Source organism: Miscanthus floridulus, chromosome 3, assembly GCF_019320115.1.
Source record: "Miscanthus floridulus cultivar M001 chromosome 3, ASM1932011v1, whole genome shotgun sequence".
Taxonomy (NCBI): Eukaryota; Viridiplantae; Streptophyta; class Magnoliopsida; order Poales; family Poaceae; genus Miscanthus; species Miscanthus floridulus.
In genome coordinates, this window is record NC_089582.1 from 11,596,080 (window position 1) to 11,668,168 (window position 72,089).

The window sequence follows — 72,089 nt, forward strand, 5'->3', positions numbered from 1 at the left end:
TTTCACTAGATATGTGCCTATTGCCTACTGCTCCTATACACTACTCCTTTCTTTTACTGGCTCTATACTAGTGGATCGATTTGAAATGGCCAAAGGACTTAGCCCTTTGGCGATGAAGGCATTTACTTAAAGCTTTGTTCGATATATTTTGTTCGATGCAAAAAAAAAACTTATCTAGTTCTATGATTAAATTCATGCAGCAACCACTGGATTTGTATAAGCGATGATGTCGGGAGGATCATGGCATAGGCCTTTCATTCAATAGATAAGGACCTGGTGATATACAAAGACTTCATAGTGATTCTCAAGACGTATACATATCGACAATCCTCATTAGCTTATATGTTTGTATATATACCTGTAATGTTCACTTTTGGATACTAACAAGTTGCATTTGCTAAAATCATTCAAACATGGCATTTAGGTTCTATGTCACTAAACATCACGGAAGGCATGATCTAGAAAGGAAGGAAAGACTGGCTATGAAAATACTATGTGCGGTAACTTACTTTAGTACTTCATTACATGGCTGTCAAAAGCATTACTTAATATTTTCATATGCAAAACATACAGTGCCCCAAGCAGATGCCTGAGAGTCTACATTATGGATATTATGTATGTATGATGAGTAATACCGGTGCCTACAAGAGACACCCCTTAAGGGTAAGTTTGAACCTCTTCACCCGTAGTATAAAATCTTCGCATATGTTATGAAATACTAAACCGAAATTTGTTCTCTTGTAGTGGAAAGAATAGAAAGAAATGAAAATGGACCCATACAAGGATGACCAACTCTTAGAGCTCGTTGGCGATCTTTGCAACTTTATATTGGATTAGATTGTACACGTCAAAGACATCTACCATGACCGAGCTTCTGACTTAGGTAGAAATCCTCAGTACCAACACCTCCATGAGACTGAAAGGCTAGCTCTAGGCCGTTGATAACAATGTGTATGGAATTTGACATTGATCTTACCTTGTGGAACGGTTTGGACTTATGGAACGAATTAGACTTGTGAATTATGTCTATGTAATGATGGATTGTATATATTCTTATGAATTTGACTTGTAATGTTAGTTTATATAATGCTCTTGTGCTTGTGGATGTATATATGTTCTGGTCAGATTTGAATTATATATGCATATATGTATATATGTTCTGATCAGATTTGAATTATAAATTTGAATTTTTTATGGGAGAACATACTATATGGGCGGTTGTAGACTGAACCGCCCCTACAATAGATATTATAGGGGCGGCTAGTATTACAGCCGCTTCTACAAATCGATTTTGTAGAGGTGGCTGGTGTTACTAGCCGCCCCTACAAATTGATTTTTAGGGACGGCTGATAACACCAGCCGCCTCTACAAAATGATTTGTAAGGGTGGTCTGGGAACAACCCCTACAAATACATGATTTGTATAGATGGTATGGTCCCCTACAAAACATTTCCAGTCGCCCCTACAAAGCATTCCTGTAGTAGTGTACAAAACGATTTCTAAAGACCCGTCTAGCCACTCCTAGAAATCGTTGATTTCTAGAGATGAATGGGTAGGGGCGGCTGGCCCAAACGCCCCAAGAAAGGGTGTGCATACCTTAGTTTTCTTAAACTATTCATTTGACCAGACATTGTTTTGTCTGTGATGATGCACCTCCGCTCTGCCTCCTAGACGGGGACGAACCCGTAGCAGCATCCATTTTAGTCTGTAAGTTGTGATCTTTGGATATCAATCAAAACGTGAGATATCAAGTAGCGGGTTCACCCATGTTGAATTGCAGGGATGACTATCTCTATTGTGGACATATTATGATTACAAGACTGGGTAAGGGCCCCCGGCGGCGTGACCAACAGTTTTTTTTTTCTGAAAATCGGCATCACTGCAGGGTTATGAAAGAATGCCTACTTTCACATCAGTTAGCCTTAGTTGTGAAGCACATACGTTTATCATATTATGCTAGAACCACTACTGGAAACCGAGCACTTTGCCGAGTGCCGGAGGCTTTGCCGAGTGTATTTTATCGGGCACCCGGCAAAGACGGTCTTTGCCGAGTGCCAAATAAAATACACTCGGCAAAAAAAACACTCGACAAAATGCGTCTTTGTCGAGTGCCTTTTTCTGGCACTCGGCAAATATGTATTTTGCTGAGTGCTATTTTTCGGCACACGGTAAAATGCGTCTTTGCCGAGTGCCTTTTTTCTGGCACTCGGCAAATATATATTTTACCGAGTGCTATTTTTCGGCACACGGCAAAATGCGTCTTTGCCGAGTGCCTTTTTCTGGCACTCAGCAAAGATGTATTTTGCCGAGTGCCTTTGTTTTGGCACTCGGCAAAGAGGCATTTTGCCGTGTGTATTTTTTTGGCCCTCGGGAAATCAGTTTTTCAAAGCAATTTTTGAGGCCCTAAATGAATTCAAATGAAAAACTTTTCAACTACAAAGTTGTATAACTTCTCAAAATCTACAAAGTTTATTTTGGTCATTTCTTCATTTGACAAAGCGACAATAACGTTGTTCATAAAATCTACATCTCTCATATCTATCATTAGTTTCATGAAAGTAGAAGAGAGATATATAAGATTTGTGAACAATGTTACTACCACTATGTCGGATGAACAAATGGACAAAATAAACTTTGTAGATCTTGAGAAGTTATAAAATTTTGTACTTTGCAACATTTTGATTTGAAATTATCTTGTCATGCAAAAACGACATTTGAATTTGAAAATTTTAAAATTTGAATTTTTCAAAAGACCTCGGATGGAAAAACTTCCTAAATGAAAATTGTAGATCTCCAAAAGTTATGAAACTATGTAGTTGACAACTTTTTGATTTGAAATCATTTTATCATGCAAACTACGTTTGAATCTCCCAAATTTGAAATTCGAATTTTCAAACGACCTCGGATGGAAAAACTTTGTAAATGAAAATTGTAGATCTCAAAAAGTTATGAAACTTTGTAGTTGACCACTTTTTATTTGAATTCGTTTAGGGCCTCAAACAAGCAATTTACTCTTGGTTTAGTATAATATATGAGGATAGATAATGGAATCTGGACACAAGTGACAGTGTAGTGCAGTGGTAGAGCAGCAGACATGCGAGGGAGAGGTCGTAAGTTTGAATCCCGCCGGCCACGTTAGTCGCGAATTTAGCGCAAAAAATGCAGCGACTTCGATGGAGACGGGCGGGCGCTGGCCGCTGGCGGCCTCCCCTGAAAATTTTTTTTTCTATTATTTTTGGGTTTTTTCGCATTTTTATTTTGCCGAGTGTAAATCTTTGCCGAGTGCTTTTCCGGCACTCGGCAAAGGCTTTGCCGAGTGCCCGACAAAAAAACACTCGGCAAAGTCTGTTTGCCGACTAAAATTCGCCGAGTGTCGTTTGCCGAGTGTCGACACTCGGCAAACCCTTTGCCGAGTGTTTTTTAGGCTTTGCCGAGTGCCCCAGGCACTCGGCAAATATCCTGATTCCCGTAGTGAACAAGTAAAATTAAAAGATTACTGGAAAATCTTATGCAGTGCATATGCATATGCAGGATTATCCTAATACAGAGAAATAAAAATGGCAAGATAGCAAAATAGCAAAATACAATGGCAGAACAAGTGAAAGTAAGCAGAACAGAAAATGCATATATATATATGCACTCTGCAAGATAGCAAAATACAATGGCAACATGTTAGACAATCGAGATGAATCTCAATATGATTAATTCTCATACAAACTAATTTGAAAATTTCCGTTTCTGGCTCTGCTTATTTTTGCTAACATTACAATCAAACTCAAGAATCTGGCAGCTATATATGTATTTGTGATATGGAGGCAGGTGAGATTCCCAAACTAGGATGTCAAATTTGCTATGAGGTTTAACACTCCCAGTCCCGTCAAGAATATCATGTAAAGTTATTTTGGGAGCTTCTTCATTCACAAGTGCTATGCGGTCATGGTTGTGAACTACACAATATTGAGTAGAATCAGACACTCTCTGTAGAAGAATATGATCATCATTCATCATCCCATGCTCGCTTAGCCTTTTTCTGAATCCAGGTTTATTTTGCCGCCTGTTGTTCTTGAAGCATTCGAGAATCTTGTTCCAGTTCTGCACATTAACACTAGATTTTAAACCCATAGCTGTTTTATGTAAAAATATGAAAGGTCCAGCAAATGCCTTATATATGTCTGGGTCAAAGTACTCATCAAATATTTCCATTGCTATGGATGCCAACCTCGGATGCTCTTCTGGATATGCACTTCCGAATACAAGTGCCTTAAAGAAGTACCAGTATGCTTCTCGAGACAAAAACTTCAAGTTGATAGCCTGTGTTGTTCCAATGTTTATAATATTCTCTGACTGACTTGTTATTATAACTTTACTGCCTCTTGGGATGCTACTTTGAGAAGCCGAGTGTATTTTTCTGCAGGCAGCCTCATCAATAGTCCCAATAATTTCAATGATAACTAATTCTTTTTCTTCATTTGACTCACCATGTTCATGTTTGGTTCTACTGCCATCCCTGATTTTCAGCTCATTTTCTCCACTGAATTCACTACTGCTTAAGAAGATGACATGAGAAAAGTGATCACGCACCCTTTCATCACGGCAGACATGCTCAACAAGTGTAGTCTTTCCAACTTTTGCTGGACCAACAATTGGTAGGATGCCGAAATGGCAATGAGCTGGAGCATCTTCGTACAGTAAGAAGTTGATGATCCGTTCCATTTCCATTTGGCGACCAAACATGCACTTTTCCATAAAAAGATATGTGCTGTATGGCTGGCGAAACATAGGAGGGTAGTTCCTAAGGAAAATTAGAAGCTCATTCATACCAGCAATGGTGTTCTCTAGACTTTCAAGCATTTCTTCTAAGTTTTCTGTGCCATATTTGCTACCAGTCGAGAAACAAACTCGTTTAGCAGGACGCAATTTAGATAGGAATAAGGAGCAACTCACGGCCTGTTCTTTTCTGTCCTCTTCTTCAGGGACATGTTGTATGAAGTTGTCGAGCATGTAGTAGCCTTTGTACATCACTCTTCTCACGATATTGAGTTGCTGAAGCATTGCTAGGTTTGTGAGGCACCTCCCATCTGCCTCCTCTACCATGAGATGAACCCGCAGCAACATCTATTGCAATCTTTGTATGGTGTCCTTCTTGTATGGTGTTGGCTTCAAGTACCTATCAATCAAGAAGGAGATGAATCTATTGGTGAGTTCACTAATGAACGCAGAGATGATTGTATTCATTTTGGCAAACTATATGGTTGCAAGATGGTGTAGTGGATCCACGAGAGATTATGGGATTTATAGACAGTATAGTATTTGCTAAGACAACCTTTTGTGGTCTAGGTGGCTTCCGCACATTAATTTGATGCCACCGGTCAATGGAATCATGTGTGATGCAAAATATCTCATAGGGCCAAAGAGTCATACATAACAAGCTGGAGGATGACTAACGGTGAAGAAACTTCCAAAAATAAGTGTGGGAAGAAACTTTCAAAGATCACTCAAGTCTGGTCCTTTCTATTCAACAATGGTGGCCGTGTTGTGACAAGCCAGTGGAATTGTGCTTTGTTTGCATTGTATGCTACGTGTTTCCTCTAGCACCCCATCACCTTCAGGACCGAGAGAAATTCCAAAAAATATATGTGCAGCGCAACAGAAGAAGATTTGGAGATCATAGATCGTCACCACCTGATGTGCAGCGCAACAGAAGAAGATTTGGAGCAACCTGATCGAACGCACGCACCTTGACATACTGGAAGTAAGCGTACATGGTAAAATTTTAGGGTGTCCAAGTCATGATAACTTAGGGCCAGGGGGTTAAATTCAGAGCTTGGCGTTGTGAACCGTGCCACGAGCACTGGCCACGTCAGCACCACATCGCCAGCCACGCCAACCCTGGCCTCCAATCTCGGCGCCGGCGCTGTAGGTCATGGCGCCAAGCTCAGAATTCAAAGAAGGGCTTTTGATGCCTAGGGGTATATATGTGAAATTTTGACGGAAAAAAGACTAAATTGAAAAAAATTCTGCTGGGTAGCTTCGTGACGAATTTGTCCAAAGTTGATTCTCCGAAAAGTCTCAGACTCCCAGTCGAGATCCTCTGTGAAAACCGTTTTTGACCAACCCAATACATCATTTCTGCTGTAGGTGACCTGCAGGGCAGCCTTGCAGACGAGTTACATAGATGGTGATGGTTACTATTGGCTCCGCGTGACTAAGGTTGAGAAGTCAAAGATGCACCCTGTGGTTTCCCGCACTGTTCGGAACGACCGAAGACAACCAGCCCGTACAGCGGAATTTGAATTTGACATTCCCATCGCAGAGCAACCAAACTTGAGTACTACAATGAAGTACGAATTAAAGTCACCAAGCTAAAAAAACCAGAAAACAAGAAAAAAATAGAAAATCCACAATTTCATATAAATATTGCTACAAATCATAATTGATTATGAAAAAAGATAGATGAGATATACAATTTCGTAGTTGATAGCTTTTTCATTCGAAATCATTTAGGGTCCTAAAATTCTATTTGAAGTTCTCATATTTTAAAACTTAGTTTTTTTAAATTATTCGAACGAACTTGGATGGAGAAATTACCCAACACTCAAATTGTAGATTTTGATAAGATCTGCGACTTTGTAGTTATTAACTACTATTTCATTTGAAATCATTTACGGACCCATAATTCTATTTGAAGTTCTCACATTTTGAAATTTAAATTTTTAAATTGTTCAAACTAACTCGAATGGAGTGATAACTCTAATCAAAGTTGAAGATATCACTGGGATAGATTATATTTCAGAAAAATTTTAGTACCAAAGATTTATTTGTGAGAATTTTGAATGTTCTTTTTACAATAAAAATCCAATAATGTGTAGATAAATATTTGAATTTTAATAAATATATATATATATTTATCAATAAGTAAATCTAAATATATAAAAAAAACTAAACTAATTGATTGAGTCTATTTTTGGTCCATCAACTTTTGCCTTTGTCTAACTTTACCACCTCAATTATCGAAATCGTTCAATTTTGGCCTCCGAGGTGGTTTTGAGTAGTTTTTAGATGGCTCTGAGGTCAAAATTAAACTGTTTTGATAGTTGAGGTGTCAAAGTTAGATATTTTTATAGTTGAGGGTTAAAATTAAACAAAGACAAAAGTTGAGAGACAAAAATGGACTTAATCCTTAAAAAAGTCATAAATAAGGGAATTTAGATATAAACATATTTTTTCTTAGATCTAATTGATGCATGCTTGATCTATTAGATGTGACAAATCTTTTCCTTTTGCGACTTTGATATGACATTATTTGATTAGCATAAATTGCCCCTTTTTAATGCACATGCACGTAACTAACAGTTTTTTATATATATGCATGAAAATTGCTAGCCGTTCGTTGGTGCACGGTGCATCACCTATTGTTTTTTTTCTCCCAATATAAGGGATTCAGCCATTTGGATTTTTCCCCTTTTCATATGTGCACCGACGGAGAAGCTAAGTGCGCTCCCTTTTACTTTTTTTCCAAGATTAAGGGATTCAATAGTTTTTATTTCTTATTCTTATTTTTTTATTTTATTAACTTATAAAATCTAAAAAACCAATGACTTAGATTTGTTCGAGCTATTACCCCTTGCTGGGCTGCATAGCGAGCTCGCTAAATTTGTCGGTGTAATCTAACAATTGGTCTCGGAGCCATGGTTGAAAAACAACTTGTAACATCTTGGGGGTCATATGGTGATCAAAGAGCCCGTGAGCCCATCTTTGATGGGTCACAAAGGTTATGTGTGACACACATAGTTACTAGTATTTTGGGTTGAGACATGCCTTTGAGAAGCTGTCGCCAATGGAGAATGAAGGTGTGGTGTGTGCTTTCATTTTGTAAATGCAAACCGAAGTTGTCTTTATGATCAAGGCCTCTTCTTAATTATTTGATCAAGATTAGAAATGATGAAAGAAAATGAGTTCATAGATGGTGATGGCTCCGGGTCCATAAGCCAAGGCTCGAAAGTCTAAGAGATGTGCCTTTCTCATCTAGAAGGCAGGTGGCTCGAAAGTCAATCTCGTGATTTGCATTTGTTACTATTAGACCCTTCGGTCCTAGACGGCTAGGCGTCGCCGGAGAGCACTCAAGAGATTGTGATGTATCTCGGAAAGTTTGTAACGGTCGATTCCACCGCCGCAAGGGAAGAAATCAACTAGTGAAGGAGGAAAATGAGTTGGAAAAGACTCCGACTAAAGTGACATTCGTGGTACCCTCTAGGGCTGACTTTCGCTGGCTCGAAAGTCTAAGAGATGTGCCTTTCTCATCTAGAAGGCAGGTGGCTTGCAGAGAAGTTGCGGTAGGTGACTTGGACTACTGGATTTGACTGGCTTCCACCAGTAACCTGTTGTACGTGAGTATGTGACCCTCCCTCTAATCCGGACCAACGGCGGCGTTATCTTCCTTCAGATGACTTTGTCCAAAGTTGATTATTCTCTGGAAAGTTTCAGTTCCTCCAGTAAAACACACAGATTTTGGAACAATTGTGTTAGACGCTTGGCATGTTGAGCCGCACGGTCCTTGATCTGTCAGAGCTAATCATGGTCATGACTAACCTTGCCTGTACTGCTAGCAGTTTTATAGCATGCATATCTCCACTGGTCAACTACTACTGCACAAATGATTTTTAAAGTTGTCTCGTAAATTTTCAGGAGCTTTTCATTTGGTAAATTGCCTCTAAGTAGGCTGAGAGTACTATAGCTTACTAATCCCTCTGAAAAATTCTTTTTTAAGGGCGGCTTTGTTAAGTAAACTACCGCTAGAATATATTCATTTTCATGGAAGCAGACCATCACAAAAAATGCGTTACAAAGCCCAACACTACAATAGAGGACACATTATCACTATTGATGGCACGGTGTCAATTTCAAAACTCGCTCCTGAAAACCATTTTTGACTAACCCCAAAACGGTTTCGGCAGTAGTGAACTGCATTTTTGGCCACCAGCTGGCCCCTCCCCTCTGCTAGTGGCAATATCCCTCTCAATAGCTTAAATTGTGAGATTCAAGAGCTAAAAACTCCTTGTTTAAAAAAAAAGAGCTAAAAGCTCCTACTCAAATATAGAAGACAAGCAAAGATTTTGTAGATATGCTCCACTTCCACCTATATATAGTCCGCATATTTTTCCCCACAAAGGCCAAAAACAATGTTTTCATTTATGAAGCTTCTTCAGTTCTTCTAATGCTTTATAATTAGTTACTAGTCCGTTGTTTGTGTATTGTAGACCAACTACTATTTTGACTGGTTTTGTTATGGAAAAGGAAGTTGCAGCATGGGCCTTCTGCTATGGCGAAGATGAAGTAATGGAGAAGGGATTACTTCCTCTGTCCCTAAATAAATATATTTCTATAGTTGTCTTAAGTCAAACTTTTAAAACTTTGACCGAGTTTATAGAAAAAACATCAAGGTTTATGGTATCAAACTAGTATCATTAGATGTACCATAGAATATATTTTCATAATATGTTTATTTTATATCATAAATGTTATTACTCTTTTCTATAAAGTTAGTCAAACTTAAAAAAGTTTGACTGGCACGGATTCTATGAATTTATTTATTTGAGGACAGAGGGAGTAGTCATTAGTAAGCGCATTTGCTGGGCAGGCTTGCCAACAAGTTTCATAGATGGTGATGGCTATTGAATTGGCTCCGTGTCACTAAGGTTGAGAAGTCAGAAGATGTACCATTCAAAGCATGCAGGTCTTATTTTCTGATAAATTCAGCTGGCAGGTTGGTTACATGCAAACAAGTAGTAGGTGGCTTGAACTACTGGAGTGTACTCAGAAAGGTTTCTATTCCTCCATAAAACACACGGTGATTTTCGATCTAGGAAAGACTCTTAGCTCCTCCACTGGAGATTGTTCCTTCTCTTATCTCCACCTACCTAGGTGGAGATAACTGTGTGATCTTCGTGATAAGAGCAAGGAGTCCTAAAATGGACTGTAGCACCCGGTTTTAAGAACAAAACCAGATACACACCATATGTGAGCCCAGGAAGTTAAATCTCACATATAGCTACAAATAAGGGTAATATCAATAGACAATGCTTAAATACACAGCGTATTAGTATAAAGAATATGACCTTAGAGTATAGACATCGGAAAGACAACTCCGATCTTCAGACGAAGACTCCAAATCCTTAGGGACAACTGACTGATTGATCACAAGCCCAATTCCTCCAGACTAGCAATTTAATACGCATCCGGGATTTTTCCAAAGATTTAAAAAGTAAAGCAAGCATAAGTACATGTCGTACTCAACAAATATATAACATGGGGTTCATGAGGCTCAAAAGGCCGACACTGGTTAAATGCGATTAACTTTTAATGGTCACAATTTTAGCATAGGAGTAGCACAAGTTTGTCACAAGCCCATATAAACACATGATCAGGTAAACATGAATAATGAATGACGTAAACATTAATCATTAGTTAGTATCTTTATCATCAGTGTTCATCATCTATTCCGTAAGGGTTCCAAGGCCGCTCGTGACCGTGAGCACGGCTGATATACCAGTTTTACACTCTGCAGAGGTTGTACACTTTCACTTTGAGTCGTGATTTACCCTTTCGCCCGAGGTGATCAGCCTCTTGGCCCACTACCTTGGAAGATCGGCAGGGTTCACTATGAAGCCTTTCAAAGGTTATTAGATTCACTCGACAAACAAATGTAGGAACCCCCCTTCCCGATGGCACAATGACACGCAACCTATACACAAGGGGACAGAAGCTGTCCTATACCCGATTCGGCAAGCCATTTTTATGCCAATAAAGGTAACTACTAACAAGCTAGAAAAGGTCCTCATAGTGAGCTAAAGCCAGAGCCATGTAGCCCTCACAGCTGTACTGTAAGTCCCGAACGTTCGCTTATAGATAAGTCCTTAGAGAGAGGAATCTAGAGCACCATAATAATAGCCCAATGCTCTAGCCCCGTGTTCCATGTTGCTAAAAAACATCTTTTAGTGTTTATTGCATAATCCATTAGTCAAGTTACAAGATCATGGCTTTAATTGAGCACTAGCGTCATATTACCCAATGCAGTACCCCATAGGTATCAAGGAACAAGGTACACAGTACTAGGAAATCATTAGTGGTAATCAAGGTAGACACATGCAGTATGAGTTAAATGATTAAAGGTGTATAGGACAACAAGGAAGATCCCATGCTATACTTGCCTAAAACTGATATCCTTCTTTTATTGAATTGTAACCTCCAAAGGACTTCTTCTGGATCACCAACTTCTTTTATATCACCAACAAAAAGCTCACCGACTGGACATGATCATAAAGCACTATATATACTTAGATTTGAGTGTGTGTGGTCCAGTGGGAAAGAGGTGTTATTGTTGTGTAGTGGGTCGTGGGTTTGATTCTTAAGGATGGCTTCATTTTTTGTATGAGAGGTTGGATGGAACAAATCGATCATATGGCGATGTCGGACCCTGTAGTAGAGGTCCAAGTGCTAACGGTTAGCAATGGTATAATTCCACACAGGTGATCGGTGGGCAAATGTTTCTTGGATCACTAGCCTTGGTTGGGGGAAGCCTTTGTCGCGAGCATAATATCATGGTTGGGAGAAGGTTATTAGTGGGCCTAATGGTGTGTATGGGACACATGAGGAGGCCCTTAGTGGAGAAACTCCATAGTGGATGGTCCAAAGTGATCAGGAGAGTTGAATGGTAGCGGTAAGCATATGTGTCTTGCATCACTTTCGTTGGTTGGTGGGAGCTTTTGTGGCGAGCCTAATATCATGATCAGGAGAAGGATTGGTGACAGGGAGCATACATTGGTGGAGCTGCAACATGAACTAGGGGAGTTTTGTTGAATCCTTAGTTTATGTTATGGTGGCTCTTGTTGCAACCCATGTCTCGTGACATCGGGCCTAATTGGTTGGCTTCCAAATCTAGAGTTCGATTTCCAAATTATCATCCTTTAGATGTTATAGACTTTTCATTGTTCATTACTATCAATTCGTATATGAGTCATTAAAGTAACATTTTTCATGATCGCCTGAATATAACATACACATGTATCTACCATATTCAAGAATGTTTACTTTAATCATTTTTAATATACAAATATTAATATAATTGAATAATTTAGAAACATGTATATGAGTAATCTATGGTTCTTTAAATAATTTTCGTACTAGCAAATATTGGTAATTTAGATGTAGATTTGAGAGGATAATTCAGTTTTTTAATAATGGTGGAGCTGGTAAATTAGATAAAAGTTTGGGGGTTCCTCGTAATAGCACGCGGGTAATTAGATGCAAACTCTAGCGGTTATTTTTTATTATGTTTCATAACGACATAGGTTGGTATCTTAGATATAAATTCATGGATTATTTGATGCATTTCTATAATCAGAGATGTGGATAACTGTTGAGTAAACAAGGTATACCTAACTGATATTATTATCAATGTTGATTAGATTTTATTGAATTGATGGCTTGATATCTATTTTTGTTAGAATTTCTAGGAATTATTATTTTCTCAAACATGTCTGGTGATGATTAATGTTAAGCCTGTGTTTAGGACCTCTATTTGAAACTTCTAGAAAAAATCTTTTATTTGTAGTGAGATACACTTTAGTTGAAACCTATGTTTAATTTACATGAATTCATGCTGGATTCTTTATGTTATATCATGATTTTATATTTTAGCGTTCAACTTTTCATCTTGCAATGTTTTACCTAGGAGTGTAGCACCCGGTTTTAAGAACAAAACCAGATACACACCATATGTGAGCCCATGAAGTCAAATCTCACATATAGCTACAAATAAGAGTAATATCAAAAGACAATGCTCAATATATAACGTACTTAGTATAAAGAATACAACCTTAGAGTATAGACAGCGAAAAGACAACTCCGATCTTCAGGTGAAGACTCCACTTCCACAGGGACAACTGACTGGTTGATTACAAGCCTAACTCCTCCAGACTAGCAATCTGGTACCCATCCAGGATTTTTATCCAAATAATTGAAAAAATAAAACAAGAGTAAGTACATGTTGTACTCAACAAATATATCATGGGGTTCATGAGGCTCAAAAGGCTGACCCTAGTTTAACTGCGATTAACTTTTAATGAGTCATCTTTTAGCAAATGGGTGGCAACAAGTTTATTCACAAGCCCATATAAACACATGATCAGGTAAATATGAATAATGAATAGCATAAACAGTAATCATTAGTGAGCATCTTTATCATTAGTATTATCAGTGTTCATTATATATTCTATAAGGGTCCAAGGCCGCTCGTGATCGTGAGTACAACTGATATACCAGTTTTACACTCTGCAGAGGTTGTACACTTTCATTGTGAGTCATGATTTACCCTTTCGCACGAGGCGGCCAACGTCTTGACCCACTACCAAGGAAGGTCGGCAGGGTTCACTATGAAGCCTTTCAAAGGTTCATCTAACAAGTTAGGGCCGCTAAGGTTTCCCCATCAATAAGCATGAACCCCCCTCTAAGGAGTGAGTAACAAAATACCAAGAAACCAAAGTGCACCCTCTTAGCAGGCCGAGAACATACCTGTCGGAGCCCCTCTTGTCCCAAAAAGGTAACCACTAACAAGCTAGAAAAGGTCCTCATACTAAGCTAAAGCCAGAGCCATATAGCTCTCACAGCTATACTGTAAGTCCTGAATGTTCGCTTACAGATAAGTCCTTAGGGAGAGAAATCTAGAGCACCATAATAACAGCCCAATGCTCTAGCCCCTTGTTCCATATTGCGAAAAACGTCTTTTAGTGTTTATTGCATAATCCATTAGTCAATTTACAAGATCACGGCTTTAATTGAGCACTAGCATCATACTACCCATTGCAGTACCCCATAGGTATCAAGCAACAAGGTACACAGTACTAGGAAATCCTTAGTGGTAATCAAGGTAGACACATGCAGTATATGAGTTAAATGATTAAAGGTGTATAGGACAACAAGGAAGATCCCATGCTATACTTGCCTTAAACTCTGATCCTTCTCTAAGTCCAAAACTTCAAAGATCTGCTTCTTGATCACCACGTAAAACTCACCGACTAGAGAAGATCATTAAACACCACACAAGCATCCAAACAAACATGCATAGCATTCAAATATAACTATATTAGAACAATACACCAATCAATGAAAATAATTTGAAATCAAATCTACGCGTTGCTACGATCACAAAGACACGAAAAGCACGCTAATCGGAGCTACGGTGAAAAAGATACATCTACTAGTTGATTTGCTTCGAAAAGAAACTACAGGCTTTATTTATTTTAGCTATATAAAACATGTATAAGATACTTCAGAGAAATACCTTAATTGAATTAAGTCGAATTATACTTAATTTAGAAAAAAAACAAGGTAAAACTAATTATATAATTGACCAAGGTGAAAAGACCAAGTTACTTTTAATTAGAAAAATCCAATTACATAATCATTATTCAAGTTAGGTGTTAAACCATAAAATTCTAGAGCTCTTGACATAGAAAACATTGATACTAATGCGTAGATTATGTCGTTATGAATGTAGCACAACTTGAACGGGTCAAATCAGAGTTAAAACGGAGAAGATACAGCCTAATGGAGATAGTGGCAATTTTATAAATAGATGGAACTTGATTTTCGAATTTTAAAAATAAATAAAATCTAATTTTAAACCAGCCAAGGACTGCGGATACTATTTTTAAGAAAGACATGGGCTCTTTAGAAAAACTGTAGGGATGGCGGGTTCGAACTTAAAAACTTGCGTAGGCTCTTTTGCAAATAAACCCTGCGAAGGGGTACGCTAAGATCTGGACCGTTGGATTGAGATTGGACGGTGCAGATCATATGGGAGGGGAAGGGAAATGGCCAGCGTGGCTGGCGGTGAGCTGGGACGGCGGCGCATGGATGGAATAAGCAGGGGACCTCATCGGCGTTCGTCATTCTATCGATTCCGGGCTTAATCGGCCAAATCAAGTACACAGGGAGGAAGAGGAGATGACTACGATCTCGGCTATGTGTTCAGAGATAGTAGCGAGCAAGCAAAGGTGAGCAGAGGCTCTGGACGGCGAACAGCGGGGCTCTACAAAGTCCGACGGCACACAGCGAGCAAGAGAGAGGGAGGAAAAGAGGGAAAATGGCACCAGGACCTTCTCTGGTGCTTGGTGAAGCTTCAGCAAGACTTGATGGAGGCGGCGGGCCCAAGGCTCGGTATTTATGGGGGGGAAAGGCATGGGGCGCATGCCACACGGGCGATGTCTGGGCGGACATGGACTCTCGGTGGCGGTGGCGTCCGGTGCGGAGACGAGCCGGAGGAAGAAGAAGGCGATGTTGACACGTGGGGCCTGGGTGGCAGCGACACAGGGCGCGGGGCCAGTCAGTCAGAGGGTGAGAGGAAAAAGGGGGGACGGCCGACGCAGTTTGTTGGCTGGGCCGGCCTGCTGGGCCTCGTGAGGCGAAGGAGGAGAGGGGAGTGATGCCCGTAGCTTGTTGGGCCGGCCCGAGAGAGGTGGGGTGCGAGTGCGCTAGGCCACGTGGAGAAAAGCAAGTGGGCCACGCAGGAAGGAACGGGAGCAGGCCGACCTGGCCGCTAGGCTGCGTGGGAGAGATTAGGAGGGGAAAGGTTTTCCATTTTCCTATTTCAAAACCAATTTCAAATATAAACCAAATTGAATTTGAATATGGTTTAAAATACACTTTTTAATTCAAATAAAAATGAGAAATTTTATAAGTTTTCCAAAAATAATTTTTACAACTTTTTAAATTCTTTTATTTTCAATTTTTTTTCTTTTATTTCAAAGCCATTTTGAAATTCATTTTCAAAAGCATTTTGATTTTATTTTGAATTTTGGATTCAACCACTCATTGAAATAAATCAAAAGCACCGGCATATATGCACATCCATGTTGCTACTCCTTATGATGAATTTTAATTTGATGAAAAATATTATTTTCCCTATATTTCATGTGCATAAAAATTCATAAATTAATCATTTTAAACCTATTTTCAAAATTGAAAATTTTAGGGTGTTACAATTCTACCCCCCTTAAGATGAAGGTCATCGTCGAGATTCAAGGAGATGGTGACAAAAGAGATGCAGATTCTCCACCACTGGATTCTTCTTTACCTTGCATACCTGTTAATCTTACTTCAAGTAATTTGTCAACTGATTCCAAGATTCTATCAGATACTCCAAACACCCCTCAAGTAACTCCAATCACTAGGTCACCTTCCCTTTTTAGTCCATACTATCAATTCTCTTTCTTAAAATATCCACCTTCCAATAGAGCCTTCTTACTTTCTTGGTCTTAAGTAGGTTCTATTACCAACTTTAAAATATTAATGACTATATATGCTTTGGTTAAGTTGCTCAACTCTCGAACACAATTCTAAGTCCACGGTGTCGTCCGAATCTTCTTAGCATAACTCTCCTTTGCTAAGGACATCGGCAACGACTTTTGCTTCTCCAAGTGATATCACTCTTCTGAGTCCTAAAACCTTGATTGCTTCAATCCAGCAATGACATCACATTGATGTTTCCTGAGTCCACGTAGAACCAACTATAGATGTCTCATCTCTCCTTCCCAAGGTGTTTGCTCCTCTACATTATCATCTAAAAACTCACAGTCTACTTTACTATCCTCACAGGACACATCTTCTAATAGGTCATTCTCGTCTTCCTCAAGTGCAGGTTGAATACCCTCATACTCAATTATTTCTCCTGATGGTGTTGTTAGTAGCACCGAACGTTGAGCATACTTAATTACTCCTTTACAAGCAGATAACCATCCCTTTACAAGGATAACATCAATGTCCATTAACTCCAAAACTATAAGGTTTGCCTCGAAGTTCTTACCTTTTATGTTAAGACTAACTTTTGGGCATATGCGGTTTGCCTTCTTTTCTCCTCTTAGAGAGTTAACTATTAGGGGTTTCCACATCGAAAGCATAGTTATCTTATGTTGAAAGTGCATCTAGCCCTTTAGTGGATTTTGGATGATTGAATGACAACACGATTAAAGATCTAACATTTTCTCTAAGTGTGAAACAGGAAATTGGTTATCTCACATATGCTTAATGAAGCCAAAATTATGTGTTGTTGTATAAGCAGTCTAGTCAAGCATAAGACAACAATGCAAATATAATTCATGCAAAGGCTTAATTATGGTGGTATCTCAATGATTGATGGTGTTCTATGGAATTCAATATATGATTCAACATAAGGTGTGACTTGATGGCTTGAGATGGTGAAGATAGCAGGGAAAGGCTTCGAGGTACTAAGCAAGGGTGAAGGGCAAGCGATGGCTTGGTGGCCGAAGAACCTAGCTAGGGTGAAGAAGAAAGTACTTGCATTTAGTTGAGGTACTAATCAAGCTATGAAGGTCAAATTGATGAGGAGGATCAAATCTATATTAGACAAGTTGATGGAAGTGACTTGATGCATTTGGAGTTATTTATATTTGATGAATGGAATCAAGTCATGTGCTCAAGATGGCTATGCTCAACTGAAAAGATTAATATTGACATGTTGGCACTGTCACTTGATGAAGATTGAAAGAGACGGCATCAATTCGAAAGAAATCAACTCAAGCGGTATAATCTCATTTTTCCTTTTAATCTTGAGTTTATAGGAATGCCGTACTATTAAGAGGGATGCATCATGTTGATAGATGATTATTCATAAGTGCTCAAGCCAACATATGTGAGTTTTGAGTGAGAGAGACAAGAGATTCTAACTCTCTGCACAGTAGCCGTGCATACCGGACGTGTTCGATATGCATACCGAACGTATCCGGTATTTGGGGTGTGCACTTTTCTGTCTCTGTAGTTTTGGAAGAGTTGTGTGTCGAAAGTCCTAACATGTGTCGGGAGTTATAGGGGTCAGAAGTCCTAGAAAGCATCAGGAGTCCTGACACCTTACTGACTTGAGAGTTCACTGTCCTGGTCATACCAGACGTGTCCAGTATGGCCGACCAGAGCCCAACGACTAGTTTTCAAATGTGTTGAGGGTTGGGAGTTCCAACTTGAGTTGGTCCGGAGTTCCGGCAGTCAGAAGTCCCAGAAAGCGTCGGAAGTTCTGACACCTCGCATACTTTAACTCAGTGACAGTTAGCACAGTGCAAGTCATACCGGACGTATTCGGTATGGCAACAACTAGTTTTTTCAAGGAGGCTATAAATAACCCTAAGCCTCCACCTTTGGAGGGTGCTGATTCTGCTGATCCTCTAGCACATTTTTGAGCCTTGCAAACACTCTCTAACCCTCTCTTAGTGAGTGATTTATCCAAATTGCCAAATCCTTTTGTGAGTTGATAGAGAATTCGAAAAAGAGAGCAAGTCACCACTTGAGCACTTGTGCATATTGTCAATCTCGTGATTTGCATTTGTTACTCTTGGACTCTTCGATCCTAGACGGCTAGGCGTCACCGGAGAGCACCCAAGAGATTGCAGTGTGCCTCAGAAAGTTTGTAATGGTCAGGAATCAACTAGTGGAAGGAGGAAAAGGAGTTGGAAAAGACTCCAACTAGAGTGACCTTCATGGTACCCTCTAGGGCTGACCTTCGCTGGGTTGCCCACAGCCCCCTCAACGGAGAGTAGGACTCAACCGAGTCCGAACTTCGATAAAATAAATATCGTGTCTCAATTCACATTTCTTTTGATATTTGTGTTGCTCTAGCTCTTTTGCAGGTTCTCTGTATATCGTATTATTTCTAGTAGGTACCTGCAGCTTGGATTGAAGATTGAAATTGAAAGGAGCAAGTTTGGGGCCATTCCACTGAACACGTGTATACCAGACACGTCCGGTATACCTACCGGACACGTCCAATATTGGTGCCTATGCAAAACTTAATTGTATTTTGATTTAACTCTTTGGATGCAAGTGTATGGCTCCCTAGATTTATTTAGTATCTTTTATATACTCTGTGGCTAACTTCTGAGGGGTGGTATTACTCTTATTTGGAGTTTTCATTTTAGAAACTCCCATTACTAATCGCTTCCGCATTTAAAGGTGTTAATTTTCAGAAATGCCTATTCACCCCGCCTCTAGGCGGCATCCTAGGTCCTTTCATATGTTCTTTCACATATTCCCTAGAGATGAATGAATGCGAAGCACTAGGGTCAAACAACACCATAGCAGTGTCTGAGCTTACTACAATCAAACCATAGACGACCTCCTTAGCTCCATGAGTGGTAATCAGATCCACATTGTTCAACCTGCCTTGTATGTAGTTTTGCTTTAACTTATTACCTTGCACCTGCTCCTTATGGACATTCTATTCAGGCTCCTGTTGCTGTTGATTCTGGCTTTGATTACTCTCATCAAACTTCTCAAGACAATCGTTCTTATAGGGTTCAATCTCACCACAATCATAACCTTCCTTACTAGTACAAGTATTTGTTGTTATCAAGGTGATAGTGGGAGATGACAGACATGGCTCTTGAGAGCTAAAAAGCTTCACTTCATCATTAGGTTGATGATACTAATCTTGATCATTACTTCCAAGCAGATCCATAGGGTGTGACTGATATTCTAGTTGTGTAGCGGAACAGAGACAAGTATTTCTTAACTGGCGTTGAAGGTCATGCTTTCTCTTCTTCTCCATCTCTCAATGCTTGTTCTTAATTACAATTGCTCTTTCCACCAATGTTTGATAGTTGGCATACACCACGGTCATCAGCTGTAGTTGCAAACCATCATTCAATCCTTTCAAAAAGCGTTTTTCCTTCTTAACATCACTATCCACCTCTTTTGGAGCATATCGTGATAATTGAGTGAACCGGTTACGATACTCACACACTGACATAGATCCTTGCTTCAAGTTGAGGAACTCTTCTTGCTTAAGTTCTACCTCACCTAATGGGATATGGTAGGACCTGAAATACTCCTTGAATTCCTGCCAGGTGATAGCAGGAGCATTATTGGGACGCCCATACTCAAATGACTCCCACCAATCTTGGGTGGTTCCTTGCAGTTGAGTGGAAGCATAAAGCACTTTTTCATGGTCGTCACACTAAGGTATGTCCAATTGTCGCTCCACAGCTCTAAGCCAGTCATCAGCTTCTAGTGGTTTGCTTGTATGAGAGAATATCGGTGGGTGTCCCTTCATAAATTTACCACGCTTGTCAATATGTGGCGCTTGATGTGGGTTGTTCAACACACTTTTAGCAATAGTTTGTAATAACTGAGTCTGCGTCATCAAAGCTTGCTCTATAGATGGGGAATTGGATGGCGGTGGATTAGAATTGGCAGGATTCCTTCTAGCACCTTGTGAAGCACTTCTCCTAGTAGCAACCATCTGTTTTCAACATGTATGAATTAGGACTCAGTCATTTGTAGCATTCTTAAATGTAGCTTCAAGAGATAGATAGGATTGATAGTATAAGAGACAAGACAAGACCCCACCATAGAGATAATCAATGCTTCCAAATGAATAACTAGAACATATGAAACTTCATCTTGCTAATTCTTTAACTTGGCTACTCCCTTAAGAAAAGATCAAACAGGGTAGCTTACACCTTCTTTCTAGATGGATTAACTAGGATAAGGGCATCCTGACATCCCAAAGAAACTCATGTGCAAATGTGTGAACAGACAACTCAATTCCACTCGCGGGATAGGAAAATAGCAGCGTAGTAAAACAGCTGTAACTCTCATTCTGTAAATCCAATAAAGTTGTAGCTTATACCGTTGGAAAACTTATAAAATTCTCCACAACTTCTTTATAGAACACTTTTCTAAATTCTGCAGTTTAGGTAGTCAAAAATAGTACACAACAGAAACTGCTTCAGCTTTTAAACAGCACATGTGTATCGTCTTATGATTTTCATAACTCTGTAACGAAAATAGCTATCTAGGTGACTCTTATGGTTAGAGAAAGATATTGAAGTCTACTATTGTCCAGAATTTTTTCATGACTTTTGGTCCTCAAAAAACAGAGATATAAGCCGAAGAGTGTAGGCTGCTCCAAAAAGACATGATAGAGGAAATAGGAGAAATCAAAACCCAACTATTTATTGCACTGATCCTTATACCTTAGGCCTATAAACTAAATGAAATTGTGGGCAAACCCCATAAGATCATTGCACTCATTACATAGATTCAAAACAAGCATAAGTATAATGATATTTCAACAAAGCAATAAAGGTGCACAACTCAATCATTGACCCAACTTGCGATACTATAGTTCTCATTGTACTAGGGGTAAAAATCCAAAGACTCGTCTTCATATTATGCAAGAAGGTGGTGAGGAATATTTCTAAAAGCATATCAAATCAAGGAGTGAAGATAAGAACAAAGACTTTAAAATAAGCACCAAGGTAGAGATGAATAGCAATGATAGAGATATAGTAGAGAAGAAAATATTAAGGTTCATAGAGCAAGGGTTTTTGTAGCAACTTCTAAACTTTAGAATGACCAGTTTCTACTAGGATTGCGTCCTATAATCAACATTATTCTAATACCACTTTGTAGCACCCGGTTTTAAGAACAAAACCAGATACACACCATATGTGAGCCCAGGAAGTTAAATCTCACATATAGCTACAAATAAGGGTAATATCAAAAGACGATGCTCAATATATAACATACTTAGTATAAAGAATACAACCTTAGAGTATAGATAGTGGAAAGACAACTCTGATCTTCAGGCGAAGACTCCACTTCCACAGGGATAACTGACTAGTTGATCACAAGCCTAACTCCTCTAGACTAGCAATCTGATACCCATCTGGGATTTTTATCTAAATAATTGAAAAAAATAAAACAAGCGTAAGTACATGTCGTACACAACAAATATATCATGGGGTTCATGAGGCTCAAAAGGCTAACACTGGTTTAACTGTGATTAACTTTTAATGAATAATCTTTTAGCAAATGGGTAGCAACAAGTTTATTCACAAGCCCATATAAACACATGATCATGTAAACATGAATAATGAATAGCATAAACAGTCATCATTAGTGAGCATCTTTGTCATCAGTATCATCAGTGTTCATTATCTATTCTATAAGGGTCCAAGGCCACTCATGACTGTGAGCACAACTGATATACCAGTTTTACACTCTCAGAGGTTGTACACTTTCACTGTGAGTCATGATTTACCCTTTCGCCCAAGGTGGCCAACCTCTTGACCCACTACCAAGAAAGGTCGGTAGGGTTCACTATAAAGCATTTCAATGGTTCATCTAATAAGTTAGGGCCGCTAAGGTTTCCCCATCAATAAGCATGAACCCCCTCTCCAAGGAGTGACTAACAAAATACCAAGAAACCAAAGTGCGCCCTCTTGGCTGGCCGAGATTATACCTATCGGAGCCCCTCTTATGCCACAAAGGTAACCACTAACAAGCTAGAAAAGGTCCTCATACTGAGCTAAAGCCAGTGCCATGTAGCCCTCACAGCTGTACTGTAAGTCCCAGATGTTCGCTTACAGATAAGTTCTTAGGGAGAGAAATCTAGAGCACCATAATAACAGCCCAATGCTCTAGCCCCTTGTTCCATATTGCGAAAAACGTCTTTTAGTGTTTATTGCATAATCCATTAGTCAATTTACAAGATCACGGCTTTAATTGAGCACTAGCATCATACTACCCATTGCAGTACCCCATAGGTATCAAGCAACAAGGTACACAGTACTAGGAAATCCTTAGTGGTAATCAAGGTAGACACATGCAGTATGAGTTAAATGATTAAAGGTGTATAGGACAACAAGGAAGATCCCATGCTATACTTGCCTTAAACTCTGATCCTTCTCCAAGTCCAAAACTTCAAAGATCTGCTTCTTAATCACCACGTAAAACTCACCGACTAGACAAGATCATTAAACACCACACAAGCATCCAAACAAACATGCATAGCATTTAAACATAACTATATTAGAACAATACACCAATTAGTGAAAAATAATTTGAAATCAAATCTACGCATTGCTACGATCACACAGACGCGAAAAGCACACTAATCGGAGCTACGGTGAAAAAGATACATCTACTGGTTGATTTGCTTCGAATAGAAACTATAGGCTTTATTTCTTTTAGCTATATAAAACATATATAAGATACTTCAGAGAAATACCTTAATTGAGTTAAGTCAAATTATACTTAATTTAGAAAAACAAGGTAAAACTAATCATATAATTGACCAAGGTGAAAAGCCTAAGTTACTTTTAATTAGAAAAATCTAATTGCATAATTATTATTCAAGTTAGGCGTTAAACCATAAAATTCCAGAGCTCTTGACATAGAAAACATTGATACTAATGCGTAGATTATGTCACTGCGAATGTAACACTACTTGAACGGGTCAAATCGGAGTTAAAACGGAGAAGATATGGCCTAATGAAGATAGTGGCAATTTTGTAAATAGATGGAACTTGATTTTTGAATTGTAAAAATAAATAAAATCTGATTTTAAACCGGCCAAGGACTGCGGATAATATTTTGAAGAAAGACAGGGGCTCTTTAGAAAAACTGCAGGGACGGCGGGTTCGAACTTAAAAGCTTGCGGGGCTCTTTTGCAAATAAACCCGGTGAAGGGGTACGGTGAGATATGGACCATTGGATTGAGATTGGATGGTGCAGATCAGATGGGAGGGGAAGGGAAACGACCAGTGTGGCCGGCGGTGAGCTAGGACGGCGGCGAGCTAGGACGGCGGCGCATGGCTGGAATAAGCAGGGGACCTCGTCGGCATTCAGCGTTCGGCGTTCTACCGATTTCGGGCTTAATCGGCCAAATCAATTACACAGGGAGGAAGAGGAGATGACTACGATCTCGGCTATGGGTTCAGAGACGGCATCGAGCAAGCAAAGGCGAGCAGAGGCTCGGGACGGCAGACGACGGGGCTCTACAAAGTCCGGTGGCACACAGCGAGCAAGAGAGAGGGAGGAAAAGAGGGAAAACAGAACCGGGATCTTCTCTGGCTCTTGGTGAAGCTCGGCAAGAGGCTTACCATGGTAGTGACGTGATGAATCGGCGGCGCAGCGTGCTTCGGCAAGACTTGATGGAGGCGACAAGCGCAAGGCTCGGTATTTATGGGGTAGAAAAGGCGTGGGGCGCACGCCACACGGGCGGTGTCAGGGCGGACACGGACTCTCAGCGGCGGTGGTGTCCGGCGTGTAGACGAACTGGAGGAAGAAGAAGGCGACACTGACACGCGGGGCCCGAGTGGCAGCAACATAGGGCGTGGGGCCGGTCAGTCAAAGGGAGAGAGGAGAAAGGGGGCGCGGCCAACGCGGTTTGCCGGCTAGGCCGGCCTGCTGGGCCTCGTGAGGCGGAGGAGGAGAGGGGAGCGACGCCCGCAGCTTGCTGGGCCGGAGAGAGGTGGGGCACGAGCGCGCTGGGCCACGTGGAGAAAAGCAAGAGGGCCGCGCGGGAAGGAACGGGAGTAGGCCGACCTGGCCGCTAGGCTGCGCGGGAGAGATTGGGAGGGGAGAGGTTTTCCATTTTCCTATTTCAAAACCAATTTCAAATATAAACCAAATTGAATTTGAATATGGTTTAAAATAAACTTTTCAATTCAAATAAAAATGAGAAATTGTATAAGTTTTCCAAAAATAAATTTTACAACTTTTTAAATTATTTTATTTTCAAAATTTCATCTTTTATTTCAAAGCCATTTTCAAATTCATTTTCAAATTCATTTTCAAAAGCATTTTGAATTTATTTTGAATTTTGGATTCAACCACTCATTGAAATAAATCAAATGCACCGGCATGTATGCACATTCATGTTGCTACTCCTTATGATAAATTTTAATTTAATGAAAAATATTCTTTTTCCTATATTTCATGTGCATAAAAATTCATAAATTAATCATTTTAAACCTATTTTCAAAATTGAAATTTTTAGGGTGTTACAAGGAGTTAATTTGAAACTTTAGTGCTTATTGTATATTTTGTTCAAACTTTTGATTTATTTTACTAAATAATATTCAAGGTCGTAAGCTACACTCTTAATTGTTGGAGCGACATAAATAGTCATTTCAACCTACATAATGACACTTAAGATGTTGTACTTGTTAGTATGAAAATGTAGAGTACTTAAAATTAATTACCGACATTGCGATGATATAATTTTGCAGTAAAAATCTATAAACTTATTTGAAAAAACAAGCTTACAAATTTTATTGTATTGAAGCGTTAATAGAATTTAAAGTAAGTGTTAGTGTCAATGCAATATGGTTTGTTAAGAGATTTTTTTTCACCCATGATAACACAACCGACTTGTGAGATCTTGTTGGCTGCACTTTAGTTCATCCCAACCCATATATATTAGATTGAACACTAGTTAGGCCTTGTTTAGATGCATCCCAAATTCCAAGTTTTTTCACTCTCTCTCCATCACATCAATTTTTAGCCGCTTGCATGGAGTATTAAATGTAGGTAAAAAAAATAACTAATTACACAGTTTAGTTAGAAATCACGAGATGAATCTTTTGAGCCTAGTTGGTCCACGATTGGACAATATTTATCAAATAAGACGAAAGTTGTACTATTCATCGGGTTGAAATTTTTTCGCAATCTAAACGAGGCCTTAGTTTTCTATCCCAATGCACTTCGATATATGTGCACTACTGTGGATTGAATTGCAGCTAAACAAGCCCTCAATTTAATATAATTGGGATCTAAACTAGGCATCTCCGTATAAATATTTTTTGAGGAAACTGGAGAAGCAAAATTTATATTGAATTAAAAAGAACATAAGCTTACAAGTGAATTGAGTCATATAGTAAAAAAAAAACAAAATCTAGAAGGAAAGCAATTAGTTAACTAGATTCCTAGAGTGGTTTTAAGTCAAACTTTTTAAACTTTGACCGAATTTGTAGAAAATCATCAAGATTTACGATATCAAAGTAGTATCATTAGACGTACCATAGAATATATTTTCATAATATGCTCATTTTATGTCATAGATGTTGCTACTTTTTTTTATAAAATTAATCAAATTTGGCACAGATTCTGGGAATCGATTTATTCGGGCAGAGTGAGCACAACAGAAGAGCAAAGGGGAGGGCGTTTTGCAATATTGGAACACGATTGAAACAAGGGGGCATTTTGCAAATATTCCAGGCCGGCGGCGGCCGGCGGGGCTCCAGGCAAGGACACAAGGTCGATGGCTCGGCCGCCGCTAGCCCCGCCACCAAGAATCCGGCCTCGCCTCTATCGGATCCACGCCCCCAGCTTCTGTTCCAGCCTTGCGCGCGGCCGGTCGATGGAGCCCCAACTACTCTGCCGCGGCAGCGCCGCGCTGCGAGGGCGGTGCCCACAGCCCCGGAGATGGGGACGGAGCGCAGTGGCACTCACCTATAGGATACAGGACGGTAAGGTGGCGCCGCTGCCGGCGAGCGGCTGTCCTTTGTGTCGCCCCGTCCCCGCAAGGACCGGCGGCCTCCCGGCTCCAGGTCTTCCTTCTTCCATACTCTGCATCCTGTTGTCACTTGTTCTGAACTCTGCATTCTGTTGCAATTAATTTACTCCTCTTCAATTTACTTTGCATAATTTATAATTTTAGATGATAGATCAAAATGATCGCAACACGTTTAGTTTTTGAATAACTTAATTGCACTGCATTTCAAATGGCATAATGGGAATGAAAATCCGGAAATTGGTGGGATCTCAAATACCCTTGCAGTGTCGTTACGGAGTCCAGACCAAGTGGCTGGCTGCTTGCCTTCAGTTAGTGTTAGTTGTCATGTATTCCTCGACGATTTCGAACACCTTGAAGATTTTTTCCATGAGGTGGAAGTGGAACCCATAGTATTTTTTGGGACCCTCTAAATTACCATGTCCTATCTGATCATGGTAATGAACTGCACAGTATTGAATAGTCTCGGTTTGTTCTACCTAGAAATATGGTGAATGGTTTATACATACCTTGTTGAAAACACTCATCAAGATGCCACACATCCTCTTCAGATTCTGTGGTTCCAACAGAAGTGTCTTGAAGAGATACCAATATGCGTCTTGAGACAAAAAAGTTCAACAAGAGCATGTGTTATCCGAAGTCTTAGACCAGCTTTAATTCTAATTTGACTGCTGGTTGAAGCACTACTCTGATAAGCAGATTGAAATCTTCTCCATGCACATGCACTCAACAACCCCAACTAGTTCGACAGCAACCAGAATTTTTTCTTCAATGGAGACTTGGCGTCATCAATTTGATGTTTTAAAAGGGCGTACCCAGTGCAGAGAGCTCCCGCTCTGTGCGGGGTCTGGGGAAGGGTGTCAGTGACAAGCCTTACCCTCGCCTGTGCAATGCGAGGAGACCGCTACTCGAACCCGGGACCTTCCGGTCACAGGCGGTAAGACTCTACCGCTTGCACCAGGCCCGCCCTTCATCAATTCGATGTTTTATTCTACCTTTATCTCTTAAGGTGCACTGCTTTCCTTTTCTGAAGCCATAATCGTTACACTTGTAGCATGGTTGGTGGGTCACACAGGTCAAAGGAGTTATATAGTGTGTACAGGACAGTCTACTGCTCTCTCTCTCTCTCTCTCACATAGTGCAAGATCTTCAATTTTCATCGACTAAACCTCACACGTAATTGAATATCATAATCTAGAAGGAAAGCGAAGATTTTGTAGATGTGCTCCACGTTTCTAGCGCAGCTTTGACTGCTGGCAGAAAAAGACGTAGAAGTAGGAAAAATGAGCCTCTCCTTAACATGATCAAAACAAAGGAAAAGATCAGACACGGAGGAGGAAGTTAAGGAACCAATGACGGTGTGGCTTTGCTTGACTAAGCAATGGCTCCAGAGTCAAGACAATCAGGGCATCAGGCAAAAGCAAAAGGTGTTCAAAAGGTGAAGCACATGCTGTGTATGAGCAGACCTTTCATATGACTGGACTTCTTTACTAGTAATCTCTCTTCATTCCAATCCACCTTTGTTGTGAACTATAGCACCCAGCTGCTGCTTTTTGCTTCCAGAGCAGAGAGTCCCAGAATGGATATTCTCCTTGCTGCAGTTCTAGGTGAGCTAACAACTAGATCCATAAATTTCTTCATCGGAAAGAGCTTCAAGCCAACTGCACTGGATGTGGAGGATCGCCTCTGCAGGATCCTGCTCCGGGCACAGGTCATCGTCGATGAGGCTATGGGACGGCAGATCACAAGCCAAGCTATGCTCCAGCAGCTGGACATGCTCAGAGAAGCGATGTACCAAGGTTATTACATCCTTGACACCTTCAGATACCAATATCGCAACAAAGAGGAGGCCAGAGGTCAGGTTCTGAGTCACTCTTTTTTTGTGTCCAAAGTAAATACACTACAGGGTTTGTGTTCATCCAGTAGAAAGAAAGAGATTTTTGAACAGATGCAGAAATCGCTTGATCATTTAAGCTCAATGATCCTTGATGTGCAAGAGCTAGTAATATTCATGATGAGTTATCCTTGCATATATCACCAGCCTTATAGCATGCATCTCCTACTCGGTAACTGCATGTTTGGCCGTCAAATGGAAACTGAAGTCGTTGTCAACTTCCTGTTGCACACGCGACCTCATGCATCTGAAAAATTGGAGGTCCTGCCAATTGTAGGTCCCTATAAAGTAGGCAAGAGCACTCTTGTTGCTCATGTCTGCAAGGATGAAAGAGTCCGTAATCATTTCTCTCAAATATTGTTCTTGCGGGATCATGATTTTGCAGGTTATGATCTGGCTAAGTTTAGAGAAGGATATGAAATGGAACATCGAAGTCTAGTGTCAAATTCGAACAAAGATGGAAGATTGCTAATCGTTCTTGAGTTAGTTGACGATCTCAATGAAGATGCATGGAGTAGGTTATATTCTGCTTCTATACATCATTTGTCAAGCGGTAGTAAAATCATAGTCACAAGCCAATCTGACAAGATCATGAAGTTTGGGACAACTCAGGCACTACGTATGAAGTTTCTGTCCCATGAAGCTTACTGGTATTTCTTCAAGACACTCGCATTTGGTAGCATGGATCCCAAGATGCACCCAAGACTTGCACACCTGGCCATGGAGATAGCAAAAATGCTTAATCCATGTTTCATTGGTGCAAAAATGACTGCTTGTCTTCTGAGGGACAACTTTGACATCCACTTGTGGTACAAGGTTCTGGGCTTCTTGAGAGTGCAAATGAAGACAAATTTATTAAAATTTGGTGGACGTCCATTTGATCTTGTAAACCAGAAAAGGCCTGCATATATTGGGAGAATGGCTACACCTTCTGAAGATGCCGTGCTTTATGACGAGCACCAATGCTCTTCGCAAGAGGAGATTCCAAAGATAAGTGTTCAAGATGTCGTGTATGGAAGCGTTAAAGCTCATGGGAAATTCAAGGTCCTAGGATGGAGGTCTCAGATACTGCCCTACCATAACTATATCTTTACTTGCGAGATTCGAGAGCTAAAAACCAGAGCTCCAAAGAGAAAGCGTTCTATGAAACATTGAGTCACACTTCACTAAATATCCTATTGTTAAGCTTATGTAGGAATATATGTGAATACGTTTTGATATGGTGCCAAAAGTGAAGTCATTGGGGTTATTGCATTTTACAGGTTACAACGTTATCAAGCTGTACTACTGCATTGTCATGTGTAAAGTGTGTTTGTTGTCAACAGAACAATGATACGTTCTCTCGCGAGAAAAAAGATAGAATAATGAAAGATACTGACACATAGATTTTCATGTCATAGTGAATGTCCACAACTCTCATATTATAACCTTGATTTAAAATTTATTGGTGCATGCAGCTCAATATACTTACTGTCGCTAGGATCAAGCAGGAGATGGAACTTAGGATAGCTACCGAACCAAAGCATCTTGGTCGTTTACAACTGAGAGAGAATGGGGACAAGGTTGCTGGATTTCGGCATTTAGTTGTTTTCTTTTCTGTACAATTCCTAGAGGCTGTATTTGGTGGTGCCAATATATTGGCTCCCAGCTAATCTGTTGGGGCTGGCGACACAGCGCTCAGCACGCATTGCGCTGCCCCAGGCCACATGCCACCCCTGAAACCCCTCCCGCCAAGCACCCCAAGCTTGCCTCCCTCCAACCTTCTCTGTGTTGGTAGCTGAAGAGCTTGGGCAGTTACAGAACAAGGAGGCAAAACAGAGGAGCTATTCTTTGAAAACAGAGCTGCGCACATTAGCTTGTTCTCCATCAACCTATTGAGCTCTTATTCTCTGTTCATTTTTACATTGTATCAGTACACTTGTATTCATAGACGGATAGACCACTCAACTGACATACATTGGCTTACTATTTCACCGATTATCTACGGAGTAGTTTTCTCTAGAAACACATACACACACATTAATACATTATACTAGTATGCACTCTAGAACTGACATACTAGGCCATTACACCAACATTGCACATGAAAAGGTGGACAAAATAATAGTTGTAAAAACACAATAAATTGATAGAGCATGATTTTAGAAAATTTTATAAAAATAAAAATTATTAAATTTGAAGTTAGTACGAGGGAGAAAGACTAGTTACAAATTTTAGTCAGAGATTAAAAAGAGAAATCAGAGTTCTTCAACAATTTCAAAATTGAATTTCAAATAGCATTTTGAAGCACTAAATGATTTCAAATGAAAAGTTGTAAACAACAAAGTTTCATAAGTTTTCGAGATCTACAACTTTTATTTTGGTCATTTCTTCATCCGAGGTCGTTTGAAAAAATTCGAATTTTAGTGCTTAATTTTTACTATTCGGTGTCTATTTGCCCCTACAAATCAGATTTGTAGGGGCGGCTGGATATAGAGCCGCCCTTACAAATTGAGCTATTTGGGGCGACTGATAACACCAGCAGCCCCTAAAAATATATTTGTAGGGACGGCTTGTTTGGACACCATTTGTAAGGGCGGCTCAATATCCCTACAAAAAAAGGGGGTGTTGTTAAAAATCTTTTTGTAGTAGTGTTCAGAGAATTTATATAGTATATCATAAAGTAAGGTTGTCTCTATTTTCCAGGCGGTGAATGGTATTCTTTTTTTCTTTTGACTAAGCTTCCGATACTGCTGTATATTCGAAGACTAGCTGTTAGTAGTGCGTTGTTAGTCAGGAGTACTTGAGTGGGCTGTTAGTCAGGAGTAGACTGCTGACTCATGATTTTGAACAAAGTCATATCTCTGAGCTGTTACTCGGAGACATCATATTCCATTCGAGCTGATTGTGTTCACTTCAGAACCATATTTTTCTCTCTCCACCTGCTGCATCATCTTCCTCAAGAGAGGAGAGAGCCCCCAGATGGATATTTTCCTTTCCGCTGTCCTCGGTGAGATGGCAACCAGATCCATAAATTTCATCATCAGCAAACGCTCCATGCTACAAGCACAGGATGTGGATGACCGCCTCCACAAGGTCCTGCTCCAGGCACAGGTCATCATCGACGAGGCCATGGGACGGCAGATCACAAACCATGCTATGCTCCAGAAGCTGGACATGCTGAGAGGCTCCATGCACCGAGGCTATTACATGCTCGACAGTTTCAGGTACCAATTTATCAACGGGCAGGATGCTAGAGATCAGATCATGAGTCAATCATTATCTCCCTCCAAAGTAACTTATTTTAAATATTTCGGTCACTTGAAAAGAAAGATACAGATATTTGAACAACTGCAAAAGATGCTTGACAATTTGAGATCCATGATCCTTGATATGGAAGAGGTGGTCATTTTCTTGACCAGCTACCGCCGCTCATACCACCAGCCTTATAGCATGCATATCCTGCTGGGCAATTGCATGTTTGGTCGTCAGATGGAAGTAGAACTTGCAATCAACTTCCTTTTGCACACACAACCCCAGGGTCCTCAAGAATTGGAGGTCATGCCGATTGTGGGTCCAGCCAAAGTTGGCAAGAGCACTCTTGTTGCTCATGTTTGCAAGGATGAAAGAGTCCGTGACAGTTTCTCTAAAATCCTGTGGTTGTGTGACCATGATTTTAAAGATGATGAGCTGGCTTTCATAGAAGAATGTACAGTGAAACTTGAAAATCTTGTGACTAACCTGAACAAGGACGAGAGATTACTAGTTGTGGTTGAGTTAGTTGGCGATCCCACAGAAGATGCATGGAATAGTTTGTATTCTACTTCTAAACGGTGCATGCCAAGGGGTAGTAAAATCATAGTCACAAGCCGATCGGATAAAGTTGTCAGGTTTGGAACAACACGGGCTATAACTCTGAAGTTTCTTACCCAAGAGGCATTCTGGTATTTCTTCAAGATCCTTGTATTTGGTAGTGTGGATCCTGATATGCACCCAAGGCTTGTGCAATTGGCCATGGAGATAGCCAAGATGCTAAAAGGTTTCATCAGTGGTGCAAATGTCATATCCTCTTTACTGAGGGACAACTTTGAAATCCAATTTTGGCATAAAGTCCTTATGTTCTTTAGAGGGTACATCCAGAAGAATATCTCCGAATTTGGTGAACATCCATCTGATCGTCTAAGCCAAGATAGACCTGCACAGCTTGGAAGAGTGTCCATACCTTCGGAAGAAGTTTTAGTTTCCCATCAATATCAATACTCTTCCCAGAAGGAGATTCCAAAGATAGGAATACTAGATGTGGTGTTTGGAAGTATTAAGCCTCTTGGAAAATTTGATATGCTACTATGGAGATCCCATATACCACCCTATTATAGTTATGTCTATGCTTGTGAGATTAGAGAACTAAAAATTGCAGGTGCCAAAAGGAAGCGTCCTATGAGAAGCGGAGCTGCTCTTTGTTAATTGTGTCATTATATAGCAGCTTATGTAGGAGGATTTCTAAATATGTCTGATAGGTTGTTACATGTTATGCGTAGGCATGATCCCTGATCAATGTCATAGGGTACCATATCGTGGAACTGTACTTCGTTCTATATTGATCATGTACAATGTTCCTTATTAGTTTTTACAGCATAACGAATGGTGTTTATTTATGGATAATTTTTCATTAGATGTAACGAATTTCTTGTTGATGGTTTACTTGAGATAAGAAAAAGTCTGCTTAACCCCTTAACTGTTGGCGTTCATCTACTTCACCATCGCACGTAAAAAACTAGGTATTTTACCCCTTGAAGTATTAAAAACTGTGGTTTTGTTTCGAAGGTGGTTTTGCTAACATGGAATATTATACGAACGATGACATGGTACGTAATAACTGAGCAAACAATAGAAAACAAATATGATCAAGCCTCTCATTAAATATGATTAGATGAAAAAAGTAATTTATTCATTGGCGCACATGAAATTGAGGATGTCTCATTAAGCCTCTCACTCCGAATTGAATACCATAGCTTAGAAGACAAGCAAAGCTGAAGTAGTGTTTGCTCATGTCTCTTTCAAGACTAAAAACAGATGGAAAATAAGGAATTAATGGAGGTAGAGAACAGCAGTTGCAGGGCAATTGCTAAGAAGTTACATAGATGGTGATGGCATATTAGCTGACTTTGAGCTATACCTTTATTTCTCTGCTGGCAGGTCAAACCTGTCAGTAGTGGATGACTTGGACTACTGTACAGGACTGACTTATTATAGACCAGTAACCACACTTGCCATTTTAAGCTTCGCATGGTCCTTGACGCGGAAGATGTAATCATGTTTTGCCACCTGCTTGGCTTATCTCTGAGGTCTCCAATGCCATCCTCTCTGTTAGAACAACATATCTCTCGCCATTTATCACTGTCAATATTTTTAATTGCGATATTTTTTCTTCGAGCGCTAAAACCTGCAGTAGGATATTACAATTTAGAAGGCAAGGAAATATTTTGTAGATATTGTCCACTTCTAGCTGTTCTGCCTGATGCTTAATTTGTAGTCGATCTGCGTTGTTGTTTGCTCGTGAAGGACAAAATCATTTTGGAAGTTTAGGCAGCTTCAGAGTTCATATGTGTTTACTAGTCTGCTGTTGTGCATTCTAGAATCTAGACCAGCTACTGTTTTGACTGGTACAATATAGCTTTCGGGATTAGTGTCCCAGGGCTGGTGCAGCTAGCGTGTGCCTTCCGTTATGCAAAAGTTGAAGTCATGTTTGATCGAGTCTTGGAACACAGGGCAGACATGCAAGTTGCAGAGAAATTGAATAGAAGTGAAGCAGAACGATGGACCTAGAACACGGACCTTTTGCATCTCGAACAGGAACTGTTGTCCTTTATATGCTCTTGCTTTGCATGGATTCTGCACTTAGACATTCACGCCACTCCGTTTTTTCGCGACCGTTAGGCACGTATTATTCACGCCACTCCCACAGCGTCATTATTTCATTCTCTCCACCCGCTCTGTGACCTTCCTGACCAGAGCCCCAAAATGGAGATGCTACTTTCCGCACTACTTGGTGAGGGAATCACTAGATCCTTAAATTTTTTCATCAGCAAAAGCTCCAAGCTTCAGCCACACGATGTGGAGGACCGTTTCCACAGGGTCCTGCTTCGTGCGCAGGTCATCATCGACGAGGCCATGGGACGGCAGATCACAAACCATGTTATGCTCCAGAAGCTGGACATGCTGAGAGGCTCCATGCACCGAGGCTATTACATGCTCGACAGTTTCAGGTACCAATTTATCAACGGGCAGGATGCTAGAGATCAGATCACGAGTCAATCATTATCTCCCTCCAAAGTAACTTATTTTAAATATTTCTGTCACTTGAAAAGAAAGATACAGATATTTGAACAACTGCAAAAGATGCTTGACAATTTGAGATCCATGATCCTTGATATGGAAGAGGTGGTCATTTTCTTGACCAGCTACCGCCGCTCATACCGCCAGCCTTATAGCATGCATATCCTGCTGGGCAATTGCATGTTTGGTCGTCAGATGGAAGTAGAACTTGCAATCAACTTCCTTTTGCACACACAACCCCAGGGTCCTCAAGAATTGGAGGTCATGCCGGTCATGCCGATTGTGGGTCCAGGCAAAGTTGGCAAGAGCACTCTTGTTGCTCATGTTTGCAAGGATGAAAGAGTCCGTGACCGTTTCTCTAAAATCCTGTGGTTGTGTGACCATGATTTTAAAGATGATGAGCTGGCTTTCATAGAAGAATGTACAGTGAAACTTGAAAATCTTGTGACTAACCTGAACAAGGACGAGAGATTACTAGTTGTGGTTGAGTTAGTTGGCGATCCCACAGAAGATGCATGGAATAGTTTGTATTCTACTTCTAAACGGTGCATGTCAAGGGGTAGTAAAATCATAGTCACAAGCCGATCGGATAAAGTTGTCAGGTTTGGAACAACACGGGCTATAACTCTGAAGTTTCTTACCCAAGAGGCATTCTGGTATTTCTTCAAGATCCTTGTATTTGGTAGTGTGGATCCTGATATGCACCCAAGGCTTGTGCAATTGGCCATGGAGATAGCCAAGATGCTAAAAGGTACCATCAGTGGTGCAAATGTCATATCCTCTTTACTGAGGGACAACTTTGAAATCCAATTTTGGTATAAGGTCCTTATGTTCTTTAGAGGGTACATCCAGAAGAATATCTCCGAATTTGGTGAACATCCATCTGATCGTCTAAGCCAAGATAGACCTGCACAGCTTGGAAGAGTGTCCATACCTTCCGAAGAAGTTTTAGTTTCCCATCAATATCAATACTCTTCCCAGAAGGAGATTCCAAAGATAGGAATACTAGATGTGGTGTTTGGAAGTATTAAGCCTCTTGGAAAATTTGATATGCTACTATGGAGATCCCATATACCACCCTATTATAGTTATGTCTATGCTTGTGAGATTAGAGAACTAAAAATTGCAGGTGCCAAAAGGAAGCGTCCTATGAGAAGCGGAGCTGCTCTTTGTTAATTTTGTCATTATAAAGCAGCTTATGTAGGAGGATTTCTAAATATGTCTGATAGGTTGTTACATGTTATGCGTAGGCATGATCCCTGATCAATGTCATAGGGTACCATATCGTGGAACTGTACTTCGTTCTATATTGATCATGTACAATGTTCCTTATTAGTTTTTACAGCATAACGAATGGTGTTTATTTATGGATAATTTTTCATTAGATGTAACGAATTTCTTGTTGATGGTTTACTCGAGATAAGAAAAAGTCTGCTTAACCCCTGAACTGTTGGCGTTCATCTACTTCACCATCGCACGTAAAAAACTAGGTATTTTACCCCTTGAAGTATTCAAAACTGTGGGTTTGTTTCGAGGGTGGTTTTGCTAACATGGAATATTATACGAACGATGACATGGTACGTAATAACTGAGCAAACAATAGAAAACAAGCAAAGCTGAAGTAGTGTTTGCTCATGTCTCTTTCAAGACTAAAAACAGATGGAAAATAAGGAATTAATGGAGGTAGAGAACAGCAGTTGCAGGGCGATTGCAAAGAAGTTACATAGATGGGGTGATGGCATATTAGCTGACTTTGACCTATACCTTTATTTCTCTGCTGGCAGGTCAAACCTGTCAGTAGTGGATGACTTGGACTACTGCACTGGACTGACGTATTATAGACCAGTAACCACACTTGCCATTTTATGCTTCGCATGGTCCTTGACGCGGAAGATGTAATCATGTGCTTGGCTTATCTCTGAGGTCTCCAATGCCATCCTCTCTGTTAGAACAACTTATCTCTCGCCATTTATCACTGTCAATATTTTTAATTGCAATATTTTTTCTTCGAGTGCTAAAAATTGCAGTAGGATATTACAATTTAGAAGGCAAGGAAATATTTTGTAGATATGGTCCACTTCTGTTCTGCCTGATGCTTAATTTGTAGTCGATCTGCGTTGCTGTTTGCTCGTGAAGGACAAAATCATTTTGGAAGTTTAGGCAGCTTCAGAGTTCAGATGTGTTTACTAGTCTGCTGTTGTGCATTCTAGAATCTAGACCAGCTACTGTTTTGACTGGTACAATATAGCTTTCGGGATTAGTGTCCCAGGGTTGGTGCAGCTAGCGTGTGCCTTCTGTTATGCAAAAACTGAAGTCATGTTTGATCGAGTCTTGGAACACAGGGCAGACATGCAAGTTGCAGAGAAATTGAATAGAAGTGAAGCAGAACGATGGACCTAGAACACGGACCTTTTTGCATCTAGAACAGGAACTGTTGTCCTTTATATGCTCTTGCTTTGCATGGATTCTGCGCTTAGACATTCACGCCACTCCTTTTTTTTCGCGACCGTGCCACTTATATATAGGCACGTATTATTAGACGCCACTCCCACAGCGTCATTATTTCATTCTCTCCATCCGCTCTGTGACCTTCCTGACCAGAGCCCCAAAATGGAGATGATACTTTCCGCACTACTTGGTGAGGGAATCACTAGATCCTTAAATTTTTTCATCAGCAAAAGCTCCAAGCTTCAGCCACACGATGTGGAGGACCGTTTCCACAGGGTCCTGCTTCGTGCGCAGGTCATCATCGACGAGGCCATGGGGCGGCACATCACAAACCATGCTATGCTCCAGCAGCTGGACATGCTGCGAGATGCCATGCATCAGGGTCATTACACACTTGACACCTTTAGATACCAATTTCATAAGGAGGAGGACAAGAAAGATCAAGTTGTGAGTCATTGTTTGTCTCTGTCCACTCTAAATTTTCTGAAAGGTTTCTATTCTTCTTCAAATAGAAACTCACAGATTTTAGAAGAACTTCAAGAGGCTTTTCACACATTGAGCTCTATGATCCTTGATGCGGAAAAGCTGGCTGTGTTCTTGACGAGCTACCCTCGCATGTACCGCCAGCCTTATAGCATGCATCTACTTCTGGGAAGCTGCATGTTTGGCCGCCAGATGGAAGCAGAGCTTGTGCTCAGTTTCCTACTGCACACAGATCCTAATGCTGCTGAGCAATTGGAGGTCCTGCCAATTGTTGGTCCCGGAAAAGTTGGTAAGAGCACCCTTGTTGCTCATGTTTGCTACGACAAAAGAGTTCGTGATCATTTTTTAGAAATCATGTTCTTGAGTGACAATGATTTCAAAAGTGATAAGTTAACCTACCTTGGCGAAGGCTGTGTGAAGAAATATCAAAATTCCACATTAAACAAAGATGGAAGAATGCTAGTTGTTATTGAAGCTACTGGAGATTTCAATGAACAAGAGTGGAACAGGATGTATGCTACATGTAAACGGTACATGAAAAGTGGTAGTAAAATCATAATCACAAGCCGGTATGACAAGATCACAAAGCTTGGAACAACAAGGGCAGTGACACTGAAACATTTGTCCGATGAAGCATACTGGTACTTCTTCAAGACACTTTTGTTCGGAAGCACTGACCCTGTGATGCACCCGAGGCTTACATGTCTGGCCATGGAGATAGCCAGGATGCTAAAACGATGCTTATTTGGTGCTGCAGGGACAATCAATTTCCTAAGGGACAACTTTGACATCCACTATTGGTGCAAGGTTGTGTCCTTTTTGAGAGGGTTCAACAACTGGCATGTCTCCAAATTTGGTGAGCATCCGTGTGATGCTCTGAACCAAAATACTAGACCCGTTCATCTTGGGAGAATGGTAAGAAGTTCTGAAGAGATCGTGGTTTATCGTCAGTATGAGTGCTCTTCGCAAGAGGAGGTTCCAAAGATATCAATAAAAAGTGTGGTGTATGGAGATGTTAAGTCTTCTGGGAGATTTGAAGGCCTCGCATTTAGCTCAGAGATACCACCCTATTATAACTATATCTACAGTTGTGAGATTCGAGACCTAAAGACTCAAGGTGCTAAGAGAAAGCGGTCTTGATCATGTCATTCTGAAGCTTATATATTTGTATATTTGAACATGTATATGGTGGGCGCCAATAAGACAGATTTTGATCAAAATGTAAATTACGAGTGGTTCTTCGCAAAAATGTATATTGTGGGCGCCAATAAGACAGATTTTGATCAAAATGTAAAGTGAATTGATTGTTAATGCTGTCGGCGATTTATTTAGGGAAGATGGAACAACTGTTGACTTTTACCGCCTTGCTTGTGAACAATAAATGTCAATTAACAGTTCTTTCGTCTTTCTCGGCTCTGATGGTTGGTCCCCATGCTCAAACCAGCAAAAAGACAATCATCAACTGGCTCCTTTTAACCCACTTAGGGATGAAAGTGGGCAAGTACGCGAACCTGCATATATAGACTTAGGGCCTGTTTGGATCCTTTAGTCCCTAAACTAAAGTGGACTAAACTTTAGTCTCTACCCTATTTTGATCTAGGGACTAAAGACCATTAAAGCTATTATACAAAGATCAAAACACCCCTAATTAATGTTGTGTGTTCGGCAATGATAGGGTTGGGGAGAGGGTAGTGGGCTGTCTTTTTGGCTCTTTAGTCACCCCCAAGAGAATAAATGACTAATTCCCTCACCTTTTAGTCACCCTGTTTGGCACTTTAGGGACTAAAAGGGGCCAAAATGGGATGACTAAACTTTAGTCACTTGGAACCAAACACGCCCTTAATGTTTTGGATCGTCCCATGATTTTTTTTACTCTTTTTAATATATTTTCAGTAGGGATTCAAACCCCTCCTGCTTCATCATTTTTTCCTGTAGATTGTCGCAAACAACCCACAAAAACTCCTGTGATGGGTGGATTTGGGAAGGGTGGGTGGGGGTGGGGGGGGGGGGGGGGGGGGGTGTTCTTTGTTTTTGTTTGTGGAATGGAAATGGGGTCATTCATAATATGTAGATTATGCCTGAGAAGATATGGTGGTTTCCTAAAAACGCTATCATAACGTAGAAGACGAACACATATATTTTGTACAAGCACATTTTCCTTACCAAGTCATAGTCTGCATTGTTGTCTTCTTGTAAAGGCTCAACCAAATGTTTCAGTCAAAACAACTAGCTTTTAATCTTTTACTAGTCAGCTGTTGCTCACTGTATACGGCAAGCTACCATTTTGACAAGTACAGCTTAGCTTTCTAAGTTTCTAGTACTAGTCAGTAAGGGCCAGTAATGGAAAAGGAAGGTTCCTTCGGTCCAAGGGAAGATAAATAGACGCGAGTGCGTGAACTAGCTAGTACACTGGATCTAGAAACAGGGACTTTTGCATCTAGAATAGAGACTGTTCTTTATATGTGCTCTTGCTTTCCATGGAGTTCACACTCATCATACGCGATTCCTCCACCCCCATTAATTGTTTCCATATGTCAGCAGCAGTTAAATTACACTCTTTTGAAAAAGACGCTAATTTAAATGTTTATGGCATTACTACAGAAACCATTTACAAAGGTGGTGCTTGTTTTGATTTACCTAGATGGTATTAGGGCACTCCCAATGCAAGAAACTATTAGCAATTTCTATAGCGTAGGACATCGTACCAAGAAACTATCCAACCTAGTGCAAGATTTTCTATAGTATAGCACATAAGGGCACTCCCAATGCTAAAAACTATATATGTAGTTTCTATACCTATTAATTTTCATAGACACTACATATAAAAGAACCATGGTCCCATTGAATATTTTCTACCGAACAATTTTTTATCCAATCACATATATTCTCTCTATTGTCTACCAATCACATCCCTTAATATCTTGGTTTTCGTATAGACATGGTTTCTAACTTAGACCCGGTTTTTATGTTTTTTGCTCTCTCTCTCTTCAATAATTACCTTGCCACATCAGCAAAATGCTTAGATGGCCGTACAATTAATGTTCATAGAAACTATGATGGTTTCTGCATTGGGAGTGCCCTAAGTAGTGATAGAAAACATGTTGGCTCTTCCAATAGGCTACGAGTAGTTTCTTGTCCATCGGTAACCGTGAAGACCTAGTTTCTTAGTTAGGGCCCGTTTGGTAGAGCTCCGGCTCTTAAAACAGCTTCAGTTGTGGTTTCATCTGTGGAGCAGATTCACTAGGTGAGCTAAAGTCATTTTTTGGACAATTTAGCAAAACAACATCTCCTGGTATTCCAAAAGGACGAAATGTCCACAATACCTTTTCTTTTCTTTTCTTTTCTTTTCTTCTCCCAACCTTATCTGCTTGGTCGAACTGCACACTAGCCACCTGCATCGAGCCATCCTTATCTCCTTCCTTGTCCGTCTGCTCCGCGTCTTAGCTCCACCGCGGCCAGGCGAGCTCACCCACGCACGGCTCGATGAACCGGTGACCCAGCACCTCGGTGGAGCCGCTCCTCCCTACACGTGCGTGCCTCCTGTGCTCATCCCTATGAGGGCATGCCGCCTGTGCTCGACGCCACACCGCCTGCGCCTCTCGCCGCGCTTCCACGCTGTTGTCCCTTCCCACGCCGGCCGCGCCTGCCCCGACCATGCCCGCGCGCCTCCGCAAGGGCAATGACCACCATAGCTGCGAGTGGGGGTCACTAGTGCCAGGCGAAGCCAGTGAGAGCTAGTATTTTCGGCTCCTCTTTTCTCTCCTAACTTGTCTCACCGTGATTTCAGGAGCTCCCCACGAGGAGCCCTTCCCTGTTGAGGCGTTTGGTAGTGGGAGCCACAAAATAGCTCCGGGAGCCGATAGAGAATCTCTACCAAACAGCCTTTTAGACTTGGTTTCTTGGATTTTCTCTCTCTCTCTCCTCATTAAATCACTTGCACTAGTAGAGAACAGACCTTTGATCCTCGGCCAAAATGGGCTCTAGTCCCGGAATTTTTTGCGCCCGGGACTAGAGATACCTTTAGTCCCGGTTGGTGGCTCCAACCGGAACTAAAGGTCCCTGCCCAACGGCTACTGCGCCAGACAGAGGTGGCAGGGACCATTAGTCCCGGTTGGAGCCACCAACCGGGACTAAAGGTATACGTTTACTCCCGGTTCGTGGCTCCAACCGGGAGTAAAGGTCTACTCCCGGGCCGTGGCTGCGCCCGGGGTTGGAAAGTTACCTTTAGTCTCGGTTGGAGCCATCAACCGGGACTAAAGGTCGCTCCTTTATATCTCGGTCGTCTCCTTCCTCCCCGAGCCCGAGCTCAGCACATTTTGAAGCTCACTGCAGTAGTGTTCTTGCTTCCTCCCTCCCTCCATTGTTCCTCCATCCATTCTTCGATTCCTCCGTCAATTTCTTCGATTTCTCCGTCGATTCTTCAGTTGTAAAGGTTACCAATCTCATACTCTCATTTTTCACCATTGTCTTATCTCATTTTGTTCACTATATATATATGGTTCTTTATTGTGGTTTTTTTCATTTGTAAGCAATTTGAGCTCAAAATCACTTCAAGCTTGCATATTTACATGAAAGAAGGTTAAAGTAGCTAGTTGAACTTGCGGACTGTGTTCATCTCGGCGACCATGTTCTCTGCCGAGCGGTAACGGACGTCAAGGAGGAGTTTTGATTCTACGAGGGAGAGCGGCAACGGTCGTGGAAGACCGTGTTCCCTTCCTCGTAGAATCGGAGCTCTTCCGTGGCAAGTACGGTGCCGTCCGGTGGAGAAATGCTCGCCGAGATGATCACGTAAGCAAGTTCAACTAGTACGGATGGTTATTTATTCACATGTCCCGATATCGTCGCAGTAGTCTGTCAATCACCGTACTTTTTATTTTAACTTTTTATGAAATGAAAAACTTAGAAAATAGTTAGAAAATTATAGAAAATCTGTACTAGTTGAACTTGCGGACCATGTTCAGCTCGGCGAGCATGTTCTCTGTCGAGCGGTAACGGACATCAAGGAGGAACTTTGATTCTACGAGGGAGAGCGACAACGGTCGTGGAAGACCGTGTTCCCTTCCTCGTAGAATCGGAGCTCTTCCTTGACCAAGTACGGTGCCGTCCGGTGGAGAAATGCTGGTCGAGATGATCACGTAAGCAAGTTCAACTAGTACGGATGATTATTTATTCACATGTCCCGATATCATCGCAGTAGTCTGTCAATCACCGTACTTTTTATTTTACCTTTTTATGAAATGAAAAACTTAGAAAATAGTTAGAAAATTATAGAAAATCCGTACTAGTTGAACTTGCGGACCGTGTTCAGCTCGGCGAGCATGTTCTCTGTCGAGCGGTAACGGACGTCAAGGAGGAGCTTTGATTCTACGAGGGAGAGCGACAACGGTCGTGGAAGACCGTGTTCCCTTCCTCGTAGAATCGGAGCTCTTCCATGGCCAAGTACGGTGCCGTCCGGTGGAGAAATGCTCGCTGAGATGATCACGTAAGCAAGTTCAACTAGTACGGATGGTTATTTATTCACATGTCCCGATATCGTCGCAGTGGTCTGTCAATCACCGTACTTTTTATTTTAACTTTTTATGAAATGAAAAACTTAGAAAATAGTTAGAAAATTATAGAAAATCCGTACTAGTTGAACTAGCGGACCGTGTTCATTTCGGCGAGCATGTTCTCTGCCGAGCGATAACAGACATCAAGGAGGAGCTTTGATTCTACGAGGGAGAGCGACAACGGTCATAGAAGACCGTGTTCCCTTCCTCGTAGAATCGGAGCTCTTCCTTGACCAAGTACGGTGCCGTCCGGTGGAGAAATGCTCGCCGAGATGATCACGTAAGCAAGTTCAACTAGTACGGATGGTTATTTATTCACATGTCCTGATATCGTCGCAGTAGTCTGTCAATCACCGTACTTTTTATTTTAACTTTTTATAAAATGAAAAACTTAGAAAATAGTTAGAAAATTATAGAAAATCCGTACTAGTTGAACTAGCGGACCGTGTTCATTTCGGCGAGCATGTTCTCTGCCGAGCGGTAACGGACGTCAAGGAGGAGCTTTGATTCTACGAGGGAGAGCGGCAACGGTCGTGGAAGACCGTGTTCCCTTCCTCGTAGAATTGGAGCTCTTCCATGGCCAAGTACGGTGCCGTCCGGTGGAGAAATGCTCGCCGAGATGATCACGTAAGCAAGGTCAACTAGTACGGATGGTTATTTATTCACACGTCCCGATATCATCGCAGTAGTCTGTCAATCACCGTACCCAAACATAGTATATATATAAATATAAACGATAATCAATTGTTATGTGTGTACACTCCCATTCTTCTGTTAATTTGCGGAAATATCATGTGAATTACTTACCTGCCGCAGTAAAAGACGAGAACACAATGACCATTAAAAATATCATTGTTTAGAGATATAGATAATTTTATAGTTTCTTAATTTTATTTGTTTATAAAATGAGAAATTTATAGTGTATTAAAAAATGAGTTTATAGAGTAGATGGCAACTGCTTCCGGGTCCTCGGCCTCTCATGGGTTTCCAAAGCGACTTAGGCCGGGCCTCCCTCTCATTCCATGCGGCAAGTGTCGTGATGAGACGAAGATTATGATGGAGTACCGAGTGAAGAAGGAGGGTCCCAACAAGGATCGTATCTTCTACAAGTGTCCGAATCGCAATGAGAGTTATTTTATCGTATTTAATGATTATGGTTAGTTTATACCTATTTTTATGATGGTTGTGATTAAAGTTCTAATTTTTTGTTTTAATTTTAGTGGGATGGCAGTGGACGATGTTCAGGCTTCTACTGGGAGGAAGAGTATGTTGAACTCGTGCAAAAATATCTTGCACAATAGGTAGATACGGCGGCTAATGAGGCAGTGATCCAGCCGAAGAAGCCCAAAGATGTTGCACAATCGGGGGATCTGTCTGTTTTAGTTCAGATTGGTCGCGAAATCCTTGTGCTCCTGAAATGTATTTTAGCTTTAGTTCTTTTAGTGGTAGTTGGGATTGTCTATATTGTAGCGATGCTTTCATAAATTTGTACCTTTTGTGGTGGCACGCATGTTGTATAAATAATTAATTATGATATAGGTTTTAATATGGTATTTATGTCATGTAATGCAAATGAGCCGGCATTGGATGTACAATGCTGATCGCCGCTCCCAAGAGTTCCTTGATGGCGTGCATTCTTTGTTACGTGCGGTCGAGGCAAACAAACACGACGGTTTTATGTGCTGCCCATGTGCCATATGTAAGAATACGGTGGAATATCCTTGTTCAAAGACTCTTCATTCACACTTGTTCAAGTCGAGTTTCATGTCAAACTATATTTGTTGGACGTAGCACGGAGAAACCGGTGTTGTAATGGAAGAAGGTGAAGAAGAACAAGAGGACGACAATGATATTATTCCCAATGGTGCGTGCTTCAATGATACTGCAATGGGAGAAGCTGAAGAAGAGGTAGCCACAGAAGATGATTCGGCTGATGATCTTTGTCAGGTCATTCGTGACGCACAAAGAGAATGTGAAAGTGAAAAGGAGAAGATCAAGTTCAAGCGGATGCTAGAAGATCACAAGAAATTGTTGTACCCAGCTTGTGATGCAGGGCAGAAAAAGTTGGGAACCACACTAGAATTGCTGCAATGGAAGGCAAAGAATGGTGTATCTGACAAGGGATTTGAAGAGTTACTAAAAATCCAAAAGAAGATGCTTCCGAAGGACAATGAATTGCCCGCCACTACCTACGAAGCAAAACAAGTTGTCTGTCCTATGGGGCTAGAAATCGAGAAGATACATGCATGTCCTAGTGACTGCATCGTGTACCGTGGCAAAGAGTACGAGAAATTGGATGCATGCCCGGTATGCCATGCATCGCGGTATAAGATCAGGCGAGATGACCCTGGTGATGTTGAGGGCGAACGTCCGCGGAAGAAAATCCCTGCCAAGGTTATGTGGTATGCTCCTATAATACCACGCTTGAAACGTCTGTTCAGAAACAAAGAACATGCAAAATTGTTGCGATGGCACAAAGAAGACCGTAAGGTAGACAATATGTTGAGACACCCTGCTGATGGGTCCCAGTGGAGAGCAATCGATAGAGAATTCCTGGAGTTTGCAAATGATGCAAGAAACTTAAGGTTTGCTTTAAGTACAGATGGTATCAATCCTTTTGGAGAGCAGAACAGTAGTCATAGCACTTGGACTATTACTCTAAGTATCTACAACATTCCTCCTTGGTTATGCATGAAGCGGAAGTTCATTATGATGCCTGTGCTCATCCAAGGCCCGAAGCAACCTGGCAATGACATCAATGTGTACCTAAGACCACTTATTGACGAACTTCTCATTTTGTGGAATAAAGAAGGTGTACGTGTGTGGGATGAGTACAAACAGGAACACTTTGATCTGTGAGCATTGTTGTTCATAACAATCAATGATTGGCCTGCTCTAAGTAATCTTTCAGGACAGTCAAACAAGGGATATAATGCATGCACACACTGCTTCGGTGATATTAGAGGTGTATTCTTGAAAAAATGTCGAAAGGTCGTGTACCTTGGCCATCGTCGATTTCTTCCTGCAAATCACCCCGTAAGAAAGAAAGGCAAGCATTTTAAAGGAAAGGCAGACCACCTGACCAAGCCTCACAACCGAACCGGTGAGGATGTACTCGATATGGTCAATGATGTGAAAGTCGTCTTTGGAAAAGGACATGGCAGCCAACCTATTTCGAACGACGCTAATGGTCACACACCCATGTGGAAGAAGAAGTCCATATTTTGGGACCTACCCTATTGGCAAGTCCTAGAGGTCCGTAGCTCGATCGACGTGATGCACCTGACGAAGAATCTTTGTGTGAACCTGCTAGGCTTCATGGGTGTGTATGAAAAGCCTAAGGACATATTTGAAGCACGACAGGACCTGCGTTGTTTGAGAGAAAGAGACAACCTGCATCCAGAGAAGACAGATGATGGACACCATTACTTATGTCCTGCCAGCTACACTCTAAGCAAAGAGGAGAAGGAAATCATGTTTGAATGCTTAAACAATATCAAGGTACCATCTGGATTCTCCTTGAATATAAAGGGTATTATAAATGTGCCAGAGAAGAAATTCTGTAACTTAAAGTCCCATGACTGTCACGTTCTCATGACGCAATTACTTCTAGTTGCATTAAGAGGAATTCTACCTCCAAATGTACATCTAGCCACCGTGAAGCTATGTGCATTCCTCAATGCAATTTCTCAGAAGACAATTGATCCAACTAATCTAGCTAAACTACAGAATGATGTGGTTCAATGTCTCATCAGCTTTGAGTTGGTGTTCCCTCCTTCCTTCTTTGATATCATGACACACATCCTAGTTCACCTAGTCAAGGAGATTTTCATTCTCGGTCCTGTGTTCCTACACAACATGTTCCCCTTAGAGAGATTCATGGGAGTCCTAAAGAAATATGTTCACAACCATGCTCGCCTAGAAGGAAGCATCGCCAAGGGCTATGGAACAGAAGAGGTCATTGAGTTCTGTGTTGACTTTATTCCCGACCTTGACTCGATTGGTGTTCCTGAATCGAGACATGAGGGGAGACTAAGCGGAAAGGGGACACTAGGGAGGAAAACATATATTTGTACGGATGATGATTATTTCAATAAAGCGCACTACATAGTTCTACAGAACTCCTCTTTGGTAGATCCGTATATTGAGACACACAAGGATCTCTTACGATCTGAGTTTCCAGGGAAGACTAAAGCTTGGATTACGCGTAAGCACATGGAAACTTTCGGCGGTTGGTTGCAAAAAAATGTCAAGGTGATGAGAGCATCCATGAGCAACTATATTTATTGGCTATGCAACCATCATGGCATATCATCACATACAAAGGGTACGAGATAAATGGGAACATATTCTACACAGTAGCCCAAGATAAAAGGAGTACCAATCAAAATAGTGGTGTCCGCATAGTTGCCACAGACCCAAATGGGAATAAGCACACATATTATGGACGCATAGATGAAATATGGGAACTAGAATATGTACCTACTTTGAAGATCCCATTGTTCAAGTGCCAATGGGTCAAGGTGACCGGAGGCGGGGTAACAGTAGACAACGAGTATATAATGACAACAGTAGACCTTAGTAATATTGGGTACAAAGACGAACCATTCGTCCTTGCTAAGGATGTGAATCAGGTGTTCTATGTCAATGATATGTCTACCAAACCAAAAAGAGGGAAAACGATAATGACTCAACCAAAGAGCCAAAGCGCCACATAGTTCTTTCAGGGAAAAGAGTCATCGTGGGAATTGAGGACAAGTCGGACATGTTAGAAGATTATGAAAAGGATGACCGAATTCCGCCATTCAAAGTGAACAAAGACCCTAGCATCTTGGTAAATGATGAGGACACTCCATGGTTACGACGCGATCATAACCAAGGGACATACGTAAAGAAGAAGTTCACTGCTGTGCCCACTTGATGATATAGTGATTTAATGTAGTGTGTGTTTGAGATATTATGTAATAATTATGAATTCAGATGTTTTTTATGTCATGTTTCAAATTAAATCAATGTTTGATTTGGTGGGATTTCTCTCTCAAAAAGGTAAATTAGGATATTGAGTGATGAAAAATTAAAATATTAACGTTAAAATGATGTGAAAACAAATTTCCTGTCCAAAACCAATAGTTTTAATAATTTTAATTAAACACTACATTTTTGCATTAACGAAATAATAAATATTAGTTACATTATGTTTTATAATTGTAACAAAAAATAAAAAAAGTTAGGTTATAGATTTTTCCTATGTGCAATAAAGAAAAAGAAAATCCATATTTTTAACAAAATAATTTTATGCCTTTTATTTAATTTACTATGTATTTAACAAAAACTATTGCATTTCTATTGTATTTAACAAGACTATTGCTTAAAACACGCGGGAAACAAAACTGCAGCCCACCTTTACTCCCGGGTTGGAAGCCCACCCGGGAGTAAAGGTGGCCTGCAGTTTCGTGGCCCGCCAAAAAAACCTTTACTCCCGGTTGGTAACACACACCGGGAGTAAAGGACCTTTACTCCCGGTGGGGGGATGGTACCGGGAGTAAAGGGGCATGGCATATATATACCAGTGCCATCTTCTTCCTTGCGTTCTTCGCCGATTCCTCTCCCCCTGCGCCCACGCCACTCGGCCTACCACATCGAGGACGCCGCGCCGCCACCCCACCCGACGTCGGTCGTCGCCACCGCCTCGCGCACGTCCGCGGTCCCCACGCCACCCCGCGTGCCGACGACCTCGCGGCGCCAGCTGCTGCCCGGCCGCCCCGGCCACGCAAGGCGCCACACCGCCGGTACTCTCGCCCCGGCCAGACGCGCGCGCGCGGCCACACCGCGCCGGTACCCTCGCCCCGGCTAGACACGCGGCCACACCGCCGGTACCCTCGCCCTGGCCAGACGCACGGCCACACCGCCGGCCGCCCCAAGGTACGCTAGCTGTGCTTGCTCCGATCCTATTCCATCGATCTCCATGCATGAAACACTACATATGTTTTAGGCAACGATCATGGTAACCGTACGTACATGTTGTTCACGTTTTCTTTTATTCCTACGTGCATGCTTTGATACAGTAGCGAAACTTTGTTGGTTGTCACTTGCATACGTACGTACGTCAACAAATGTGTGTATCGATCACAAACCCAAATGTATACTTAGCTAATTTTCATGGCACGTCGCACACGGTGTTCAGACGGGCATTATTCTCTATCGCGCTAACTATTATAAGAACGAAAGCGCCAAAGGAACAGATCGAAAAAAATTCCAGTGTATACGCGCCATCTATAAGCGCCATGTGTTTCTATGTATAAGCGCCATGCGTTTCTATGTATACGGCGGAGCACCGCCACCCTCGTTCGCCCTAGGGTTTATACGGCGGAGCACCGCCGCCCTTGTTCGCCCTAGGGTTTAGGGTTTATACGGCGGAGCACTGCCGCCCTCGTTCACCCGAGGGTTTAGGGTTACACCGCCCTCGTTCGATCATTTTTGGTGGGTGAAGGTTGGTTTGCAGGTGGTTGTGGATGATATAGCTGAGTCTATGAAGGGTGTAGCAGATGAAGTGGTTGAGAGTGTGCTTGAAAATACAGTTAAGGAGATGGCGAGGGATATGGCATGCGAGGTGTGTTTTGAAGAGGATGCTCCCGATGTTTGGTAGTTCCAACGCTAAGGGTCGACTTGATGTCTATTTTTTATCGATGTAACGTGTGTTGTTGTATTTGTTGTAAATTTGGCATGTTGTTGTGAACCTCTTCGAGGGTTCCAATCATTGTAAACATTATTTGGAGCTGTTTACTCGATGAGTCAGGATGCAGTGCGATTTTGTTGTCACTTTGGTTTGCAGCAACGCCCCCCTTTTCTTTTAGGCGAGGCCCATCGTTTATTGTTCTCAGAAACTTGACGCGCAACGATGCCCCCTTTCTTTCAGGCGAGGCTCGCTATTTTCCGTTTAATAAAATCTAATGCGTAGCGACGCCCCCCTTTTGTTTCAGGCAGGATCGCCACCAAAACCTACTCGCTTCCTGATTCTTCTTATCATACAAACCAACCTTCACCTATCAAAACCTACTCGTTTAGGGTTTAGGGTTTATACGGTGGAAGATTTTACGCATGTAAGCAAAGATTTGACGTACTATATATTGGTTTTGTTTTTTGAAGCTAGATGGCCGACCCGAGAAACATGGATGAGGAGGAGTTGATGATGAATTTGATCAACACTAGCACTCAAGTTGCTAAAAATAACGTGCAAGAGGATGCAGATGACGGGAGTCAGTACTTAGCTCTTGAACAAAATGAGCAACAACATATTGGCCAAGTATATATTTTTTATTATTAGCTATATATATTATCATATGTCTTATGTGTGCTCATGACATTAAAAATAATGTTTATGTTTTGTAGCCCTCTGGATCGACATCAACAACTACAACGAAGAGTAAAAATGTTCGAGGTCCCAAAAAGCCATTGGAGGGCCGCTTCATCATCTCGGAGTTCAATGTGGATACAGGAGAACCGGGGGGCCGAATAAAATGAAATTCGTGCACCACTATGGTTACCTTGTACGGGACCGGCTCCCGATCAGTACCCGTGAATGGAAGAAGAAGACCAATGCTCCTCATATCAGTTTTGTCTCCGATCATGACAAGACGTTAATTTGGAAAGATGTCTTGGTACATTTCACGCTCCAAACAGATGGTTATGATGATATAATAGATGGTGATGAATTGAAGGAGCGAGTTAGGGATTGGGCAATGAAGAAGATGGCCACCCAGTTTCAGACTTGGAAGAAACACCTATACATGACATATGTCAAGAAGAACATAGCACCAGATTTTACTGTCCCAGGCCCGATCTCAAAGCAGAGGCCCTATTGGGATGAGTTTGTACAGTACAAGACTTTGGAAGAGGGTGTGAGTCGGGTGATAAAGAACCAACGTAATGCCCAACATAAGACATACCACCATAACTTGGGATCAGGTGGCTACCCGACTGCCATTAAGAAGTGGAACAAAATGGAAGCAGACCTTCTTGCCAAGGGTATCACACCAGAATCACTCGAGTGGGGAGAACGTGCAAAGAATTGGTTTTTCGCTCATGGGGGAATACTGGACCAGGAGACAGGGAAGTGCGTTTATGGCGCAAGACTGCAAGAAGCAGCAGAAAGATTGTTTTATGCTCAGAGAGCTACTGCTAGTGGTGCATTCAGGCCCAACAGAGAGAAGGATGAGCTGACATACGCCATCGGGACTATTGAACACGGTGGCCGAACTAGAGGCAAAGGAAGTGTCTCGTGGGAGCATGGATTCCCTCAGGACAGACCTTCCTACAGAAGCCGCCAGAGAAAGAAGGAAGAAGAGGCACAACGGCTCTAGAGGTTGGAGGAAGCGGTGCGTGAAGCATAGGAGCGGGAAAAAAACCTTGAAGCGAGAATGCAGGAGGAAATCAGAAGGCAAGTGCAAATAGCAGTGAGTGCAAGCAAGCAGGCATCAGAGCCAGGAATCAACATTAGCCAATTTGTTCAGTTGAAAAGCAGCTGCGCTTCCATGGAGATACCAAATCAAGGGGACACAGGACTGCGCTTCCCTATGGATAACGTCACTGAACCTTGTACATCGTGTGAGCTACACATTCCGAAGGGGAATTCCACAATCAAGGTGGCTATCGGTCTTGTTAATCCTATCGACCGAACCAAGACACCAAGGATTCATGGGAATATAATCCAAGAAGGATATGCTACCATCTCGGTAGATAAAGCTGAAAAAGGTTTTAGTGATTTGCCTCTTGACATTCCTGGAGGTGATGGCGAGAAGACTCTAGGAGAAGCAGAGAAGACATTCATTCTATGGCGCAAGTGCTACATCATCATTCCCGGGATGTCGGCTCCACCTCCTCCTGAACTACCTCACCATAGGTACGTGCGGATGAAAACACTACATCATTAATTTGTATTGGCTTAAATAATTAACAATCTGCTCATAATAATATGTCATTCCTTTTTTTGTAGCAGATCCTTCCCCAACCTAAATCCAATTGTTCAATCGCCAGATCATCATAGTGCTCTGTACGATGACATTGTGTTGGAAGGCGAGGCTGCATCCACACCATCTCCAAGGAGGTCTCCAACGCCGCAGCCACCACCTCCAAGGAGGTCTCCAACGCCGCTGCCAACACCTCCAAGGAGGTCTCCAACGCCTCCCCCGCCCCCGCCTACCAAGAAGCCTAGCAAGAGGCCAGCCCCGCAAACGAAGAACCAGTCCCCGCCGGCAAAGAAAGCCACCGTGAAACCAAGTGCTATTCCCAAAATAATATCTGAAGAGAAGGAAGAAGGAACTGATGCATATAAAAAAGATATGTCTAGATTCTATGACAAACTTAAAAAGAATCAAGAAGCAAGGAGAAACCCAGAGAAACCATACTTCTTCGTAGCTCCAGATATTCTAAGAAAAAGGGTGGCTTCTTACCAGCAACAACAGCAGGAATCTCGTAAGCCATCCTGAAAGTGCATCTAGCCCTTTAGTGGGTTTTGGATGATTGAATGACAACGTGATTAAAGGACTAACCCGTTTGCTAAGTGTGAACAGGTAATAGGTTATCTCACAGGTACTTAATGAAAGCCAAAATGATGTGTTGTTGTATAAACAATCTAGTTTAAGCATAAGACAACAATGCAAATGGAATTCATGTGAAGGCTTATTTCTTGTGGGATTTCCATGTACTATGTGAAAGTAAGCTCATGATTATTAGTTAATGAGACATGAGGGATTGCATATGGAATAGTCTCATATTTGAAGCTTGCTAAATTAAAATGAAAAAGATAACAATACATATGAATGGATGATTCAACACAAGATGTGATTTGATGGCTTGAGATGGTGAAGATAGCAAGGAAAGGCTTCGAGGTACTAAGCAAGGGTGAAGGGCAAGTGACGGCTTGGCGGCCGAAGAACCTAGCTAGGGTGAAGAAGAAAGTACTTGCATTTAGTTGAGGTACTAATCAAGCTAAGACGGTCATATTGTTGTGAAGAATCAAATCTATGATGAAGTATTTGATGGAAGTGACTTGATACATTTGGGGTTATTCAAATTTGATGAATGGAATCAAGTCACATGCTCAAGATGACTATGCTCAAGTGAAAAGATCAACATCAACTTGTTAGCACCCTTACTTGATGAAGATTGGAAGGGACGGCATCAATTCAAAAGAAATCAACTCAAGTGGTATAAATTCATTTTTCCTTTGATCTTGAGTTTAATAGGTATGCCGTACTATTAAGAGGGATGCATCATGTTGATAGATAATGTTTCATAAGTGCTCAAGCCAACCCATGTGAGGTTTGATTATTTGAGCGACAAAAGTGCTAACTTATTTCTTGCTGGTCTGGCAATACCGGACGTGTCCGGTATTTGTCCAGCAGCTGTAAAATTGTTGCTCTCGGGTTGGTTCGTCGGGAGTTCCGACGTAGGTCGGGAGTTCCGACGGTCGGGAGTCCTGGCATGGGTCGGGAGTTCCGACGTCTCGCACTTCAACAGACTTGGAGGTTTCACTGTCCTGGTCATACCGGACGTGTCCGGTATGGATGACCAGAAGCCAACGGCTAGTTTTCAAAAGCCTTGAGGGTCGGGAGTTCCGACGGTCGGGAGTTCCGACATACGTCGGGAGTTCCGACACCTCACTAACTTTAACTCAGTTACATGTTTCTCAAAATTGCTGAGGGTCGGGGGTTCCGACTTGAGTCGGGAGTCCCGACGGTCGGAAGTCCCGGCATACTTCGTTACAGTCACAGGGGTAAAATTTCATGATTTTAACTCTATAGAGGGGTACACATACATCGATGACCTCTACCAGAGCACCATGAGTACATGCATGTTCTAGAAGAGCAGAGCTCTTTGGCCCTCTAGGAATCGCATCTCTTGACTTACTAGTGCATGGTCGCTCCTATGGATTCATCACCAAGTACCCTGTTCGGAGCAAGAGCCATCCCCATTGAAGAACTCAGACAGTCCCATTCCTGCACCATGACCGGTACAATACGATTGCCGTTGCAACACCAGCTTTATAAAAAGAAATTTCAGTAGCATAATGGCGTAAAATTGAAGTGCATGGAAACTTTGAGCATCACAACGGCTTAAACGAACATAAGATCACGAAATATAAATGGCACGTGGCACACGTAAAGTAAAATAAATAGAAAATAAATAGAGTAGAATGTAATGATAGTGCCACAACGAAAATATAAAACTCACGCGAAATGTAGAACACCACCACAACTGTAACGATAAAACGCCTCACAACATCACTGTAACTTAGTTACCGTTAGCGCAGTGTGAGTCATACCGGACGTGTCCGGTATGCATACCGGACGTGTCCGGTATTGCAACGGCTATAAAATGGCTAGTTTTTCAAGAGGGCTATAAATACCCCCAAGCCTCCACCTTTGGAGGCTGCTGATTCTACTAAGATAGACACACGTTTTTGAGCCTTGCCAACTCTCCTAAACCCTCTCTTAGTGAGTGTGTGATCCAAATTGCAAAATCAATTTGTGGGTTAAGAGAGAATTTGAAAAAGAGAGCAAGCCACCACTTGAGCACTTGTGCATATTGTCAATCTCGTGATTCGCATTTGTTACTCTTGGACTCTTCGGTCCTAGACGGCTAGGCGTCGCCGGAGAGCAACCGAGAGATTGTGGTTGCTTCGGAAAGTTTGTAACGGTCGATTCCGCCACCTCGGAATCATTTAGTGGAAGGAGGAAAAGGAGTTGGAAAAGACTCCGGCTAGAGTGACCTTCGTGGTATCCTCTAGGGCTGACCTTCGCTGGGTCACCCGCAGCCCCCTCAACAGAGAGTAGGACTCGAACGAGTCCGAACTTCGGTAAAACAAATATCATGTCTAAATTCGCATTTCATTTGATATTTGTGTTGCTCTAGCTGTTCTGCAGGTTGTCTGTGTATATTGTCATCTCCATTAGGTGCCTGCAGTTTGGTTTGAAGATAGAAATCGAAAGGAGCAAGTTCGGGGCCGATCTGCAGAAATCGTGTATACCGGACACGTCCGGTATTCATACCGGACACGTCCGGTATTTCCTGCCTGCACTGAAAATATTTATTCTCTGCTCTAACTTGGTGTTGCAGGGTTGTAGCTTCTAGATATATTCTTTATACCTTGTTTACTTTGTGGCTAACTTGTGAGGGGTGGTAGTACTCTTAATTTGGAGTTTCCATTTTGGAAACTCCCCTTTCTAATTGTTTCCGCATTTAAAGGTGTTAATTATCAGAAACGCCTCTTCACCCCCCTCTAGGCGGCATCCTAGGTCCTTTCAATTGGTATCAGAGCGAGGTTCTCACCTAAAGCTTCACCGCCGTGAGAAAAGGATGTCGACGCCTATCGAGTTGGAGCCGGTGCTTCTCCAAAATGATGGTTCAAACTTTCTACCTTGGTCAATACATGTACTCAATGCTTTTAGAGATATTAGTCCTCTTGTTGAGCATATTGTGGATGCAAGCATACCTCTTTCTATAGTTGATTGGAGCAACTACAAAAATTTATCAAAAGAGGAAGAGATATGCGTGCAACTCAATGCTCAAGCTATTAATATTATTTTGAGTACATTGAGTGTAGAGGTTCAAGATGAGGCAATCTTCAATGGACAACCACCTCCGGAGAGTGCTCATCTCATTTGGACTAGACTTTTTGATTTGTATGGAAAATCCAAATGTGATGATGCACTTGAGATCAAGTCAATGGAAAGTATGTCCATTGTGTCATCATACAGCGAAGAAGCCTCACAAGACCTCAAGAGCACCGAGCCGGAGCAAGAAGTACAAGCAGCGCATGACCAGCTGTCTGCCTGCACATACCGGACGTGTCCGGTATGCCTACCGGACGTGTCCGGTATGGCCGAGGCAGCAGACCAGCAAGCTGCTGTTTGCAACGATGCTCAAGCCCGGTGGCGAACAAGTGATGAGTCAACCTCAATATCTCATGATACTCATCACTTGTGTCTCATGGCCAAGAAAAGCAAGAAGAAGAGTAACAAGAAAGATCAAGAAAAGGAGAAGGCTCAAGTGGATGATCAAGATAAGAGTGATATTGAAGTTGAAGACAACTACAACCTTGATCATCTCAACCATAAAGACAAGTTCATCATCATGAAGATAGTTGAAAAGAATGATGAGCTTGAAGAAGAGATTGAGAAGCAAGAGCAATCGCTTCAAAATCAAGAAAAGTTTCTCATCTCCAAATTGCAAGAGCTAAAGGCAATAAATGAGAGGTATGAAAAATTGTCAATTGAGCATGCTTTAGTTACTAACTCCTCTTCTAGTGTTTCACAACTAGAGAAGGAAAACTTCGAGCTCAAGGCAAGGCTAGATGAACTATCAAGCAAGTATAATGAGCTACAAGCAAATTATGTTCATCTAAAGTGCTCTCATGAGGAAGTAGTAGAATCAAGCATCATGCTTGAGGTGGCTCATGAGGTTGTGATTACATCGGTAAAATTCTCTCAACCTCTCACACATCCGCTCACTAGTACACCATCTCAATTAAATATTTCTTGTACTAATGAATGTGCTCCTCAAGCAAGCCAATCTTCGATTGAGCTAAATCTTATAGAAAACATAGAGCTCAAAGAAGAAGTGCAAAGATTAAAGAAAGATGTGATTCGGTTGAAGGGTAAGGAGAAAGCACAACCTTCTCAAGATAACCGTGATAACATGGTGAAGAAGCTTGAGAAGGGTTCAAACCTTGCTTCCTCCAAAGCCCAACAAAAGAATCACATCTCAAGCAAGGCCAATACAACCAAGAGCAAGAAACATGGAAAAAGGATGTGCTATGGTTGTGGATTGTATGGACATGAGTGGGCTATGTGTCCACACAAGAGTTGGGCCGACAAGGTTGAAGCCGCCAATCAAAAGGCTTCTACCAAGGAGGCCAAGCAAGTGAAGAGTCATGGACAAAGTGCTTGTCTCATGAGCAAGAAATTGGGGCATCTTACCAAGAAATGCCCAATGTACAAAGAAGCAAGAAAGGAAGCCCAAGTTGCAACTAGAAGATGCTATGGGTGCAATGAGATGGGCCACAAGGTTGATAGATGTCCATACAAGCAAAGCAAGCATAGAGCACACAAAGGCCGCATATGCTATGCTTGTAGAAGAAAGGGGCATCTAAGCTATGAATGCCCAAATGGTAAAACTCCTAAGCCAAACACATTTGTTTATAATGATATGCTTAGGAAGACCACAAATGGAGTTAGCACTAGTAAGGTGATGTGTTCACCACAAACTAATGCTAAAGCCATTTGGGTGCCTAAGCACTTATTGACTAACTCAAAAGGACCCAACAAGAGTTGGGTACCAAAGTGTGCTTAGGTTAATGATGTAGGTACTTGATGATGAGATGAAGGTTTTGGGGTGGTTGAGCAAGCAATTTGATAATATTCACTCAATCTATCAACCAATTCTTATCATAATCCCTTATATGGTTGACCCGAAGATAATTCAATGAACATATCATATATTTCATCCTCACCATTGGTAACAAGTACCTAAACCTTGTAGGATAGCCACTTTGTTTGTTTCGTGTTCTATAGTTCACAAAGAGGTACATTTGTGAAATAATGAAAGTGGCTAATAAGATTCAATTAACAGGAATTCTACTTTGCCATATGATGCTTTTAACGGCTCTCTGGTAAAGCAATTCATTTGTTGAGATGCAAGTTTACAATAAATACTAGAGCTAAAATTACAAGCAGTGAATTAATTGGTTCTGTCCTGAACCTATCGGATGTGTCCGGTATTACTATCGGACATGTCCGGTATGGCCAGGGACAGAAAGTCAGTGCTTCTGTTTTGTGTATTCTGGACGTGTCCGGTATATCTACCGGACGTGTCCGGTATTGCATGGACCAGAACACTAATTGTGTTGCAACTGAGTATTCGATCCATACATTTTTCATATATCCCTAACATACTCAGAAGCTTGTGTTTTATCAAATCTAAGTGGATTGTGAGCATCTCTTAAACTCACTTTTAAATATGGCAATCTTATTTGGTTTATGGTCAAAATGAAAATTGGCTCTCAATTTCTTATCAGAATAAAAGTGCTTGTTGAAAGTCATTCAAAATACTTGAAGCACTTATTTAGGGGGAGCTAAATTTATATTTTGCACCATTGTGGACTAACAAATTTATCTAGCACTCTTTGTAGTCCTTTGGATGAAAAATTGAATTTGTATCAAGCATGATTACTTGGCAATCAAGGTCAACATAAAGATTATCATGCCATGTATCTTCTTAGTGGTATTCTTGTGGGCTCAAGGCAAAGGTATGTTTTTACATACATGTATTGTAAGTGCATCTAAGGCCCTTTATATGTTAGAATGTGCATTTGTGTGACATAGGAGAGATGTGTTTCAAAAACCCCTAACTAGCATGAGTAGGAAGTGTGAATTTGAAAAACTAGTTGAATCTTGGTCTTTGCGACCTAGCCCTGTCATGTGGTGATTATAGCTCTCCTTGATTGTTTGATCGGCTAATCACACATGACATGGTTTTCTTAAGTCCACAATCTACTTTGTCTCACTTTATCTCTCTCAAGCAAGCAAATTGTTGATTATGCCATATATTTGGAAAAGAGAAAATAAATTGATGGCATTGGATAAGAAAAGTGATAGTACTCGGTTTGGATCAATGTCATACACCTTTTTGGACTGAGAAACAACAGAGAAAGGGGATTGGAAGAGATAAATCACCCTGTGGAATAATTTGGGCCAGCCCGCGTATACCGGACGTGTCCGGTATGGATACCGGACGTGTCCGGTATGAGCGGTACTATAAAAACAGAGCGTACCCTTTTGGCCCAAACAGACTTGCCTCCTCCAAACCAACCAGCCGACGCCCTTCTTCCCACCTAGGGCGACCAAGGATTTCACCAAGGAAAAGAGAGAGGGAGATTGCATTGGAGAAGGCTTAGTTCAAGGATTGAAGGCCCGTGGATTTGGATTTCACATCGCTCTCTCTTCTCTCCTCTCAAGGTACCCTAATCACGGACCTCGTCCGATCTACTTGGTCAATACATGATTTGAAAATTCCTTCGGTCAATATGCTGCATTGGTGATGGAGAAGCAATGCCCAAAGTTTGGTATTAATCCGTGTTGGTTTGAATCAAGGAACCCTAGTTAGGGTTGCTGGTCGCCCATACCGGACGTGTCCGGTATGCTACCGGACGTGTCCGGTATGACCCAGCAGAGCAGGCCCTCTGCTTCCTTTGATTCAATGCTATCCTAGAATTGTTTATTAGGCACAGCTTCTTCTGTATCTATGTTTTGCAAACCTTGTGACAATGGTGTGTCGAGGTGATTGTAAAACCTTGGATAAAAGAATCTATGTCTAAATTACAATTCAAGAATAAGCTATGGGCATGTATCTAAAATTCTTTGGAAATCTTTGGATACAGGACAGCAGCCATGAGTGGACAACAGGAGCCGAGGTCCAAGCACATGCATGATCCAGCACTTGAGAAGTACAAGAAGGCGAGACAGGATATGCATCCTGGATTTCAGCCGACCAGCAGGAGGTCCACCAGGGCTGCCTCTAGTGCAGCAGCTCAGTATGCAGAGGGGTCCGGGAGCTCTTCTTCTGACATAGACACTGATGAGTTCAGAGTGGAGTCTAGAGATGAAAGAAAGAGGAAGAGCACTGATAGAGGATCAGTTGGTGACAGCTCAGATGAGGAGTAGGAGAGTGAGAGAGGAGCTGTGGGGAAGGTTCTAGGTCTTCACCCTACCTATAGATACCTGGACAGGATGTTCAGGAAGACTATTGACTGCAAGGGTGGAGACAAGGGCAACATTGCAGATTATTCCAGGAACCTACTCCACAGGATGGCACCTGATGCTCGGCCCTTCAGCGTGTTTGATTTTATTTGGTCCGAGATCAGGAGTGTTGGAGAGAGGCCCCTCAAGGGCTGTGGTTTTGCTCCTTATATCATGCATATGATTGAGCAGGTGACTGGGCACACTTTCGAGTATGATAAGATTCACAAGGCCCTGAAGATTATTGCAGATCTGCCTGAGACAGGGTTACCTCCAGCAGGACCAGGAGGAGCAGCAGCAGCACCAGAGGCAGATGCACCTCGGAGTGGTGCACCAGCAGGAGCTTCACCTTCACCACGTGCTCCTTCACATTCTACTTCACGCCGTGGCAATCCTCCCTCGCCTATCCGCAGGCTTTTCAGCTCCATATTTGGGATGTGCCGTGACATCCAGACTAGGCAGCAGAAGGAGAGGGAGGCTAGGAGGAAGGACACTCGGACTTTGAAGCAAATTGCTTCTAATCTTGAGCTTGATCCTCCTAGATCTCCTCTATCAGATGAGGCAGCTAGTGAGCCTAAGACCGAGGAGCAGCAGCAGGCTAGATATGATAGAGAGTATGTTGAGTTCATACAGCGACAGCAGCAGCAGCAGGCACCTGAGCACCCTGACACTCTGCCACTTCAGGCTCGTGTGCCTACTCACTCTCAGCCACGTCCCAGCACTGCCGACGACTATGCTACAGATTGGTGGAGTGACTTGACAGGTGGTGGCGGCTACTATGGCTCTGGTGGCTACGACCCATCTGGTGCCGGTGGTTCTCGTCCGGCTGGTGTTACCCGCTCTGATGACGAAGATGCTGGAAGAGATGATGATGATAATGATGAGTGATGCCAGAGATTAGTGACAACTTGTAGCCCCTTTGTCCTTAGTATGTCATTGTTGGACCTTTGTGGTGATAGATGACAAAAGGGGAGAGAGACTGATTAAAGCTTCAGGATAGTTTCATTTGCTTATCTTTGTACCTGAAGATATGTACTGCCGGCTGTAGTTTGTTTTTGAGCTTCATTGATTATATCTTGTGAGAGATGAGACTTATGCTTTATCTTTGTATCTCTTGAGACATGATCTTTATCTCTATATATCTGTGGTTTCTGGACTTGAGAAAATTTGTAATGAGTGCTATGTGTGAATTACATGTGCCATATTTATTTTCATAAGGACTATGCATGCTAGAATGAAAATATTTGATGTGATGCCTTTATATTTATTCTTGTATGATATATCTTGTCATATGCATCACGGTTTCTCTTTGTCACACACACATGCACCCCACGGATGCAATGATTTAGGGGGAGTCTCCTATTTGTTTTAGTATGTGCAATTGACATTTGAGGTCATTTTGTGAATTCTAATCATAAGCACATATTAAGGGGGAGCCTCTCATAAATCATTGAACCCAAAAGTTTAAATGTTTATATCATTTTGTAAGCTTTAATCAAGTTGTCATCAATCACCAAAAAGGGGGAGATTGAAAGTTCATCTAGCCCTTTAGTGGGTTTTGGATGATTGAATGACAACGTGATTAAAGGACTAACCCGTTTGCTAAGTGTGAACAGGTAATAGGTTATCTCACAGGTACTTAATGAAAGCCAAAATGATGTGTTGTTGTATAAACAATCTAGTTCAAGCACAAGACAACAATGCAAATGGAATTCATGTGAAGGCTTATTTCTTGTGGGATTTCCATGTACTATGTGAAAGCAAGCTCATGATTATTAGTTAATGAGACATGAGGGATTGCATATGGAATGGTCTCATATTTGAAGCTTGCTAAATTAAAATGAAAAAGATAACAATACATATGAATGGATGATTCAACACAAGATGTGACTTGATGGCTTGAGATGGTGAAGATAGCAAGGAAAGGCTTCGAGGTACTAAGCAAGGGTGAAGGGCAAGCAACGGCTTGGTGGCCGAAGAACCTAGCTAGGGTGAAGAAGAAAGTACTTGCATTTAGTTGAGGTACTAATCAAGCTAAGACGGTCATATTGTTGTGAAGAATCAAATCTATGATGAAGTATTTGATGGAAGTGACTTGATACATTTGGGGTTATTCAAATTTGATGAATGGAATCAAGTCACATGCTCAAGATGACTATGCTCAAGTGAAAAGATCAACATCAACTTGTTAGCACCCTTACTTGATGAAGATTGGAAGGGACAGCATCAATTCAAAAGAAATCAACTCAAGTGGTATAAATTCATTTTTCCTTTGATCTTGAGTTTAATAGGTATGCCGTACTATTAAGAGGGATGCATCATGTTGACAGATAATGTTTCATAAGTGCTCAAGCCAACCCATGTGAGGTTTGATTATTTGAGTGACAAAAGTGCTAACTGATTTCTTGCTGGTCTGGCAATACCGGACGTGTCCGGTATTTGTCCAGCAGCTGTAAAATTGTTGCTCTCGGGTTGGTTCGTCGGGAGTTCCGACGTAGGTCGGGAGTTCCGACGGTCGGGAGTCCCGGCATGGGTCGGGAGTTCCGACGTCTCGCACTTCAACAGACTTGGAGGTTTCACTGTCCTGGTCATACCGGACGTGTCCGGTATGGATGACCAGAAGCCAACGGCTAGTTTTCAAAAGCCTTGAGGGTCGGGAGTTCCGACGTGAGTCGGGAGTTCCGACGGTTGGGAGTTCCGACATACATCGGGAGTTCCGACACCTCACTAACTTTAACTCAGTTACATGTTTTTCAAAATTGCTGAGGGTCGGGGGTTCCAACTTGAGTCAGGAGTCCCGACGGTCGGAAGTCCCGGCATACTTCGGGAGTTCCGACGCCTCACAACATCACTATAACTTAGTTACCGTTAGCGCAGTGTGAGTCATACCGGACGTGTCCGGTATTGCAACGGCTATAAAACGGCTAGTTTTTCAAGGGGGCTATAAATACCCCCAAGCCTCCACCTTTGGAGGCTGCTGATTCTGCTAAGATAGACACATATTTTTGAGCCTTGCCAACTCTCCTAAACCCTCTCTTAGTGAGTGTGTGATCCAAATTGCAAAATCAATTTGTGGGTTAAGAGAGAATTTGAAAAAGAGAGCAAGCCACCACTTGAGCACTTGTGCATATTGTCAATCTCGTGATTCGCATTTGTTACTCTTGGACTCTTCGGTCCTAGACGGCTAGGCGTCGCCGGAGAGCAACCGAGAGATTATGGTTGCTTCGGAAAGTTTGTAACGGTCGATTCCGCCGCCTCGGAATCATTTAGTGGAAGGAGGAAAAGGAGTTGGAAAAGACTCCGGCTAGAGTGACCTTCGTGGTATCCTCTAGGGCTGACCTTCACTGGGTCGCCCGCAGCCCCCTCAACGGAGAGTAGGACTCGAACGAGTCCGAACTTCGGTAAAACAAATATCGTGTCTAAATTCGCATTTCATTTGATATTTGTGTTGCTCTAGCTGTTCTGTAGGTTCTCTGTGTATATTGTCATCTCCATTAGGTGCCTACAGTTTGGTTTAAAGATAGAAATCGAAAGGAGCAAGTTCGGGGCCGATCTGCAGAAATCGTGTATACCGGACACGTCCGGTATTCATACCGGACACGTCCGGTATTTCCTGCCTGCACTGAAAATATTTATTCTCTGCTCTAACTTGGTGTTGCAGGGTTGTAGCTTCTAGATATATTCTTTATACCTTGTTTACTTTGTGGCTAACTTGTGAGGGGTGGTAGTACTCTTAATTTGGAGTTTCCATTTTGGAAACTCCCCTTTCTAATTGTTTCCGCATTTAAAGGTGTTAATTATCAGAAACGCCTATTCACCCCCCTCTAGGCGGCATCCTAGGTCCTTTCACATCCAAATCAACGTTAACAGACTATGACCGTACTCTCACCAAGTCAATTGAGGCGGCACAGAAAAAGAAGCGGGCAGGGAAAGGAGTTGCCCAACTCGGACAACAAGCGCACCAATCAGTCCCCCCGCTAGTTGTTGGTAATGAATATGGTTCGAATTTAGGATTAATGCATCAGGCAAACATACCTCCGGATGTCGATTTGGATCACCTTGGTGAATTTATTGATGAGACTGGTCTCGACCTTTACCAGATGTTTGGTGATGGAAACATTGAGAGTGCGGCGGAGGTTGATATTTGGAAGAAAAAATTTGTACTAGGCCAGAGTCTATACAACCCTCAAGCCTTATCTGATCTGGGGACGCAAATGTACCTGCTAAACAAGTGGTACATGCAGGCGTCTACCGGTGGAGACTTCTATGTTGGTGTCAGAATTAGAGACGAACATTGGTTCCGTGGCGATGATGTTATGTATGTTGACTTTGCAGAATTTCATCAACTATGCCACCTGACCTCTCTGGACAAAGTTATCATTAGCTGCTATTGCCTGTAAGTAATAATTCTTTCGATCTATTATTAAACTCATCATATGTGTGTATATGCATATAAATTATCCTAACAAGTACTATATATATGCAGATTTACAATGACAGAGCTCAGAAAGGAAGGCTGCAATGAAATTAGTTTTGTTGATCCCCATATAATATTCAAAGACCCAGTTACTCCAAAGACTAATTGGAAGTCTGAGTCAGAGAGTAACCTCATGAACTTCTTAGTGAACCAACGCCATAAGAAGGATATACTCTTTCCCTACAACTTCAAGTGAGTGTTAATAATGTCGATCATCCTTAATGGCTCATATGTTGATTCTAGTTAATTAATGAGTGTTATGCATTATATCCTATAAACACATGCAGCAATCACTAGATATTAATGGACATCGATCTGGTGAAAAGTCACTTGATAATCTATGACTCGATGAGAAAACCACAACAAGACTACCAAGATATGATAGATATTATCCAGAGGTAATTTCGGTATCTCTAGCAACTATATATACACACAAATATGATGATTAACTATATCTGATGACGTGGCAAATTTTTTATTGGGCAGTGTTTGGAAAACCTTTATTGAGAAGCAACACATGGGAAAATGCAAAGCGCCACTGAATGTAATCCCTTTGAAAGTAAGTCCCATAAATCGCATCATCTTTATTAATTAAACATATAGCTTTCACCGGATCACCAGATTGGATGACAAATCTTTTTCTCGTAAAGTGGTGTCTGTGGCAGGAACAGGGGAACAACTACTGTGGTTACTATGTTTGCAAGTTTATCAAGGTGGTCTCCCAAAGAACTCCTACAGAGAGACTAAAAGTACGTTAAAAATACACTATATATTCATTTAATTATTATTATTGATTGTGTTACTATGTCTTTATATATATATATATGTACATATATTAATTTATTTTCCTTTAATTCAAACCTGTAGACTCGATGGTTGGAGGAAAAGGTCATACGACAAGACCAAATCAAAGCAATTGAAGAGTCTATAGCCGGATTTTTTAATGAGCAGGTCATCGATTCCAAGGGCGAGTTCTACTTCGACCCAACACTGCCATGGAAGCCAAGCTAGAGGATGAGAGAAAACTTGTTATATCACAACAACTGTAATACAATCTTTTTGTAATATATGCACATGAAATAATATAATGTAAAATACACATATGCATGCATGCATATATATATATATATATATATATATATATATATATATATATATATATATATATATATATATATATATATATATATATATATATATATATATATATATATATTTCTATGCTTGAATTGTGTGATTTAATACGTTCATTGTGCTTGAACTGGAACATACTATACGCGCGTATAAATGTATAATTAGCAGCGTACAATACGACTTCGAAAACCTATTTTGAAAATAAAACAAAAAAAATGAAAAGAAAAGAAAAAAGAAAAAAAAACCTTTAGTCCCGGTTCATATTACCAACCAGGACTAAAGGTGCCGACATCGTGGCATGTCAGGAGGCACCTTTAGTCCCGGTTGGTGTTACCCACCGGGACTAAAGGTCCTCCTTTAGTCCCGGTTCCTGACCCGGGACTAAAGGACCCCCCTTTAGTCCCGGATGCTTGCTCCCGGGTGGGGAACCGGGACTAGAGGGGGTTTCCCACCGGGAGTAAAGCTCTGTTCTCTACCAGTGTTGCCACATCGGCAAATTGCCTACGTGGTAGCGCAATTAATATCTATAGAAACTACTATAGTTTCTACGCCGTGAGTGCCCTTAGGCACCGCTTCTGCCAAGCGGCGTCTGTAAATGAGCCATTTGAGGCGACGACTATAGAGATAGGTATCGTAGGTCATCCGTTTTTTGTAAAGAGTTAAATGCATAGGAGACCATTAACTTTGTGACAATGTTTCAAATAGGTCCATCAACTTAGAAAGTGGATCTCTAGGTCCATAAAATTTTTATGACGTATCACTTAGCTCCACGTGAGCTTCTCATGCTGACGTGGTTTGCTGACTTGATCTCAAGCAGCTCTTGGCCAGTGCATTTTGTCAAACAGGTTGTGGGCATGACAAGCGCCTCGTGTTTGTGCTCGCATTATCGTCCTTGGCCAACGAGACTTTGCGGCACCGCGCGCGGCATGGTCAGCGTGGCATGGGCCCTGCAGATCCTGCGCGCCGCCCATACCATGCACGTCCTCCTCCATGGTGCTTATGGCCAGTATCTCTCCGCCACGAACGACACCATGGTGGCTAGCTTGCTGCTGTTACCGGTGTTGTTGTCGTTCCCCTCCCTGTCTCCATCGTGCAGCCAGTGGCGGATCTAGGATGAAAATCTAGGGGGGCTTAAGTTCACACGGAGACAAAGGCATCAAACTCAGCTCAACGCTCTAGCATCGTCTTCAACCTTAGCTCAACGCTCAAGCTCCTCCTTTTCATCCTCCAATGATAGAAAAATTTAGGGGGGGCTGAGGGGGGGCTCCATAGGCTCAGCCACAGTAGGGGGGGGCTCGAGCCCCCCTAGCCCCCCTGGTAGATTCGCCGCTGCGTGCAGCCACGGACGATAGGGGGTATGCATGTGGTCACGCCATCGTGTAGCAAGGCTAGCGGCGACGGCAGCGTCTTCATGCGTTTGCGGATGTTCGGCCTGTGGACCCTGCACTCGTTGGCGTGGGGCCTGACGGCAATCCCCAACGGGCAGAACTAGGAGAGCACCATCGAAGCTATGAGGTAGTGATAGCACCAGCATTGCACTGGTCATGCTAACAACCTGGGCGTGGTGGCGACGGTGGAGCGGTGGCGCCTAGTCCCCCGCGCGGTCGGTTGCACTAGCACCGGCGTCGGGGTTGTGGCTGCCTACCTTGTGCCGCAGTTCGCGCTGATGGGCGTGGGCGTGCTGCAGTTCACTCACCGGCATGGCCATGGGCATGCCTGCTTCGTGCTGGCCTACCAGACTTGCGCACGAGCACGTGGTCGATCACCGGCCCCGCGCCCTGACTGCTACCTGCTCCGCCCCCTACCGCGCTAGCTGGCTTGCATGCCAGCGTGGCAAGCACGCGCTCACGCTGCATAGAGGCAATGGCGCTAGTCACGCCCACAATCTGTTTGACGAAATGCATTGGCAAGAGCTTCTTCAGGGAGCTAGTCATCACGCCACATCAGCATAAGAAGTCAATGTGGAGAGGTATGAACCTAAGTAAAAGTTTATTCATCTAAAAATCCACTTTCAAAGTTGATGGACCTAATTGAAACATGCTCACAAGTTAATGGACCTCTGGTGTATTTAACTCTTTTATAAATATTAATTATAGATGTGGTAGTATTCATAAGTCTATATCTGTAAATGATTTTTAGAAAAAGAAAAAAAAATCCAAAAATAGCAAAATATGTTTTTAATCCCCGACAAATCACATAGCTAGACGCTATGATTATGCATCCCCAAGTCATAAAAAATATTTTAAAATAAAAATAAAAACACAAAAAACGAGAAAAGGAAAACAAATAAAAAAATTTCATGGACACTATATGAACAATAAAAAACATAGTGGAACATCTCATGGATATTACATGAACAACTCACAATATACCGTAGAATATCTCTTGCATATTGCGTGCACAACTTAAGTACATCATGAAATCTCCTATAGACAATGAGCGAACAAGAACAAAATTACACCATGTAACATCTCACGAGTACAATAGGAACGTTGCAAAATGCACAACGTAAAATAATAAATGGAGCAACAAATAATTAGAACAAAATAAATAAAAATGAAAAGTGAAAAAAAATAAAAACCACAAAATAGAATAAAATATAAAGAAAAGAAAAAGATAAAGGGGAAAGAAACAGAAGATCAAAGTTGTAGTAGTTCTATGTTGTCTGTGTAGCGGCCACACTTGCCAGCCCGCTTTGTTTAAGGTCATTGGGCTTGCACCCCTTATCATGGCCTCGGCAGCCCAGATTTAGCCTATAAAAGGCCTACCTATACTGAATACTGATATGCATGGAAAGGCTGAATAGGATATCTAGACTGATCTGGCAGGAATATTGCAGATTTGATCCCCTAAAAAAAAGGAATTTTGCAGATTTGAATGGTTGAGGAGAAACATCCGCAGACAACAGGAACATATTGATTTTTGTAAAGAAAAAAAATCGTTCATATTCTGTATCTATTTGAGGTAGAGAAAGATTTCTCAAATAGGGGCTCATAGCCATCGGTAATTCCTTGGTAATATGTTCAGAACCTTTTGAAAGAACATTTTACTGTTGGAGATAGGAGCAAAAACACAAGAGAATCATTTCCTTATATTTGACAATGCTTGGTGAAAAAAAATCTAGCCTATAGGCTATAGGCCACGTGTTCAGTTCAGTTGGTGCAATAGGGTACACTGTTCAATATTCTGCGAAGGGCAGTTGTGTAATATGGAGTCCTTCTCTGTCCTCTCTCTATTCCATGTAGTGCGGCATCTTGAGTTTTCTTTGAAAATTGGTGCATACTTTGCAGAAATTGTCCATATCCGACAGTTATTTATTCAGCGTGTATGCATCTTGTTCGCTGGGGTGTAAACGATCGTAAATTTTCAATCAAAACAGTATTTTTCTCTTACATAAAACCAGCCAGTAGTAATAATTCACGATCGTATACGATCGTTTCAGTCCCAGCCGAATAGGCTGATGGTTAGTTGTTACATGGTGAAAAACAGAACTGATGTTTTAGTTAACACAGTTGGCAATTTCAGAGGTCATACTTTGTGTGTAATGGAATGGCCACTAGCTTGTGGTCGCGGCCATCGTCAATTCACCCACCTCATCCTCCCGGTCCCACATCATGAGCTGGAGTCCGCTGACTGTTACCCTGCCGAGAGGTGTACAAGGCCGCGTTTAGTTCCGACCAGATTCGGCGCCGGCTGAATTCGCTGGTACTGTAGCATTTTGTTTTTATTTAGTAATAATTATCCAATCGTTGACTAATTAGGCTCAAAACGTTCGTCTCGCAAAGTACAACCAAACTGTGCAATTAATTTTTGATTTCGTCAATATTTAGTACTCCATGCATATACCGCAAGTTTAATGTGACGGGAAATCTTCTTTTTGCATAGTGCCAAAGTTAGGAGTTTTGATCAACAAGGCCAAGCTGACACAGATGGCATCGAGCACGGACTCTCACGAACCGCAACAGTTGAGCCAACTTAGGGGTGTTTGGTTCTTTAGGACCTCTTTGGCATGGTTTATGTCGGCTTCGGTTTTATCTATTTTATATAAATCGAGGCACTGTAGTATGAAGTCGTCTTGTAAGCCAGGGTTAAAATGAACTAGAAGTCAAAAAAAGCCAGTTTTTCTGGCTTCACCGGCTTTGGCTTCACCGGTGAAGCCGTTTTGGATGAGCCGCGTCAAAGGAGGCCTTAGTCGCTTTTAAAATTCATGTCACATCGAATGTTTAGATACTAATAAAGAGTATTAAATATAGATTAATTATAAAACTAATTACATAGATAGAGGTTAATTTGCGAGACGATTTTTTAAGCCTAATTAATCTGTCATTAGCACATGTTTACTGTAGCATGAAGTTGTCAAATCATGGACTGATTAGGCTTAAAAGATTCGTCTCGTAAATTAGTCACAAGTTGTGTAATTAATTTTATAATTAGTCTATATTTAATACTCCATGTATATATCTAAACATTCGATGTGACATAAACTTTACGACCTGGTTTAGTTGGGTGAAATTTGGGATTTTGGCTACTGTAGCACTTTTGTTTTTATTTGGCAATTAGTATTCAATCATGGACTAATTAGGCTTAAAACGTTTGTCTCGTGATTTCCAACCAAACTGTGCAATTAATTTTTTTCGTCTACATTTAATGCTCCATGTACGTATCGCAAGATTCGATATAATGGCTATATGGCATTTTTTAAGAAATTTTTTTTAAACTAAACAAAGCCACGAGTACACGTAGAAACCAGACACCCCTCGCTACTCGTCAGAGATAGTGCATGTGACCTGCTCTCAAAACTTTTCAGCGTAGGGCCCATGTCTTCAAGCCATCCATGTGAGAGAGCAGAACCATTCTTTATTCTGGGGAGAGAAGCGGCAGTGGAGGGCAGGCATGTGCTGGGCCAGCCAGGTTTTCCTCCGGGCGCACGATTGAGCCTAGCTCTTGTTTCGTCGCTAGCGTCGACATTTTCTTCATTTCTCTTTCTTCCACGTTTGCAAGTCATCGGACTCAGCTCCCTCCGAGCTAGCTGATGTGGTAACGTTGCGGGTGCCCTTAGTATTTGATCGAGACCCTCTGCCTGACATTGAAGACTAGAAACAAGATACAGGGAGAATATAACGCGTCAATGTAAGCACAGTACTCCTATGTTGCATGGAAACCTATAATAACTGCACGTTTACAGTTCAAAAAATTTTCCAAAATAAATGAACACGATGCATCTGAAGCGTAGCAGTGTACTGGTATCTGAGGGAATAAAAGTTCGATTAAAAAAAAAGAAATGCAGGAAGTACAGCGTAGCCTCCTCCACACATTCACTCCATCCAGTGTTGCTTTTTTTGTCTGTTGATGTGCCGGTGAAATTGTGGCCACACATTTCTATTGTATATCGTTGTTGGCTTTTGTCGTTGTTTCGAACAAACATCGGCTAGTAAATTTATAATTGTTGCGCGTTAGACCTAGATGGTACACTAAAGGACACAAGGTTTATACTGGTTCGAGCTGAATGTCCCTACGTCCAGTCTGCTGCTGCTCGTGTTATTAGTACCGAAAAAGGTTCTTAGTAGGGGTACAAACGGTCGAGAGAGGGACAGGTCCTAAGTCTCTGATGGAATGGTCAAAAGAACGCTAAGAGCTCGGTCGCTGCTTGGTTGTATGAGTGATGTGTTGTGTGTCGAACTGATCTCTCAAAAAGTTGGTCTCTTTAGTGGGGTGCCCTGCCCTCCCTTTTATAGACCAAGGAGGAGTAGGGGTTACAGATGAGAGAAAGATAAAAAAATCAAAGGAAGAGAAGGTCCTTCGGGGGAGCTGGGTCTTCCTTTTCCTGTGTGCCTGCCCTGCTAACATGGCAGACCGTGTCAGAGATGACGTATTCGCTGATCCTTATAAGGCCGTGCCCCGGCTTCTGTCAGCAAGTGGGTGCGTCCCATCCTTCATCGGTGGATGGTTGTAACACCCGGTTTTAAAGACAAAACCAGATACACACTATATGTGAGCCCAGAAAGTCAAATCTCACATATAGCCACAAATAAGGATAATATCAAGAGACAATACTTATTACATAACGTATTAGTAAAAGAAAATAACCTCGGAGTAAAGACAGCGGAAAGTTGACTCCGATCTTCTAGCGAAGACTCCAAATTCACAGGGACGACTGACTGGTTGACCACAAGCCTAACTCCACCAAATCAGTAATCTGGTACCCATCCGGGATTTTTATCCAATGTATAGAAAATAAAGCAAGTGTAAGTACATGTCGTACTTAACAATTATATCATGGGGTTCATGAGGCTCAAAAGGGCTGACACTGGTTTAACTGCGATTAGCTTTAATAGTTCATCTTTTTAAGCAGTTGGGTAGCAAAGGATTTATCATTCCCATAAACTCATGATCAGGTAAACATGATAATGTATAGCATAAACAATTGATCATTAGTACCATTATCCATTAGTGATCATCTCTATTCCATAAGGGTCCAAGGCCGCTCGTGTCCGTGAGCACGGCTGTTATAACAGTTTTATACTCTGCAGAGTTTGTACACGTTCACTGTGAGTTGTGATTTACCCTTTCGCCTGAGGTAGCTATTCTCTTGACCCACTTCCAAGGAAGGTCAGCAGGGTTCACTATG

The 72,089-nt window shown here is 41.7% G+C and overlaps 5 protein-coding genes across 7 annotated transcripts; 4 read left to right on the forward strand and 1 right to left on the reverse strand.

Moving 5' to 3' along the window:
• Positions 1-3,667: 3,667 nt before the first annotated feature.
• On the reverse strand, positions 3,668-5,631 carry LOC136544971 (uncharacterized). Its single transcript, XM_066537028.1, has 2 exons — positions 4,945-5,631; positions 3,668-4,792 (listed from the first exon to the last, which is right to left on the reverse strand). The coding sequence occupies exons 1-2, from the start codon at positions 4,977-4,979 to the stop codon at positions 3,718-3,720; spliced, it is 1,110 nt and encodes a 369-aa protein (XP_066393125.1). The 5' UTR covers positions 4,980-5,631; the 3' UTR covers positions 3,668-3,717.
• A 20,390-nt stretch (positions 5,632-26,021) lies between these two features.
• On the forward strand, positions 26,022-32,955 carry LOC136541369 (putative disease resistance protein RGA3). The gene is made up of 2 exons (XM_066533212.1): positions 26,022-26,402; positions 29,717-32,955. Exon 2 carries the CDS (start codon positions 31,221-31,223, stop codon positions 32,700-32,702), a length of 1,482 nt encoding a protein of 493 aa, XP_066389309.1. The 5' UTR covers positions 26,022-26,402; positions 29,717-31,220; the 3' UTR covers positions 32,703-32,955.
• Positions 26,396-29,663, forward strand: LOC136541367 (putative disease resistance protein RGA3). 3 transcript variants are annotated; one of them, XM_066533210.1, is made up of 3 exons: positions 26,396-27,803; positions 27,929-28,221; positions 28,645-29,663. In XM_066533210.1, the coding sequence occupies exons 1-3, from the start codon at positions 27,718-27,720 to the stop codon at positions 29,412-29,414; spliced, it is 1,149 nt and encodes a 382-aa protein (XP_066389307.1). In that variant the 5' UTR covers positions 26,396-27,717; the 3' UTR covers positions 29,415-29,663. The 3 variants fall into 3 exon arrangements, with proteins under 3 accessions (XP_066389307.1, XP_066389306.1, XP_066389305.1); XM_066533209.1 differs by having other exon boundaries at positions 26,396-27,972; positions 28,058-29,663; XM_066533208.1 differs by having other exon boundaries at positions 27,929-29,663.
• A 374-nt stretch (positions 32,956-33,329) lies between the features above and the next one.
• LOC136541368 (putative disease resistance protein RGA3) lies at positions 33,330-36,638 on the forward strand. Its single transcript, XM_066533211.1, has one exon. It carries the CDS (start codon positions 34,260-34,262, stop codon positions 35,748-35,750), a length of 1,491 nt encoding a protein of 496 aa, XP_066389308.1. The 5' UTR covers positions 33,330-34,259; the 3' UTR covers positions 35,751-36,638.
• Positions 36,639-36,885: 247 nt separating this feature from the next.
• LOC136541366 (putative disease resistance protein RGA3) lies at positions 36,886-39,015 on the forward strand. The gene has a single exon (XM_066533207.1). It carries the CDS (start codon positions 37,020-37,022, stop codon positions 38,643-38,645), a length of 1,626 nt encoding a protein of 541 aa, XP_066389304.1. The 5' UTR covers positions 36,886-37,019; the 3' UTR covers positions 38,646-39,015.
• Positions 39,016-72,089: the final 33,074 nt, after the last annotated feature.

Bases quoted from the DNA above. Each gene is read 5' to 3' on its own strand.
- LOC136544971 (XM_066537028.1), bottom strand. From the start codon at position 4,979: ATGTCCCTGAAGAAGAGGACAGAAAAGAACAGGCC. The intron at 4,793-4,944 runs GTGAGTTGCTCC...AATTTTCCTTAG, and splicing joins AGGACAGAAAAGAACAGGCC to GAACTACCCTCCTATGTTTC.
- LOC136541368 (XM_066533211.1), top strand. From the start codon at position 34,260: ATGGAGATGCTACTTTCCGCACTACTTGGTGAGGGAATCACTAGATCC.
- LOC136541367 (XM_066533208.1), top strand. From the start codon at position 27,718: ATGACGGTGTGGCTTTGCTTGACTAAGCAATGGCTCCAGAGTCAAGAC. The intron at 27,804-27,928 runs GTGAAGCACATG...TTTTGCTTCCAG, and splicing joins AAGCAAAAGGTGTTCAAAAG to AGCAGAGAGTCCCAGAATGG.
- LOC136541366 (XM_066533207.1), top strand. From the start codon at position 37,020: ATGCTCTTGCTTTGCATGGATTCTGCGCTTAGACATTCACGCCACTCC.
- LOC136541369 (XM_066533212.1), top strand. From the start codon at position 31,221: ATGGATATTTTCCTTTCCGCTGTCCTCGGTGAGATGGCAACCAGATCC.